The following is a 71,700-nucleotide window of genomic DNA, read 5'->3' as shown; positions in this document are numbered from 1 at the left end:
TCAGGCAGCATCTCAGGAGAGAAGGAATGGGTGACGTTCTGGGTCGAGACCCTTCTTCAGACTCATCAAACGTTTCCAGAGGTGCTGCCTGACCCGCTGAGTTACTCCAGCATTTTGTGGTACCTTCGATTTGTACCAGCACCTGCAGTTACTTTCCTGCACAACTCCCTGGTTAACCCGTCCCTTCCCACCAAAACCACCCCCTCCCCAGCCACTTCACCCCTTGCAACCGCAGGAGATGCAACACCTGTCCCTTTACCTCCTCCATCGACTCTGTCCAGGAACCCTGACAGTCCTTTCAGGTGAGGCAGAGGTTCACCTGCACCTCCTCCAACCTCATCTCCTGCATCCGCTGTTCCATGTGTCAACTCCTGTACATCGGCGAGACCAAGCGCAGGCTCGGCGATTGTTTCGCTCAACACCTCCGCTCAGTCCGCCTTAATCTACCTGATCTCCCGGTGGCTCAGCACTTCAACTCCTCCTCCCACTCCCACACTGACCTTTCTGCCCTGGGCCTCCTCCATTGTCAGAGTGAGGCCCAGCGCAAATTGGAGGAACAGCACCTCATATTTCGCTTGGGCAGTTTACACCCCAGCGGTATGAACATTGACTTCTCTAACTTCTTGTAAAAATGTATAAATTATAAAAGGACTGGATAAGCTAAATTTAGGAAAAATGTTCCCAATGTTGGGGGAGTCCAGAACCAGGGGCCACACAGTCTAAGAATAAAGGGGAGTCCATTTAAAACTGAGATGAGAAAAAATGTTTTCACCCTGAGTTGTGAATTTATGGAATTCTCTGCCACAGAGGGCAGTGGAGGCCGATTCACTGAATGAATTTAAATGAGAGTTAGATAGAGCTCTAGGGGCTAGTGGAATCAAGGGATATGGGGAGAAGGCAGGCACGGGTTACTGATTGTAGATGATCAGCCATGATCACAATGAATGGCTCGAAGGGCCAAATGGCCTCCTCCTGCACCTATTTTCTGTGTTTAACTTCAAATAGCCCTTGCTTTCTCTCTCTCCATCCCTCCCACACCCTAGTTCTCCGAACAGTCTGACTTCCTGATTAAATTTTATCTTTGTTTGCCTCATTGTCACCTTCCCCTAGCTAACAATGATCTATTTTACATTCATCCCCTTTGATCGGCCATTTTCACACCTTGCCCTTCCATATCTGTGTCTCCCTCTCCTGACACTCAGTCTGAAGAAGGGTCTCGACCTGAAACGTCACCCATTCCTTCACTCCAGATGCTGCCTGACCCGCTGAGTTACTCCAGCACTCTGTGAAACGTCAACTATCCATGTTCTCCACAGATGCTGCCTGACCCGCTGAGTTACTCCGGCATATCTTGAGTTGGACTTGATTTTATCTCAGTGCTTCCCCCTGCTGGTGTAAATATATATCTCAATCTTCCACTTGTGGACAAGTTTGAGAAGCAAAATGCACAGCACAGTGCAAGCTAACCAGTCATTTGCAAAAGCAATCACAAGTTTAGGGAGTAGAATTTGGCCATTCGGCCCGTCGAGCCTACTACACCATTCAATCGTGGCTGATCTATCTCTCCCTCCTAACCCCATTCTCCTGCCTTCTCCCCATAACCCCTGACACCCGCACAAATCAAGAATCTATCTATCTCTGCCTTAAAAATACCCACTGACTTGTGGCCTCCACAGCCGTCTGTGGCAAAGAATCCCAGATTCACCACCCTCTGACTAAAGAAATTCCTCCTCATCTCCTTCCTAAAGGAAAGTCCTTTAATTCTGAGGCTGTGCCCTCTGGTCCTAGACTCTCCCACTAGTGGAAACATCCTCTCCACATCCACTCTATCCAGGCCGCTCACTATTCAGAAGAAGGGTCTCGACCCGAAACGTCACCCATTCCTTCTCTCCCGAGATGCTGCCTGACCTGCTGAGTTACTCCAGCATTTTGTGAATAAATACCTTCGATTTGTACCAGCATCTGCAGTTATTTTCTTATATTAAAACTCTTGTTTGTGTGTTTGTTTGTTTGTTTGTTTGTTCCTGAACTACAGCTAAAACGGTACACTATAGCGCGACAATTTTAGGCCCACCTTACTCACCGTCGTCCCTTTGAGAATAAGGGGGGTTGAGGGGGATGGAGTGGCGGGGGTGGGGGGGGGCGGAGGGGGGAGTGGAAGAGAGGGGAGGGGGGGAGAAGAGGGTGCTGCACCAATGCAGGAGAGGTTTGCACTTGGTCTAGTTGTCAATAAACCTGAGAAAAACGTAAGTTATTTTTTTGCTTAAACCTAGTTTTCAGAAAAATATATTATATTTGCCTTATGAACTTTAAGTTTATGAGAGAGAAAGAAAGAGATTAATAAAGATATGTAATAATTTTTATGTAGGGACTCCCTGAGACATGAAAGTTATTTCCAGGGTTCCGCAAGGTTAAGATGGCTGAGAAACACTGCTCTAAAACCTTCCTGTGCATAAACCTGTCGAATGTTTTGTATATGTGGTAGAGAGTAAATGGCTTGATTGTAATCGTGATGGAATCATAGAGTGATACAGTGTGGAAACAGGCCCTTCCGCCCAACTTGCCCACACCAACCAACATGTCATATATGGTATCGTATATAGTATTTCCGCTGACTGGTTCATTCCACTGGATGCAAGGCCGATTTCCGTGCTGTATCTCTCTTTAGTTTAGTTTATTGTCACCAGGTTAATCCCCGGGATGGCGGGACTGTCATATGAGGAAAGATTGGGCTTGTATTCACTGCACTTTAGAAGGATGAGAGGGGGTCTTATAGAGACGTATAAAATTATGAAAGGACTGGACAAGCTAGATGCAGGAAAAATGTTCCCAATGTTGGGCGAGTCCAGAACCAGGGGCCACACAGTCTAAGAATAAAGGGGAGGCCATTTAAAACTGAGGTGAGAATGAACTTTTTCACCCAGAGAGTTGTGAATTTGTGGGATTCTCTGCCACAGAGGGCAGTGGAGGCCGATTCACTGGATGGGTTTAAAAGAGAGTTAGATAGAGCTCTAGGGGGTAGTGGAATCAAGGGATATGGGGAGAAGGCAGGCACGGGTTACTGATTGTGGTTGATCAGCCATGATCACGATGAATGGTGGTGCTGGCTCGAAGGGCCGAATGGCCTCCACCTGCACCTATTTTCTATGTTTCTATACATACAAGGAATTTGTATGTATACATAATTGGCTAATAAAATTCATATTTTATATAAAATCTACATATGTAATATAGTGTATTATATTACTAAAGTGTATTATTACAAAAGTATATTATTACTAACGTGTATTATTACTAAAGTATATTATATTACTATAGTGTAACTATATTACTAAATGTAAATGGAGAATAGGTATTACCTGTTAATATAGATAATCTTACTAATAGGTACTTATTTATTCACAAAATGCTGAAGTAACTCAGCAGGTACTAGTACTATTAGGTACAATCATATTAAGTACAAGAGTGCAGGAAAGTAGACCATACCGAGTTAGTACACAAGAGTCATGTAGTCATAAGTGATAGGAGTAGTATTAGGCCATTCGGCCCATCAAGTCTATTCCGCCATTCAATCACGGCTGATCTATCTCTCCCTCCTAACCCCATTCTCCTGCCTTCTCCCCATAACCCCTGACACCCGCTCTGATCAAGAATCTATCTAACTCTGCCATAAAAATACCCACTGACTTGTGGCCTCCAAAGAATCCCACAGATTCACCGCCCTCTGACTAAAGAAATTCCTCCTCATCTCCTTCCTAAAGGAACGTCCTTTAATTCTGAGGCTGTGCCCTCTGGTCCTAGACTCTCCCACTAGTGGAAACATCCTCTCCACATCCACTCTATCCAGGCCGCTCACTATTCTGTACGTTTCAATCAGGTTCCCCCTCATCCTTCTAAACTCCAGCGAGTACAGGCCCAGTGCCCACAAACGCTCATCATGTGTTAACCCACTCATTCCTGGGATCGTTCTTGTAAACCTCCTCTGGACCCTCTCCAGAGCCGGCACATCCTTGGTCACCACGTTTTAGGTGCCATCTTGTACTCTTCAGTGTTCAAAGTGTTGAGAAAATGTAGAGTGGTAACTTGGCCTAAAGGCCAGTTGTCCTGGTGACGGCACTGGGTTGGTCTGGCCAGGCGATGTTGTCGATGACCTCCACCGCCGCACAGTGTCGCTGTAGGCCACGTCCGATCTGCACGCTCGGCCATTTGGAGCAACGTCTGATCTAACCTGCCCCCAGAAATATACAGAGTGCTGGAGTAACTCAGCGGGTCAGGCAGCATCTGTGGAGAACATGGATAGGTGACGTTTCACAGAGTGCTGGAGTAACTCAGCGGGTCAGGCAGCATCTGTGGAGAGAAGGAATGGTTGACTTTCTGGGTCGAAACGTTACCCATTCGTTCTCCCCGGAGATGCTGCCTGTCCCACTGAGTTACTCCAGCACTTTGTGCCTGTCTTTGGTGTAAACCTGCATCTGCAGTTCCTACACCTGTACACTGTGGCTGTGGACGGCTCGCTTGTAATCATGTATTGTCTTTCCGTTGTCTGGATAGTACAGAGTACAGAACTTTATTGTCATTCGGTACCGAGGTACCGAACAAAATTACATTTCCAGCAGTCACAGAACACAACAAAAAGTATACAGAACACACGACCCCAACACAAACATCCATCACAGTGACTCCAAACACCCCCTCACTGTGATGGAGGGCAACAAAACTTCCACTCTCTTCCCCCCGCGCCCACGGACAGACAGCTCAACCACTACTGAGGCAACCGACACGCACAGCCCCCGCAAGGGGATGGAAGGCCCCGCGGCCGAGCCGCACCGGGCACTGAAACGTCCCGCGGCCGAGCCGCGCCGGCGATGTTAAGTCCAGCGGCCGAGCCGCGCCAGGCGATGGAAGGCCCCGCGGGCGATGGAAGGCCCTGCGGGCGATGGAAGGCCCCACGGCCAAGCCGCGCCCCGGGGAAGAGACCTTAAAAAAAAAGAAAGGTTTCCCCCACCCCACCCCACCCCCCCACATATACACAGCCAAAAACAAAAACAAAAACCATCTCAACACCGACGCACAAACAGAAAAAAAGGAAAAAAGACAAACAGACTGCCAGCGAGCCGCAGCCATTAGGCACAGCCACACGTGAGCATGTAACTGTAACTCGGTACACGTGACAATAAACTAAACTGAAGGGCCTGTTTCTGTGCTGTAAGACTATGAGGAAGACCACAGGGATATCTAGAATTAAAGAGGGTGGGGTGAGTTTGACTTTATTTTAGCTCAGTGCTCCCCTCTGCTGGTGTAAACAGATCACAACTCCCTGGTTTCAGAGTGCTGGAGTAACTCAGCGGGTCAGGCAGCATCTCAGGAGAGAAGGAATGGGTGACGTTCTGGGTCGAGACCCTTCTTCAGACTCATCAAACGTTTCCAGAGGTGCTGCCTGACCCGCTGAGTTACTCCAGCATTTTGTGGTACCTTCGATTTGTACCAGCACCTGCAGTTACTTTCCTGCACAACTCCCTGGTTAACCCGTCCCTTCCCACCAAAACCACCCCCTCCCCAGCCACTTCACCCCTTGCAACCGCAGGAGATGCAACACCTGTCCCTTTACCTCCTCCATCGACTCTGTCCAGGAACCCTGACAGTCCTTTCAGGTGAGGCAGAGGTTCACCTGCACCTCCTCCAACCTCATCTCCTGCATCCGCTGTTCCATGTGTCAACTCCTGTACATCGGCGAGACCAAGCGCAGGCTCGGCGATTGTTTCGCTCAACACCTCCGCTCAGTCCGCCTTAATCTACCTGATCTCCCGGTGGCTCAGCACTTCAACTCCTCCTCCCACTCCCACACTGACCTTTCTGCCCTGGGCCTCCTCCATTGTCAGAGTGAGGCCCAGCGCAAATTGGAGGAACAGCACCTCATATTTCGCTTGGGCAGTTTACACCCCAGCGGTATGAACATTGACTTCTCTAACTTCTTGTAAAAATGTATAAATTATAAAAGGACTGGATAAGCTAAATTTAGGAAAAATGTTCCCAATGTTGGGGGAGTCCAGAACCAGGGGCCACACAGTCTAAGAATAAAGGGGAGTCCATTTAAAACTGAGATGAGAAAAAATGTTTTCACCCTGAGTTGTGAATTTATGGAATTCTCTGCCACAGAGGGCAGTGGAGGCCGATTCACTGAATGAATTTAAATGAGAGTTAGATAGAGCTCTAGGGGCTAGTGGAATCAAGGGATATGGGGAGAAGGCAGGCACGGGTTACTGATTGTAGATGATCAGCCATGATCACAATGAATGGCTCGAAGGGCCAAATGGCCTCCTCCTGCACCTATTTTCTGTGTTTAACTTCAAATAGCCCTTGCTTTCTCTCTCTCCATCCCTCCCACACCCTAGTTCTCCGAACAGTCTGACTTCCTGATTAAATTTTATCTTTGTTTGCCTCATTGTCACCTTCCCCTAGCTAACAATGATCTATTTTACATTCATCCCCTTTGATCGGCCATTTTCACACCTTGCCCTTCCATATCTGTGTCTCCCTCTCCTGACACTCAGTCTGAAGAAGGGTCTCGACCTGAAACGTCACCCATTCCTTCACTCCAGATGCTGCCTGACCCGCTGAGTTACTCCAGCACTCTGTGAAACGTCAACTATCCATGTTCTCCACAGATGCTGCCTGACCCGCTGAGTTACTCCGGCATATCTTGAGTTGGACTTGATTTTATCTCAGTGCTTCCCCCTGCTGGTGTAAATATATATCTCAATCTTCCACTTGTGGACAAGTTTGAGAAGCAAAATGCACAGCACAGTGCAAGCTAACCAGTCATTTGCAAAAGCAATCACAAGTTTAGGGAGTAGAATTTGGCCATTCGGCCCGTCGAGCCTACTACACCATTCAATCGTGGCTGATCTATCTCTCCCTCCTAACCCCATTCTCCTGCCTTCTCCCCATAACCCCTGACACCCGCACAAATCAAGAATCTATCTATCTCTGCCTTAAAAATACCCACTGACTTGTGGCCTCCACAGCCGTCTGTGGCAAAGAATCCCAGATTCACCACCCTCTGACTAAAGAAATTCCTCCTCATCTCCTTCCTAAAGGAAAGTCCTTTAATTCTGAGGCTGTGCCCTCTGGTCCTAGACTCTCCCACTAGTGGAAACATCCTCTCCACATCCACTCTATCCAGGCCGCTCACTATTCAGAAGAAGGGTCTCGACCCGAAACGTCACCCATTCCTTCTCTCCCGAGATGCTGCCTGACCTGCTGAGTTACTCCAGCATTTTGTGAATAAATACCTTCGATTTGTACCAGCATCTGCAGTTATTTTCTTATATTAAAACTCTTGTTTGTGTGTTTGTTTGTTTGTTTGTTTGTTCCTGAACTACAGCTAAAACGGTACACTATAGCGCGACAATTTTAGGCCCACCTTACTCACCGTCGTCCCTTTGAGAATAAGGGGGGTTGAGGGGGATGGAGTGGCGGGGGTGGGGGGGGGCGGAGGGGGGAGTGGAAGAGAGGGGAGGGGGGGAGAAGAGGGTGCTGCACCAATGCAGGAGAGGTTTGCACTTGGTCTAGTTGTCAATAAACCTGAGAAAAACGTAAGTTATTTTTTTGCTTAAACCTAGTTTTCAGAAAAATATATTATATTTGCCTTATGAACTTTAAGTTTATGAGAGAGAAAGAAAGAGATTAATAAAGATATGTAATAATTTTTATGTAGGGACTCCCTGAGACATGAAAGTTATTTCCAGGGTTCCGCAAGGTTAAGATGGCTGAGAAACACTGCTCTAAAACCTTCCTGTGCATAAACCTGTCGAATGTTTTGTATATGTGGTAGAGAGTAAATGGCTTGATTGTAATCGTGATGGAATCATAGAGTGATACAGTGTGGAAACAGGCCCTTCCGCCCAACTTGCCCACACCAACCAACATGTCATATATGGTATCGTAAATAGTATTTCCGCTGACTGGTTCATTCCACTGGATGCAAGGCCGATTTCCGTGCTGTATCTCTCTTTAGTTTAGTTTATTGTCACCAGGTTAATCCCCGGGATGGCGGGACTGTCATATGAGGAAAGATTGGGCTTGTATTCACTGCACTTTAGAAGGATGAGAGGGGGTCTTATAGAGACGTATAAAATTATGAAAGGACTGGACAAGCTAGATGCAGGAAAAATGTTCCCAATGTTGGGCGAGTCCAGAACCAGGGGCCACACAGTCTAAGAATAAAGGGGAGGCCATTTAAAACTGAGGTGAGAATGAACTTTTTCACCCAGAGAGTTGTGAATTTGTGGGATTCTCTGCCACAGAGGGCAGTGGAGGCCGATTCACTGGATGGGTTTAAAAGAGAGTTAGATAGAGCTCTAGGGGGTAGTGGAATCAAGGGATATGGGGAGAAGGCAGGCACGGGTTACTGATTGTGGTTGATCAGCCATGATCACGATGAATGGTGGTGCTGGCTCGAAGGGCCGAATGGCCTCCACCTGCACCTATTTTCTATGTTTCTATACATACAAGGAATTTGTATGTATACATAATTGGCTAATAAAATTCATATTTTATATAAAATCTACATATGTAATATAGTGTATTATATTACTAAAGTGTATTATTACAAAAGTATATTATTACTAACGTGTATTATTACTAAAGTATATTATATTACTATAGTGTAACTATATTACTAAATGTAAATGGAGAATAGGTATTACCTGTTAATATAGATAATCTTACTAATAGGTACTTATTTATTCACAAAATGCTGGAGTAACTCAGCAGGTACTAGTACTATTAGGTACAATCATATTAAGTACAAGAGTGCAGGAAAGTAGACCATACCGAGTTAGTACACAAGAGTCATGTAGTCATAAGTGATAGGAGTAGTATTAGGCCATTCGGCCCATCAAGTCTATTCCGCCATTCAATCACGGCTGATCTATCTCTCCCTCCTAACCCCATTCTCCTGCCTTCTCCCCATAACCCCTGACACCCGCTCTGATCAAGAATCTATCTAACTCTGCCATAAAAATACCCACTGACTTGTGGCCTCCAAAGAATCCCACAGATTCACCACCCTCTGACTAAAGAAATTCCTCCTCATCTCCTTCCTAAAGGAACGTCCTTTAATTCTGAGGCTGTGCCCTCTGGTCCTAGACTCTCCCACTAGTGGAAACATCCTCTCCACATCCACTCTATCCAGGCCGCTCACTATTCTGTACGTTTCAATCAGGTTCCCCCTCATCCTTCTAAACTCCAGCGAGTACAGGCCCAGTGCCCACAAACGCTCATCATGTGTTAACCCACTCATTCCTGGGATCGTTCTTGTAAACCTCCTCTGGACCCTCTCCAGAGCCGGCACATCCTTGGTCACCACGTTTTAGGTGCCATCTTGTACTCTTCAGTGTTCAAAGTGTTGAGAAAATGTAGAGTGGTAACTTGGCCTAAAGGCCAGTTGTCCTGGTGACGGCACTGGGTTGGTCTGGCCAGGCGATGTTGTCGATGACCTCCACCGCCGCACAGTGTCGCTGTAGGCCACGTCCGATCTGCACGCTCGGCCATTTGGAACAACGTCTGATCTAACCTGCCCCCAGAAATATAGAGTGCTGGAGTAACTCAGCGGGTCAGGCAGCATCTGTGGAGAACATGGATAGGTGACGTTTCACAGAGTGCTGGAGTAACTCAGCGGGTCAGGCAGCATCTGTGGAGAGAAGGAATGGTTGACTTTTTGGGTCGAAACGTTACCCATTCGTTCTCCCCGGAGATGCTGCCTGTCCCACTGAGTTACTCCAGCACTTTGTGCCTGTCTTTGGTGTAAACCTGCATCTGCAGTTCCTACACCTGTACACTGTGGCTGTGGACGGCTCGCTTGTAATCATGTATTGTCTTTCCGTTGTCTGGATAGTACAGAGTACAGAACTTTATTGTCATTCGGTACCGAGGTACCGAACAAAATTACATTTCCAGCAGTCACAGAACACAACAAAAAGTATACAGAACACACGACCCCAACACAAACATCCATCACAGTGACTCCAAACACCCCCTCACTGTGATGGAGGCAACAAAACTTCCACTCTCTTCCCCCCCGCGCCCACGGACAGACAGCTCGACCTCTACCGAGGCGACCGACACGCACAGCCCCCGCAAGGGGATGGAAGGCCCCGCGGCCGAGCCGCACCGGGCACTGAAACGTCCCGCGGCCGAGCCGCGCCGGCGATGTTAAGTCCAGCGGCCGAGCCGCGCCAGGCGATGGAAGGCCCCGCGGCCGAGCCGCACCGGGCACTGTTAGGTCCCGCGGCTGAGCTGCGCCGGCGATGTTAAGTCCAGCGGCCGAGCCGCGCCGGGCGATGGAAGGCCCCGCGGCCGAGCCGCGCCGGCGATGTTAAGTCCAGCGGCCGAGCCGCGCCAGGCGATGGAAGGCCCCGCGGCCGAGCCGCGCCGGCGATGTTAAGTCCAGCGGCCGAGCCACGCCAGGCGATGGAAGGCCCCGCGGGCGATGGAAGGCCCTGCGGGCGATGGAAGGCCCCACGGCCAAGCCGCGCCCCGGGGAAGAGACCTTAAAAAAAAAGAAAGGTTTCCCCCACCCCACCCCACCCCCCCACATATACACAGCCAAAAACAAAAACAAAAACCATCTCAACACCGACGCACAAACAGAATAAAGGAAAAAAGACAAACAGACTGCCAGCGAGCCGCAGCCATTAGGCACAGCCACACGTGAGCATGTAACTGTAACTCGGTACACGTGACAATAAACTAAACTGAAGGGCCTGTTTCTGTGCTGTAAGACTATGAGGAAGACCACAGGGATATCTAGAATTAAAGAGGGTGGGGTGAGTTTGACTTTATTTTAGCTCAGTGCTCCCCTCTGCTGGTGTAAACAGATCACAACTCCCTGGTTTCAGAGTGCTGGAGTAACTCAGCGGGTCAGGCAGCATCTCAGGAGAGAAGGAATGGGTGACGTTCTGGGTCGAGACCCTTCTTCAGACTCATCAAACGTTTCCAGAGGTGCTGCCTGACCCGCTGAGTTACTCCAGCATTTTGTCGTACCTTCGATTTGTACCAGCACCTGCAGTTACTTTCCTGCACAACTCCCTGGTTAACCCGTCCCCACCCAAACCACCCCCTCCCCAGCCACTTCACCCCTGCAACCGCAGGAGATGCAACACCTGTCCCTTTACCTCCTCCATCGACTCTGTCCAGGAACCCCGACAGTCCTTTCAGGTGAGGCAGAGGTTCACCTGCACCTCCTCCAACCTCATCTCCTGCATCCGCTGTTCCATGTGTCAACTCCTGTACATCGGCGAGACCAAGCGCAGGCTCGGCGATTGTTTCGCTCAACACCTCCGCTCAGTCCGCCTTAATCTACCTGATCTCCCGGTGGCTCAGCACTTCAACTCCTCCTCCCACTCCCACACTGACCTTTCTGCCCTGGGCCTCCTCCATTGTCAGAGTGAGGCCCAGCGCAAATTGGAGGAACAGCACCTCATATTTCGCTTGGGCAGTTTACACCCCAGCGGTATGAACATTGACTTCTCTAACTTCTTGTAAAAATGTATAAATTATAAAAGGACTGGATAAGCTAAATTTAGGAAAAATGTTCCCAATGTTGGGGGAGTCCAGAACCAGGGGCCACACAGTCTAAGAATAAAGGGGAGGCCATTTAAAACTGAGATGAGAAAAAATGTTTTCACCCTGAGTTGTGAATTTATGGAATTCTCTGCCACAGAGGGCAGTGGAGGCCGATTCACTGAATGAATTTAAATGAGAGTTAGATAGAGCTCTAGGGGCTAGTGGAAACAAGGGATATGGGGAGAAGGCAGGCACGGGTTACTGATTGTAGATGATCAGCCATGATCACAATGAATGGCTCGAAGGGCCAAATGGCCTCCTCCTGCACCTATTTTCTGTGTTTAACTTCAAATAGCCCTTGCTTTCTCTCTCTCCATCCCTCCCACACCCTAGTTCTCCGACCAGTCTGACTTCCTGATTAAATTTTATCTTTGTTTGCCTCATTGTCACCTTCCCCTAGCTAACAATGATCTATTTTACATTCATCCCCTTTGATCGGCCATTTTCACACCTTGCCCTTCCATATCTGTGTCTCCCTCTCCTGACACTCAGTCTGAAGAAGGGTCTCGACCTGAAACGTCACCCATTCCTTCACTCCAGATGCTGCCTGACCCGCTGAGTTACTCCAGCACTCTGTGAAACGTCACCTATCCATGTTCTCCACAGATGCTGCCTGACCTGCTGAGTTACTCCAGCACTCTGTGAAACGTCAACTATCCATGTTCTCCACAGATGCTGCCTGACCCGCTGAGTTACTCCGGCATATCTTGAGTTGGACTTGATTTTATCTCAGTGCTTCCCCCTGCTGGTGTAAATATATATCTCAATCTTCCACTTGTGGACAAGTTTGAGAAGCAAAATGCACAGCACAGTGCAAGCTAACCAGTCATTTGCAAAAGCAATCACAAGTTTAGGGAGTAGAATTTGGCCATTCGGCCCGTCGAGCCTACTACACCATTCAATCGTGGCTGATCTATCTCTCCCTCCTAACCCCATTCTCCTGCCTTCTCCCCATAACCCCTGACACCCGCACAAATCAAGAATCTATCTATCTCTGCCTTAAAAATACCCACTGACTTGTGGCCTCCACAGCCGTCTGTGGCAAAGAATCCCACAGATTCACCACCCTCTGACTAAAGAAATTCCTCCTCATCTCCTTCCTAAAGGAAAGTCCTTTAATTCTGAGGCTGTGCCCTCTGGTCCTAGACTCTCCCACTAGTGGAAACATCCTCCCCACATCCACTCTATCCAGGCCGCTCACTATTCAGAAGAAGGGTCTCGACCCGAAACGTCACCCATTCCTTCTCTCCCGAGATGCTGCCTGACCTGCTGAGTTACTCCAGCATTTTGTGAATAAATACCTTCGATTTGTACCAGCATCTGCAGTTATTTTCTTATATTAAAACTCTTGTTTGTGTGTTTGTTTGTTTGTTTGTTTGTTTGTTTGTTCCTGAACTACAGCTAAAACGGTACACTATAGCGCGACAATTTTAGGCCCACCTTACTCACCGTCGTCCCTTTGAGAATAAGGGGGGTTGAGGGGGATGGAGTGGCGGGGGTGGGGGGGGCGGAGGGGGGAGTGGAAGAGAGGGGAGGGGGGGAGAAGAGGGTGCTGCACCAATGCAGGAGAGGTTTGCACTTGGTCTAGTTGTCAATAAACCTGAGAAAAACGTAAGTTATTTTTTTGCTTAAACCTAGTTTTCAGAAAAATATATTATATTTGCCTTATGAACTTTAAGTTTATGAGAGAGAAAGAAAGAGATTAATAAAGATATGTAATAATTTTTATGTAGGGACTCCCTGAGACATGAAAGTTATTTCCAGGGTTCCGCAAGGTTAAGATGGCTGAGAAACACTGCTCTAAAACCTTCCTGTGCATAAACCTGTCGAATGTTTTGTATATGTGGTAGAGAGTAAATGGCTTGATTGTAATCGTGATGGAATCATAGAGTGATACAGTGTGGAAACAGGCCCTTCCGCCCAACTTGCCCACACCAACCAACATGTCATATATGGTATCGTATATAGTATTTCCGCTGACTGGTTCATTCCACTGGATGCAAGGCCGATTTCCGTGCTGTATCTCTCTTTAGTTTAGTTTATTGTCACCAGGTTAATCCCCGGGATGGCGGGACTGTCATATGAGGAAAGATTGGGCTTGTATTCACTGCACTTTAGAAGGATGAGAGGGGGTCTTATAGAGACGTATAAAATTATGAAAGGACTGGACAAGCTAGATGCAGGAAAAATGTTCCCAATGTTGGGCGAGTCCAGAACCAGGGGCCACACAGTCTAAGAATAAAGGGGAGGCCATTTAAAACTGAGGTGAGAATGAACTTTTTCACCCAGAGAGTTGTGAATTTGTGGGATTCTCTGCCACAGAGGGCAGTGGAGGCTGATTCACTGGATGGGTTTAAAATAGAGTTAGATAGAGCTCTAGGGGGTAGTGGAATCAAGGGATATGGGGAGAAGGCAGGCACGGGTTACTGATTGTGGTTGATCAGCCATGATCACGATGAATGGTGGTGCTGGCTCGAAGGGCCGAATGGCCTCCACCTGCACCTATTTTCTATGTTTCTATACATACAAGGAATTTGTATGTATACATAATTGGCTAATAAAATTCATATTTTATATAAAATCTACATATGTAATATAGTGTATTATATTACTAAAGTGTATTATTACAAAAGTATATTATTACTAACGTGTATTATTACTAAAGTATATTATATTACTATAGTGTAACTATATTACTAAATGTAAATGGAGAATAGGTATTACCTGTTAATATAGATAATCTTACTAATAGGTACTTATTTATTCACAAAATGCTGGAGTAACTCAGCAGGTACTAGTACTATTAGGTACAATCATATTAAGTACAAGAGTGCAGGAAAGTAGACCATACCGAGGTAGTACACAAGAGTCATGTAGTCATAAGTGATAGGAGTAGTATTAGGCCATTCGGCCCATCAAGTCTATTCCGCCATTCAATCACGGCTGATCTATCTCTCCCTCCTAACCCCATTCTCCTGCCTTCTCCCCATAACCCCTGACACCCGCTCTGATCAAGAATCTATCTAACTCTGCCATAAAAATACCCACTGACTTGTGGCCTCCAAAGAATCCCACAGATTCACCGCCCTCTGACTAAAGAAATTCCTCCTCATCTCCTTCCTAAAGGAACGTCCTTTAATTCTGAGGCTGTGCCCTCTGGTCCTAGACTCTCCCACTAGTGGAAACATCCTCTCCACGTCCACTCTATCCAGGCCGCTCACTATTCTGTACGTTTCAATCAGGTTCCCCCTCATCCTTCTAAACTCCAGCGAGTACAGGCCCAGTGCCCACAAACGCTCATCATGTGTTAACCCACTCATTCCTGGGATCGTTCTTGTAAACCTCCTCTGGACCCTCTCCAGAGCCGGCACATCCTTGGTCACCACGTTTTAGGTGCCATCTTGTACTCTTCAGTGTTCAAAGTGTTGAGAAAATGTAGAGTGGTAACTTGGCCTAAAGGCCAGTTGTCCTGGTGACGGCACTGGGTTGGTCTGGCCAGGCGATGTTGTCGATGACCTCCACCGCCGCACAGTGTCGCTGTAGGCCACGTCCGATCTGCACGCTCGGCCATTTGGAGCAACGTCTGATCTAACCTGCCCCCAGAAATATACAGAGTGCTGGAGTAACTCAGCGGGTCAGGCAGCATCTGTGGAGAACATGGATAGGTGACGTTTCACAGAGTGCTGGAGTAACTCAGCGGGTCAGGCAGCATCTGTGGAGAGAAGGAATGGTTGACTTTCTGGGTCGAAACGTTACCCATTCGTTCTCCCCGGAGATGCTGCCTGTCCCACTGAGTTACTCCAGCACTTTGTGCCTGTCTTTGGTGTAAACCTGCATCTGCAGTTCCTACACCTGTACACTGTGGCTGCGGACGGCTCGCTTGTAATCATGTATTGTCTTTCCGTTGACTGGATAGTACAGAGTACAGAACTTTATTGTCATTCGGTACCGAGGTACCGAACAAAATTACATTTCCAGCAGTCACAGAACACAACAAAAAGTATACAGGACACACGACCCCAACACAAACATCCATCACAGTGACTCCAAACACCCCCTCACTGTGATGGAGGCAACAAAACTTCCACTCTCTTCCCCCCACGCCCACGGACAGGCAGCTCGACCCCTACCGAGGCGACCGACACGCACAGCCCCCGCAAGGGGATGGAAGGCCCCGCGGCCGAGCCGCACCGGGCACTGAAACGTCCCGCGGCCGAGCCGCGCCGGCGATGTTAAGTCCAGCGGCCGAGCCGCGCCGGGCGATGGAAGGCCCCGCGGCCGAGCCGCGCCGGCGATGTTAAGTCCAGCGGCCGAGCCGCGCCAGGCGATGGAAGGCCCCGCGGCCGAGCCGCGCCGGCGATGTTAAGTCCAGCGGCCGAGCCGCGCCAGGCGATGGAAGGCCCCGCGGGCGATGGAAGGCCCTGCGGGCGATGGAAGGCCCCACGGCCAAGCCGCGCCCCGGGGAAGAGACCTTAAAAAAAAAGAAAGGTTTCCCCCACCCCACCCCACCCCCCCATATATACACAGCCAAAAACAAAAACAAAAACCATCTCAACACCAACGCACAAACAGAATAAAGGAAAAAAGACAAACAGACTGCCAGCGAGCCGCAGCCATTAGGCACAGCCACACGTGAGCATGTAACTGTAACTCGGTACACGTGACAATAAACTAAACTGAAGGGCCTGTTTCTGTGCTGTAAGACTATGAGGAAGACCACAGGGATATCTAGAATTAAAGAGGGTGGGGTGAGTTTGACTTTATTTTAGCTCAGTGCTCCCCTCTGCTGGTGTAAACAGATCACAACTCCCTGGTTTCAGAGTGCTGGAGTAACTCAGCGGGTCAGGCAGCATCTCAGGAGAGAAGGAATGGGTGACGTTCTGGGTCGAGACCCTTCTTCAGACTCATCAAACGTTTCCAGAGGTGCTGCCTGACCCGCTGAGTTACTCCAGCATTTTGTGGTACCTTCGATTTGTACCAGCACCTGCAGTTACTTTCCTGCACAATTCCCTGGTTAACCCGTCCCCACCCAAACCACCCCCTCCCCAGCCACTTCACCCCTGCAACCGCAGGAGATGCAACACCTGTCCCTTTACCTCCTCCATCGACTCTGTCCAGGAACCCCGACAGTCCTTTCAGGTGAGGCAGAGGTTCACCTGCACCTCCTCCAACCTCATCTACTGTATCCGCTGTTCCATGTGTCAACTCCTGTACATCGGTGAGACCAAGCGCAGGCTCGGCGATTGTTTCGCTCAACACCTCCGCTCAGTCCGCCTTAACCTACCTGATCTCCCGGTGGCTCAGCACTTCAACTACTCCTCCCACTCCCACACTGACCTAAGGATAGCGGAGTGAGGGGGTATGGGGAGAAGGCAGGAACGGGGTACTGATTGAGAGTGATCAGCCATGATCGCATTGAATGGCGGTGCTGGCTCGAAGGGCTGAATGGCCTACTCCTGCACCTATTGTCCTGGGCCTCCTCCATTGTCAGAGTGAGGCCCAGCGCAAATTGGAGGAACAGCACAACATATTTCGCTTGGGCAGTTTACACCCCAGCGGTATGAACATTGACTTCTCTAACTTCTTGTAGAAATGTATAAATTATGAAAGGACTGGATAAGCTAAATTTAGGAAAAATGTTCCCAATGTTGGGGGAGTCCAGAACCAGGGGCCACAGTCGAAGAATAAAGGGGAGGCCATTTAAAACTGAGATGAGAAAAAATGTTTTCACCCAATTATGAATTTATGGAATTCTCTGCCACAGAGGGCAGTGGAGGCCGATTCACTGAGAGTTAGATAGAGCTCTAGGGGCTAGTGGAATCAAGGGATATGGGGAGAAGGTAGGCACGGGTTACTGATTGTGGATGATCAGCCATGATCACAATGAATGGCGGTGCTGGCTCGAAGGGCCAAATGGCCTCCTCCTGCACCTATTTTCTGTGTTTAACTTCAAATAGCCCTTGCTTTCTCTCTCCATCCCTACCACACCCTAGTTCTCCGACCCGTCTGACTTCCTGATTAAATTCTATCTTTGTATGCCTCATTGTCATACTGCTGTGCCGCCGTGTGGCTGCGGCTCGCTGGCAGTCTGTTTGTCCTTTTTGTCTATGTGTTAGTATTAGATGTGTGTAGTAGTTTATTTTTAGCAGTGTATATGTGGGGGAGGGTGGTGGTGGGGGAAACCTTTCTTTAAAAAAAAAATCTTTTCCTCGAGGCATGGCTCGGCCGCGGGACTTTCCATCGCCCGGCGCGGCTCGGCCGCGGGACTTTCCATCGCCCGGCGCGGCTCGGCCGCGGGACTTTCCATCGCCCGGCGCGGCTCGGCCGCGGGACTTTCCATCGCCCGGCGCGGCTCGGCCGCGGGACCTTCCGTCTCCTTGCGGGGGCTGCGTGAGTCGGTCGCCTCGGCAGAAGTCGAACTATCTGTCCGTGGGAGAAGCATGGGGGAGGAGAGAAGAATTTTTTTTGCCTTCCATCACAGTGAAGGGATGTTTGGAGGAGTTACTGTGATGGATGTTTGTGTTAAAATTGTGTGTCTTGTGTCTTTTACTCTGTACTGGTGTGGCTGCGTGGCAAAGGTTTTTCGTTCAATTAATTTTGAATGACAATAAAGGTAATTCAGATTCAATTCAAATGTCACCTTCTCCTAGCTAACAATGATCTATTTTACATGCATCCCCTTTGATCGGTCATTTTCACACCTTGCCCTTCCATATCTGTGTCTCTCTCTCCTAACACTCAGTCTAAAGAAGGGTCTCGACCTGAAACATCACCCATTCCTTCAGTCCAGTTACTCCAGCACTCTGTGAAACGTCACCTATCCATGTTCTCCACAGATGCTGCCTGACCCGCTGAGTTACTCCAGCACTCTGTGAAACGTCACCTATCCATGTTCTCCACAGATGCTGCCTGACCCGCTGAGTTACTCCAGCATATCTTGAGTTGGCCTTGATCTTAGCTCAGTGCTCCCCCCTGCTGGTGTAAATATATATCTCAATCTTCAACATGTGGCCAAGTTTGTGATGCAAAATGTACAGTGCAAGCTGACCAGTCATTGGCAAAAGCAATCACATGTTCACAAGTTATGGGAGTAGAATTTGGCTATACGACCCGCCGAGTCTACTCCGCCATTCAATCATGGCTGATCTATCTCTCCCTCCTAACCCCATTTTCCTGCCTTCTCCCCATAAACCCTGACACCCGCACTGATCAAGAATTTGTCTATCTCTGCCTTAAAAATATCCACTGACTTGTGGCCTCCACAGCCATCTGTGGCAATGAGTTCCACAGAATAACTACCCTCTGACTAAAGAAATTTCCCCTCGTCTCCTTTCTAAGAAAGCACCCTTTAATTCTGAGGCTGTGCCCTCTGGTCCTAGACTCTCCCACTAGTGGAAACATCCTCTCCACATCCACTCTATCCAGGCCGCTCACTATTCTGTACGTTTCAATGAGGTCCCCCCTCATCCTTCTAAACTCCAGCGAGTACAGGCCCAGTGCCCACAAACGCTCATCATACGTTAACCCACTCATTCCTGGGATCGTTCTTGTAAACCTCCTCTGGACCCTCTCCAGAACCAGCACATCCTTCCTCGGATACGGGGCCCAAAACTGCTCAGTTACTCCACATGTGGCCTGACCAGATACAGCCTCAGCAATCCTTTAATCCTGTACCAATTCAAAACAAATCTCATTGCCAGACTCTCTCCATTCTCTTAAAGAATATTTGGATAATCTGGTTGAAAGATCGCTGGAATCATAGAGCTGTACAGCCCAGAAACACGGTGGCGCAACGGGTAGAGCTGCTGCCTCACAGCGCCAGAGACCCGGGTTCCATCCTGACCACGGGTGCTGTCAGTGTGGTTTGTATCACGTGGGTTTTCGCGGGGGTGCTCTGGTTAGTGATACAGCGTGGAAACAGGCCTTTCGGCCCAACTTGCCCACACCGGCCAACGTGCCCCATCTACACTGGTCCCAACTGCCCACACCGACCAACGTGCCCCATCTACACTGGTCCCAACTGCCCACACCGGCCAACATGCCCCATCTACACTAGTCCCACCTGCCCACACCGACCAACATGCCCCATCTACACTAGTCCCACCTGCCCACACAGACCAACATGCCCCATCTACACTAGTCCCACCTGCCCACACCGACCAACATGCCCCATCTACACTAGTCCCACCTGCCCACACCGACCAACATGCCCCATCTACACTAGTCCCACCTGCCCACACCGACCAACATGCCCCATCTACACTAATCCCACCTGCCCACACCGACCAACATGCCCCATCTACACTAGTCCCACCTGCCCACACCGACCAACATGCCCCATCTACACTAGTCCCACCTGCCCACACCGACCAACATGCCCCATCTACACTAGTCCCACCTGCCCACACCGACCAACATGCCCCATCTACACTAGTCCCACCTGCCCACACCGACCAACATTCCCCATCTACACTAATCCCACCTGCCCACACCGACCAACATGCCCCATCTACACTAGTCCCACCTGCCCACACCGACCAACATGCCCCATCTACACTAGTCCCACCTACCCACACCGACCAACATGCCCCATCTACACTAATCCCACCTGCCCGCTTTTGGTCCATATCCCTCCAAACCTATCTAGTTTAGTTTAAAGTTTAGAGATACAGCGCGGAAACAGGCCCTTCGGCCCACCGGGTCAATAGTCAATAGTGGTTTATTTGTTACATACACATAAATGTGTAGTAAAATGAAACATTACCCGCAGTTGAACAATAAGACCAATAAGATTAATCAATAAAAATGCAATAACACATACAATCACAACTAACACCAAACAAAAAGAAACATCCATCACAGTGAGTCTCCTCCAGTCCCTCCTCACTGTGATGGAAGGCCAGAATGTCTTTTTCTCTTCCCTGCCGTCTTGTCCCGCGGTCAGGCTGTTGGAGTTGCCACGTCGGGGCGGTCGGGGCTCCCGATATTGAAGCCCCCGCTGGGCGGTGAAAAAAAATCCCGCGGCCTATTTCAGGCCGCGCCGGATGGTGAAAGGTCCGTGGTGGGCCGACCCAAGCCCCGCGATTCGGGGCGGGCGGACACGTTGCCTCTGCCGCTGCCGGAGCTCCCGATGTCGGCCCCCATCCAGGGGCCTGCGGGCTTCCGACGTCCACGCGGCCCGCGCCGGATCCTCCGGAGACGAGTCGCAGCCGTTCCCGCAGCATTCGCAGGCAGCCAGCGCCGCAGGTGGTGAGTCCGGACCGCGGGCTCTGCGAACCAGAGACCCAGGTGGTCCCAGGTGCATGGCCGGTGGTAGGCCGCAACGGGAACGGAGACACGATACAGAACAAAGGTCGCGTCTCCGTTCTGGAGAGAGAATGTTACAGTTACAGTTCCCGTTCCCTCCCACCCCCCCCACAAAACATAACATACAACACTACATCATATTAACACTACAATTGAGACAAAAACAACAAAAAACACAAAAGACAGACGTGCCGACCAGCGATCCCCGCACACTAACACTATCCTACGCATACTAGGGGCAATTTTAACATTTACCAAGCCAATTAACCTACAAACCAGCACGTCTTTGGAGTGTGGGAGGAAACCGGAGCACCCGGAGAAAACCCACGCCGGTCAAGGGGAGAACGTACAAAGTCCGTACAGACAGTCCCCGTAGTCGGGATGGAACCCGGGTCTCCGGCGCTGCATTCGCTGTAAGGCAGCAACTCTACCGCTGCGCCACTGTGACTTATCCGTGTAAGACCATTAATTGTGGGAGTGGGATAGTAATTGTGATGATCTCTGAGGGTGACTGTCATTTAATAGACAGGCTTTGGTGCGGACTGGGTGTGAAAGGGTTACTCACAGCAGAGCGGGCCGTCTGGCTTACGCCAGCCAGCAAGGTAAACATTAGGATCGTGACCCCTGGTTAGTGTTTTTTTTTTTTTTCTTTAATATTTTTTATTTTTGAAAAGCATATGTACAAATAGAAATAAAAAAAACACATTTGTTACAAAGTTCTTACATAGCTTCAATTTTTAAATTTTTGAAGAGAGAAAGTAAAAAAAAACAAAAAACGATAAACTTGGGGAGAGAGAATAAGAGGGTTAAAAAAAAGGATCTAACAATAAAAATTAAAGGGAGTAGATCCGGGAGACAATAACCACAGTTGTACATCCAACCCTGGTTAGTGTTTGAAACATGTGCAGGAAGGAACTGCAGATGCTGGTTTTAAACCGTACGCACAAAATGCTGGAGTAACTCAGCGGGTCAGGCAGCATCTCTGGAGAACATGGATAGGTGACGTTTCACAGAGTGCTGGAGTAACTCAGCGGGTCAGGCAGCATCTCTGGAGAACATCGATAGGTGACGTTTCGGGTCGAGAACCTTCTTCAGACAGAGTCCGGGGAAAGGGAAACGAGAGATATAGACGGTGACGTAGCGAGATATAGTTTAGTTTAGTTTATAGATACAGTACAGAAACAGGCCCTTCAGCCCACCGAGTCCGCACCGACCAGCAACTAACACTATCCTGCACACACCAGGAACAATTTACATTTACGCCAATCCAATTAACCTACAAACCTGCACGTCTTTGGAGTGTGGGAGGAAACCGGAGCACCCGGAGAAAACCCACGCAGGTCACGGGGAGAACGTGCAAACTCCGTACAGACAGTACCCGTAGTCAGGATGGAACCCGAGTCTCTGGTGCCGTGAGGCAGCAGTTCTACCCGCTGTCCCACAGTTCTTTCCAACACATCTTATATATATATATAATACGGAGCATTGAAATTCTTACTTATTTAGCACAATAGACAGCACAATAGATATGTAAACTTAGTACTCTGTAAAACCCACAATAAACAAAAGAAAGTTCAGTATATAGATACACACTATATATGTATATTGTGCTAAATAAGTAAGAATTTCAATGCTCCGTTTCAAGAAATATGACAATGAAACACTCTTGACTCGTGACTTGATTCTACTGTGGACTCACTTCCAGCCATCACAATTAAATTCCCTCAGTTCCCTAGCAACCGTGTCCTTCTCCAGGGTAAACACAGATGATCAGTGCCTCCATGTTGTTTCATCCTAGTTGTTGCTCTCAGTGGCATCTAGATAATCCCCAGTCAGAGACCTGATTCAACACTGGATAGTTGACAACCCTCTGCACGACCCGGTTTTTAGTTTAGTTTAGGAAGGAACTGCAGATGCTGGTTTAAACCGAAGATAGACACAAAATGCTGGAGTAACTCAGCGGGACAGGCAGCATCTCTGGAGGGAGGTCGAGTCGAGACCCTTCTTCCTTCTCTCCAGAGATGCTGCCTGTCCCGCTGAGTTACTCCAGCTTAGTTTAGTTTGGTTTGGTTCAGAGATACAGCGCACAACAGGCCCTTCGGCCCACCGAGTCCGTGCCGACCAGCAATCCTTGCACACTAACACTATCCTACACACTAGTGACAATTTACAATTATACCAAAGCCAATTAGTCCACAAACCTGTCCGTCAGTGGAGTGTGGGAGGAAACCGGAGCTGCCGGAGAAAACCCACGCAGGTCACGGGGAGAACGTGCAAACTCCGTACAGACAGCGCCCGTAGTCAGGATGGAACCCGGGTCTCTGGCGCCGTGAGGCAGCAGCTCTACCCGCTGTGCCACCGTGACGCCCCGAACATAGAACAAATGAATGATTTAGCTGAATGAATGAATCAGCCAATCTTGGGCATCTTCAGTGGAGTTGCAATGTAAACACTTACAAACACTGACTCAAAACTGACACAGGCAAACACATTTAAGAGTCACTTTAAACTTTAATTATAATCATACTTTTGTAAATAATTACATCTGAGAAGCAGTATTGGCTGTAGTTACACTGCAAGCACAGCAGAAGTGGCAGCTCAGTGCTCTCTGGGGCTGTGTGGTTGAACAGGTAGAAAGAAGTACAAGGAGCTGGAATCATGAGCAAAGCACAAGCTGCTGGAGGAACTCAGTGGGTCAGGCAGCACCTGTGAAGGGGAACAGGCAGGCCAGGTTTTGGGTAGGGACCCTACTTCAGACTGACGTTGTCAAGCCGAAAGATCGCCTGTCCATTTCCCTCCACAGACGCTGTCTGACCCGCTGAGTTCCTCTAGTACTTTGTGTTTTGCTCTTACACCAATCAGCCAAAACATTATGACCACTGACAGGCGAAGTGAATAACATTGATGATCTTGTTACAATGGCACCTGTCAAGGGGTGGGATATATTAGGCAGCAAGTGAACAGTCAGTTCTTGAAGTTGATGTGTTGGATGCAGGAGAAATGAGCAGGAGTAAAGACCTGAGCGACTTTGACAAGGGCCAAATTGTTATGGCCAGACGACTGGGTCAGAGCATCTCTGAAATGGCAAGGCTTGTGGGGTGCTCCCGGTCAGCAGTGGTGAGTACCGACCGACAGTGGTCCGAGGAGGGACAAACCACAAACCGGCGACAGGCAGGGTGTTGGGCGCCCAAGGCTCATCGATGCGCGAGGGCAACGAAGGCTATCCCGTCTGGTCCGAACCGACAGAAGGTCGACTGTGGCACAAGTCACAGACAATGTGAATGGTGATCAAGGGAGGAATGTGTCACAATACACAGTGCATCGCACCCTGCTGCGTATGGGGCTGCACACGGAGGACCAACAGCATATTGGGCAGGTGGGCATAATGTTTTGGCTGGTCGGTGTATTCCTACAGCCATGCTGACTGCCAGTGATTACAACTGTGCTGGGAGGCAGTGCATCCGTCTCTCCCACCCCGACACAGACTCAACATGTGGATCAGGTGCCGGGGGAGGGCAGCTTACAACCGAACGGTGTGAACATCCAGCTCTACAATTTTAAGTAACAAGCCCACCCCCCATCCCCACCCAAATGTGCCCCATCTTTTGGCACGATCACCCGGATGGAACCCAGGTCTCCGGCGCTGCGTTCACTGTCAGGCAGCAACTCTACCGCTGCGCCACCGGGCCGCCCTTGCCACCACGTGAGGTGTTGGATCCTGAATGGTTTTGGTGAAGCAGAGGTCCAGGGGGCTGATTGTACAGGGGATTTGACGGGGGGTGGGGGCCTGATTGCGCAGGGGGTTTGAGGAGGGGGCCTGATTGTACAGGGGGTTTGGGGGGCGGGGGGCTGATTGTAGAGGGGATTGGGGGGGAGCTGATTGTACAGGGGGTTTGAGGGGGGAGGCTGATTGTTCTTAAGGATAGCGGAGTCAGGGGTTATGGGGAGAAGGCAGGAACGGGGTACTGATTGAGAATGATCAGCCATGATCACATTGAATGGCGGTGCTGGCTCGAAGGGCCGAATGGCCTCCTCCTGCACCTATTGTCTACTGTTCAGTGGGTTTGAGGGGGTGGTCTGGAGCTGCCCCTCAGGCCGGCCTGTTGGTGGCGTTGTGCTGATCCACATGCAGACGGTACCTCTCGCTCTGGTAATCGCCCTCATTGGCGATCTTCATCCTCTGCCGCGCCTGCATCTGCTTCAGACGGTTCTTGTCCACCTCTCGCTTGACCAGCAGGAAGCTGATGACGCCCGCCGGGAGGCCAAACAACCTGCAGCGGGGCGGGGTGGGCAGGGTGGGGTAGGGCAGGGCGGGGTGTGGTGGGGTAGGGCAGGGCAGGGTGGGAAGGGCAGGGTGGGAAGGGCAGGGTGGGGTGGGGTGGGGGCAGGGTGGGGTGGGGGCAGGGTGGGCAGGGCAGGGTGATATGGGGCAGGATGGGGAGGGTGGGGCAGGGCAGGGTGGGAAGGGCAGGGTGATATGGGGCAGGGCGGGGCGGGTCACAGACAGGGGATGATGGTCAACCAGTGCTTTTGTTAAACCAAAAATAAATTTAATATTAGAAACATAGAAAATAGGTGCAGGAGGAGGCCATTTGGCCCTTTGAGCCAGCACCGCCATTCATTGTGATCGTGGCCGATCATCCACAATCAGTAACCCGTGCCTGCCTTCTCCCCATATCCCTTGTTTCCACTAGCTCCTAGAGCTCTATCTAACTCTCTCTTAAATCCATCCAGTGATTTGGCTTCCACTGCCCTCTGTGGCAGAGAATTCCACAAATTCACAACTCTCTGGGTGTAAAAGTTTTTCCTCACCTCAGTTTTAAATGGCCTCCCCTTTATTCTTAGACTGTGTGGCCCCTGGTTCTGGACTCCCCCAACATTGGGAAATGTTTTTCTGCATCTAGCTTGTCCAGTCCTTTTATAAGTTCATCTTAATTATGTAATGCCGAGGCTGTATAAGGCGCTGGTCAGGCCGCATTTGGAGTATTGTGAGCAAATGTGCGGCTCAGGAGAGGGTCCAGAAGAGGTTTACAGAATGATTCCAGGAATGAGTGGGTTAACATATGATGAGCGTTTGTGGGCACTGGGCCTGTACTCGCTGGAGTTTAGAAGGATGAGGGGGGACCTCATTGAAACGTACAGAATAGTGAGCGGCCTGGATAGAGTGGATGTGGAGAGGATGTTTCCACTAGTGGGAGAGTCTAGGACCAGAGGGCACAGCCTCAGAATTAAAGGACGTTCCTTTAGGAAGGAGATGAGGAGGAATTTCTTTAGTCAGAGGGTGGTGAATCTGTGGCTGCAACCTCACACACTCCATGTACACGTGGAACACAGACTCACACACCATGTACACGTGGAACACAGACTCACACACTCCATGTACACGTGGAACACAGACTCACACTCCATGTACACGTGAAACAGTCTCACACACTCCATGTACACGTGGTACACAGACTCACACACTCCATGTACACGTGAAACACAGTCTCACACACTCCATGTACATGTGGAACACACTCACGCACTCCATGTACACGTGAAACAGACTCACACACTCCATGTACACGTGGAACACAGACACACACTCCATGTACACGTGGTAGACTCACACACTCCATGTACACGTGGAACACAGACTCACACACTCCGTGTACACGTGGAACACACATTCTTCCAGCCCGCTAACGTGGCAGGTGTGACGGTGCGGTGTGTGCAGGGGTCAGTCATACCGTGCACTAGTGTGCGGGGTCAATCACACCGTGACAGGCTGTGTGTCACACCCTGACTGACTGTGCCATCGAGAGGTCAGTCAGTCTGCCGCTGCTCCCATTACTCGTCCCTTCAGTCCTCCAGCATCGTCCGTGCCCATCTCCCCACCCCACCCGCCCCCCCCCACACCACTCACTGACAGACGTTGCAGCCCCTGTTCCAGTATCTAAAGGGGCTGCTCCTTGCCTTCTGGCTGCACTTCACACCCACCACTCTCATCTTTGGACCCCCTGTGCATGGGGGAGAGGGTGGGGTGGTGGGGCTGAAGATGTCCTGGTTGGGTTGGGTTGCTCCTGGGCCTGGCCAAGCTGGCCATCCGCGAGTCACGGCGCCAGGTGGGAGAGGGCTCTGCCCGAGCCGGCCGCCTGCCCTTTTTCCGGGGTTACGTCCGCGCCCGGGTGGCACTGATGGGGGACTACGCGCTGTCCACGGACACCCTGGGGGGTTTCTGGGACCGCTGGGCACTGCGAGGGGGGGGGGGGGTTGAATGCATCCTGGACAAGGATTTTAAGATAGTTATACAATATTCATTATATTTGGTATTTAAGATTATCTGCATTACTTTGCATAATGGTGGTGGGTTTGTTGGTATTGTTTTGTACTGTACATCTTATTAGAAATAATTGATTACGTTTATTATTGGTTAAAACAAATACAGCGTCGCGGTGTCGTTTCTCCGGGCACTCCGGTTTCCCCCACATCCCAATGATGTGCAGGTTTGTAGGCTAATCGGCTTGGTGTGAATGTAAATTGTCCCTAGTGTGTGTAGGATAGTGTTAGTGTGCGGGGATCGCTGGTCGGTGCGGACACAGTGGGCTGAAGGGCCTGTTTCCGCGCTGTATCTCTGAACTAAACTATCCTCCAGCAAGCAGCGACGCTCCCTCCTCCCCCCGGCCCACGCCGTTGCCAGGCTCACCAGGCCAGCCCGACCTTGCCCATCGGGTTCTTGGCTCTGCGCTGCGGGATGTACTCTGGGAGCCGTGGCTCCGTACCGCCAGGGGGCTCCTGTGCCCGCGGTGCCCGTCTGTTACCGCAGTTACAGTGGATGCATCTGTCACCGAGTGCCGGCATGCTTGTTGCCGGGCGACCACGGCCGGGCGGGACGTGGCAGCAGGCGGTGACAATGGTGCGGCTGAACCGGGAACCTGTGGGGGAAGCAGATCACAGAGCGTTACCCATGTGCTCCCACAACTACCCGCTGCGCCACTGTGCCGTTACCCACCCATGCCCACCAACATATCCCATCTAAGCTCCGTGTGGTAGGGAAGGAACTGCAGATGCTGGTTTACACCGAAGACACAAGATGCTGTAACTAGTGGACTTGTGCTATAACTAGTACACTAGCGCTGTAGCTAGTACACTAGTGCTGTAGATAGTACACTAGTGCTGTAACTAGTACAGTAGTGTTGTCAAGTCAAGTCAAGTCAATTTTATTTGTATAGCACAGTTAAAAACAACCCACGTTGACCAAAGTGCTGTACATCTGATTAGGTACTAAGGGAAAAAAATGAAACATACAGTAGCACGCAAACAGTTCACAGCGCCTCCTCAATGAGTCTCAAACGCTAGGGAGTAGAAATAGGGAGTTGTAACTAGGGAGTTGTAACTAGTACACTAGCACTGTAACTAGTACACTAGTGTTGTAACTAGTACACTAGTGCTGTAACTAGTACACTAGTGCTGTAACTAGTACACTAGCGCTGTAACTAGTACACTAGCACTGTAACTAATACACTTGTGCTGTAACTAGTACACTAGCGCTGTAACTAGTACATTAGCGCTGTAACTAGTACACTAGTGCTGTAACTAGTACACTAGCACTGTAACTAGTACACTAGCACTGTAACTAGTACATTAGCACTGTAACTAGTACACTAGTGCTGTAACTAGTACACTAGCACTGTAACTAGTTCATATTAAATCTAGTTCATATTAAATCTTTCCCTTCTCACCTCAAACCCATCCCTCTGGCTCGTGATTCCCCTGTTCTGGGTAAAAGACCCCATTCACCCAATCTATTCCAGATCTTGAAAGGAGGCTGAGGGGTTGTCATCATCGGCGGTCACTGGAAGCGAGTGTGACGGCTCTCTTGTAAGGACGCCTGTGGGTGACTGTGTTTAACGTGGGGAGACTGGTGCACAGACAGTCACCACACGGTCCTTGACAAATCTGGGTCAGGATCCAGTGGCGTGGAGTCCAAGACGACCGGGGACCCTTTTCTGCTGCAGCCTTCATCCATCCAACTTCCCAGCCGTTGTGATGCTCCACTAAAGTCAGCCATCATCCTCCGCCTGTTCATTCACAAAATGCTGGAGTAACTCAACAGGTCAGGCAGCATCTCAGGAGAGAAGGAATGGGTGACGTTTCGGGTCGAGACCCTTCTTCAGAGGTCAGAAGGATCTCGACCCGAAGCGTCACCCATTCCTTCTCTCCTGCGATGCTGCCTGACCTGTTGAGTTACTCCAGCATTTTGTGAATAAACACCTTCGATTTGTACCAGCATCTGCAGTTATTTTCTTATCCTCCGCCTGTTCCACCGTTGAGGTCTTGGTTGGATCGCTCTTTGTCAGGGACCTTCCCCCTCGACCTCACCGCCATGGGTGACCCCACCAGGAGCGTAGCTCCAGACGACATCGCTCTCAGGGTCTCAGGACCACAAGAGCTTCTCCACCACCACAAGGTGACAATCCAAGGAGAAGATGGCTGAGGGTTGATCCTATTGAGGTGCACAAGATCATGAGGAACCTGGATAAAGTCAACACCCACAGTCTTTTTCCCAGGGTTTAGGGTCCCAGGGCTCGAAGGGCCGAATGGCCTACTCCTGCACCTATTTTCTATGTTTCTATGTCTATGTTTCTAAAACTAGAGGGGAGAGGCTTAAGGTGAGAGGGAAGAGAGTTAAGAGTGACCTCAGGGGGAGCTCTGTTTCTCTCTAAATGGCAGAGGAAGCTGGAGATGGATTATGTGCAGATAGATAACAGATGGTCTTGGCCTCCTAGTAGATGTGGAACAGGACATTTACCTCGCATCAGCAGCAACCACCACCCGGTCCTCCGAGCCGCCGCCATCGCGGTCCTCCTGTATCCCGGCATGCCCCGCTCGCACGGCACGGCGCAGCCTACCGTCGCCGCCGCCGCCGCAAGGGCTCGCGGGAGTTGTAGTCCTCCGCGGATAGACAGCAGCTGAGACCGGGCTCCGGGTGTCGTTTCTTCGACCAGGTTTTTCTCTCCGTGATCGGCGGGGTGACTGGCGGCGCTGGGGCGAGCCGGAGCTCAGGTGATCCGGTTCCATTCCAAGCACGACGGACTACATCCCCAAGCGGGCCTTGCGCGGGGCCCGCCTCCCCATGACGGCCATTGGTTAACATGTGTGACGACAGCGGCCGCTCACGGCTCCCATTGGTCACCCGGGGGGAGGGGCGGCCTGGCGGGCGGCGCATGCGTGAGGCGCTGTCTCCGGCGACGGCGGCGTCGGTCAGGCCGGCGGGCGGAGTGCTAGTTACAGCACTAGTTATAGCGCTAGTGCACTAATTATAGTGCTAGTGTACTAGTTATAGCACTAGATACAGCGCTAGTGTACTAGTTACAGCGCTAGTGTACTCGTTACATCGCTAGTGTACTCGTTACAGCGCTAGTGTACTAGTTACATCGCTAGTGCACTGGTTACATCGCTGGTGTACTGGTTACAGCACTAGTGCACTAGTTATAGCGCTAGTGTACTAGTTACAGCGCTAGTGTACCGGTTATAGTGTTAGTACAATAGTTACAGCGCTAGTGTACTGGTTGCAGCACTAGTGCACTAGTTATAGCGCTAGTGATCGAGTTATAGCGCTAGTGTACTAGTTATAGTGCTAGTGCACTAGTCATAGCGCTAGTGTACTAGTTATAGTGCTAGTGTACTAGTTATAGTGCTAGTGTACTAGTTACAGCACTAGTGTACTAAATACGGCGCTAGTGTACTAGTTACAGGACTAGTGTACTAGATACGGCGCTAGTGTACTAGTTATAGCGCTAGTTGCAGTGCTAGAGTACTAGTCACAGCGCCTGTCAGTGCAGGTGGAGATGACGGAACCAGAGCTGAGCTCCCAGCTGGAGCTGCACGAAGGCGAGGAGATCGTGGAGGTGATCGAGCTGAGCGAGAACGAGGAGGAGGCGGGTGAGGGTGAGGAGTGGTGGGGATGGGGGATAAGGAGGGTGGGAGGGGGTAAGGAGGGAGGGAGATACAGGGGGAGGGAGGGAGATACAGGGGGAGGGAGGAGTACGGAGATGAGGGATATGGGGAGGGAGGGACGGAAGGGGATAAGGAGGGAGGGAGAGGGGATAGGAGAGATGGGGATAGAGATGGCAGGGGGATAGGGGGGGAGGAGGATGGATGGATGGATAGGGAGATGAGGGAGGGGGGAGTGGGATAGAGAGGGAGGGAGGGGGTTGAGGAGAGTGGATAGGGGAGGTAGGGATGGGGAGGGAGGGGGATAGGGATCTGGGGAGGGGATAGGGGGAGGGTGGGAGGGGGAGGATGAAGGGAGTATAGGGTAGGAGGAGTCTAGGGAGGGAGGGAATGGGGAGGGTTATAGGGAACTGAGAGGAATAGGATGCATGGGACTGGGGAGAGAATGGGGGATGAGGAGGGGAGGGGAGGGAATGATGGGGGTGGGGGAAGGTGGGGAGGAGAACGTAGGGAGGGAGGAAGGGGTGCATGAGGGGTATGTAGGGGGAAATGAGGTGGTCGGGAAGGAGATGGGGGGTGAGGATCGATGGGGTGTAGTTGGGGGCTTGGACCGGGGTCCGATGGCTTCTTAACTAGATCTTCATTCCCTGTGAAAAAGTACCGTAGAAAGCACACTGTCGAGTTGTTTCACCGTTTGGTTCGGGAACAGCTCTATCCAAGAGCGCAGGAAATTGCAGAGTTGTAGATGTACCCCAGTCCATCGCAAAGACCTGACTCCCCACCATCGACTCCATCTGCACTTTACGTTACCTCGGGACAGACATGTCCCACCCTGCAAATTCCATCGCCTTCCTGCTCCTGTCAAATTAAACACATCATCAGATGAAAGCGCGCACCACCAGACTCAGGAACAGCTTCTTCCCCTCTCTGATCAGGCTTCTGAACAGCCCTTCCATAAGCTAGGGTGCTGTCCGATTCACATCTACCCATTGACTTTGTCCATGGAACTGATAGGCTGCTCTGCTGAGCATTATATTCTGTATTCTGTATTTTCCCCTTTGGTTTAGTTTAGTTCAGAGATGCAGCTTGGAAACAGGCCCTTCGGCCCACCTAGTTCACGCCGACCAGCGGTCTCCATAGACTAGCACTATCCTAAACACTAGGGACAATGCCAATTCATCAAAGCCAATTAACCTACAAATCTGTATGTCTTTGGAGTGTGGAAGGAAACGAGCAAACCCACGTGGTCACAAGGAGAACATACAAACTCCGTACAGACAGGATCGAACCCGAGTCTCTAGCGCTGTGAGGCAGCAACTCTACCGCTGCGCCACTGTGCCGCCCTATCTATTGCTCTACTTATTGTACCTATATTTGTGTATGGTAGAGACAAAATGCTGGAGTAACTCAGCGGGTCAGGCAGCATCTCGGGAGAGAAGGAATGGGTGACGTTTCACAGAGTGCTGGAGTAACTCAGCGGGACAGGCAGCATCTCGGGAGAGAAGGAATGGGTGACGTTTTGGGTCGAGCCCCTTCTTCAGAATGGTATTATCTGGTCTGTGTGATTAGCATGCAAAACCAAGGCTTTTCACTGAACCTTGGAACATGTTCAGAAGTTCTAGGAGTAGAATTAGGCCATTCCATCCATCAAGTTTACTCCGCCATTCAATCACGGCTGATCTATCTCTCCCTCCTAGCCCCATTCCCCTGCCTTCTCCCTGTAACCCCTGACCCCGGCACTAATCAAGAATCTGTCCATCTCCATTTTATAATAATAACATTAAATCTTCCTTTCAATCTCGTCCTCTCCTGCAGATGAGCTGGCGGGCGAGGTGGAGGAGGCGGTGGATGAGGGGGCTTGGGAGACGGAGGATGAGGAATGTATGGAGGTGGTTCAGGATGACAGCGATCTCACTTTCACCAGACACACAAGTAAGTGAAACGTTTATATGGTTTGCTCAATCTGCCCCATTGCAGGGGAGATAACGCAGCGGGTCAGGCAATTGATTTGAATACATTTTATTAGCCAAGTATGTACACATACAAGGAATTTGCCCTGGTGCTTTGCTCGCAAGTAACAACATGACATACAGTAAACAATTGAGAATAAAACATGATAATTTACACATGAGAAGAATGAAATAAAATACCAGAGCAAAATCCAAAATCCAAAAATCCAAAATAGCTTTATTTGTCATTCGTTCAGAACGAGATTACAGGAATACAGAGGTTTATTTGTACTTAGCCAGCAGTACAAAAAACACAAGACACAACCCCAACACAAACATCCATCACAGTGACTCCAAACACCCCCTCACTGTGATGGAGGCCAAAAACGTCCCCTCTCTCTTCCCCCATGCCCCTCCCACGTACAGACAACTCGACCCCTACCGAGGCGACCGACCCGCACAGCCCCCGCTGTCGTGTAGAGCTACTGCTCGTGAAAAAAAGCTGTTTTTATGTCTGGCTGTGGCTGCTTTGACAGTCTGGAGTCGCCTTCCAGAGGGAAGTGCTTCAAAGAGCTTGTGGCCAGGGTGAGAGGGGTCAGAGATGATCTTGCCCGCTCGCTTCCTGGCCCTTGCAGTGTACAGTTCATCAATGGGGGGCAGGTTGCAGCCAACAACCTTCTCAGCTGTGCGAACGATCCGTTGCAGCCTCCAGATGTTGTGCTTGGTTGCTGAGCCAAACCAGACCACGATGGAGAAGGTGAGGACAGACTACGATGGCAGTATAAAACTGGACCATCATTGCCTGTGGCAGATTGTGTTTTCTCAGCTGCCGCAGGAAGTACATCCTCTGTTGGGCCTTTTTGACTATGGAGTCGATGGTGGTTCCAAGGAACTTAAATGTTTCCACAGATGTGACTGGGGGAGGGGAGAGGGAGCTCTTCGAAAGTCTACAATTAGTTCCACAGTCTTGAGAGCATTGAGCTCCAGGTTGTTGCGATGGCACCAGGACGCCAGCTGTGTCACTTCCCATCTGTAGGCAGATTCCTCCCCATCCTGGATCAGTCCAATCAGGTTTGTGTCATCCGCAAACTTGAGGAGCTTGACAGAGGAGTCTGTGGAGGTGCAGTCGTTGGTGTAGAGAGAGTAAAGGAGAGGGGAGAGTACGCAGCCTTGCGGTGCTCCTATGCTGAGGGTCTGCGGGTCCGAGATGTGCTTTCCCAGCCTCACATGCTGCCTCCTGCCTGTCAGAAAGTTGATGATCCACTGACAGAGGGGTTCAGGCACAGTCAGCTGGGAGAGTTTGGAGTGTAGTAGCTCTGGCACAATGGTGTTAAATGCAGAACTAAAATCCACAAACAAAATTCTTGCACAGGTCCCCTTGCGGTCTAGGTGCTGGAGGATGAGGTGCAGGCCTAGGCTCACTGCGTCGTCCACCGATCTATTGGCCCTGTATGCAAACTGCAGAGGGTCCAGCAGGGGGTTTGTGATGTTTTTCAGCTGGGCCAGCACAAGTCTTTCAAGGGTCTTCATGATCACAGAGGTCAGTGTGCAAGATAGATTTTTTTTTTAGATTTAGAGATACAGCGCCGAAACAGGCCCTTCGGCCCACCGAGTCCGCGCCGCCCAGCGATCCCCGCACACTAACACTATCCTACACACACTAGGGACAATTTTTACATTTACCCAGTTAATTAACCTACATACCTGCACGTCTTTGGAGTGTGGGAGGAAACCGAAGATCTCGGACAAAACCCACGCAGGTCACTGGGAGAACATACAAACTCCGTACAGACGGCGCCCGTAGTCAGGATCGAACCTGAGTCTCCGGCGCTGCATTTGCTGTAAGGCAGCAACTCTACCGCTGCGCTACCGTGCCGTGTAGTGTTAGTGTGTGGGGTGATCACAGGTCGGCATGGACTCGGTGGGCCGAATGGTCTGTATCTCTACAGTCTAATCGAGTGCAGGTCTCTGGCGCTGTAAGGCAGCGGCTCTACCAGCAGTGCAATTGTGCCGCCCCCTATAGGCGGGAGGGGTATCTGTGGTTGTGACTCAGTGTGACTTGTTCTTTCCAGAGGCTGTGTTCTGCTTGAGTTTGGACCCCAAGACCAACAGTCTGGCCGTGTCCGGGGGTGAGGATGACGTGGCGTATGTGTGGAGGCTGACTGACGGGGCAGTGTTGCTGGAGTGTACAGGTAATGGTTCACAGTCATAGAAACTTAGAAACATTGAAAATAGGTGCAGGAGTAGGCCATTCGGCCCTTCGAGCCTGCCCCGCCATTCAATATGATCATGGCTGATCATCCAACTCAGTATCCCGTACCTGCCTTCTCTCCATACCCCCTGATCCTTTTAGCCACAAGGGCCACATCTAACTCCCTCTTAAATATCGCCAATGAACTGGCCTCAACTACCTTCTGTGGCAGAGAATTCCACAGATTCACCACTCTGTGTGAAAAAAAACTTTCTCATCTCGGTCCTAAAAGACTTCCCCCTTATCCTTAAACTGTGACCCCCTTGTTCTGGACTTCTCCATCATCGGGAACAATCTTCCTGTATCTAGCCTGTAGTTGGATAATCGCAATCTCTTCCCCAGGGTGGAGTTGTCATATACTAGAGGGCGTACGTTCAAGTGAGAGAGGAAAAGCTTAAAGGTGATTTTAGAGGCCAATTTTATTTTGTACAGACTGGTAACATGTTCCCAATGTTGGGGGAGTCCAGAAGCAGGGGCCACAGTTTAGGAATAAGGGGGAGGCCATTTAGAACGGAGAGGAGGAAAAACTGTTTCACCCTGAGAGTTATGAATCTGTGGAATTCTCTGCCTCAGCAGGCAGCGGAGGCCAATTCACTGGATGCTTTCAAGAGAGAGTTAGATAGAGCTCTTAAAGATAGCGCAGTCAAGGGATATGGGGAGAAGGCAGGAACGGGGTACTGATTGTGGATGATCAGCCATGATTACATTGAATGACGGTGCTGGCCCGAAGGGTCGAATTGCCTACTGCTGCACCTATTGTCTATTGTAAGTGCCAGAAATGCACTGTAAAAAGTCAAGTGTTTTATTGTAATATGTCCAAAACAGAAGAATGAAATTTCAAGTTCACAAGTTATAGGAGTAGAATTTGGCCATTCGGCCCATCGAGTCTACTCCGCAATTCAATCATGGCTGATCTCTGCCTCCTAATCCCATTTTCTTGCCTTCACCCCATAACCCTTGACACCTGTTCTAAACAAGAATTTGTCTATCTCTGCCTTAAAAATATCCATTGAATTTGCAACTACTTGCAGCAGCACAACAGTTATGTGGACATATCTCTGTAAATCCCACAATAAACACCAAAAAGAGGTTCAGTATTTATTAAACAAAATAGACAAATAAATAGATAGATACATTTAGGTGGTAGACCCAAAATGCTGGAGGGTCAGGCAGCATCTTGGGAGAGAAGGAATGGGTGACGTTTCGGGTCGAGACCCTTCTTCAGACTGAAACAATCCAAGTTGTTCAACCATTCCTTATGGATAACACTCCATAATCCAGGCATAATTCTGGTAAACGTCCTCAGCACCATTTCCAAAGCCTCCACATCCTTTAATAGGATGGGCAGAACTGCATGCAATAGACCAAATATGGCCAAATAACCAGAGTCTTATCAAGCTGCATTATGACTTCCTGACTCTCACACTCATCGTGGACTGATGTGTGCTGTACTGTTATAGGACCTATCTCACTCTCAGTAACTTCCTGCACTGAGTAGATTAACAAAAAGCTTAGGTTTAAAGTCATGAGTTGTCCCTGTGCTGAACATATATCATATATATACAGCGCGGAAACAGGCCTTTTCGGCCCACCAAGTCCGCGCCGCCCAGCGATCCCCGTACATTAACACTATCCTACACCCACTAGGGCCAATTTTTACATTTACCCAGCCAATTAACCTACAAACCTGTACGTCTTTGGAGTGTGGGAGGAAACCGAAGATCTCGGAGAAAACCCACGCAGGTCACGGGGAGAACGTACAAACTCCTTACAGTGCAGCACCCGTAGTCAGGATCGAACCTGAGTCTCCGGCGCTGCATTCGCTGTAAAGCAGCAACTCTACCGCTGCGCTACCGTGCCGCCCCAAGATACCAAGAACGACTCTCCTCGGCCTGCGCGTATCCTTTCATTCCCTGCTTAAAGAAGGCAAACGTAAAAGAGGCGGACAAAAGAAGAGATTCAATGACGCCTTAAAAGCCAGCGTGAAGAAATGTGAAATGGACATCGACAACTGGGAAACCAATGTCTAGGACAGGAAACTGGCCAACCATCATCCAAAAAGCCAACAGGCGCGCAGAATTAGAAGAAAGGAGAAGTAAACGGAAAGAGAGGCAGCAACAACCAAAACCCGATCTGACATCTGGAATTCCCTGCCCTGAATGCCAAAGAACTTTCAAAGCCAGGATTGGACTCGTAAACCACTTGAGAGTTCATAACGTAGACCATCATCCTCGACCTCGAGGGATCGCCACCACGATCCACGATGACTAAACAAGACCAAGATATAGGAACGAAAAACTTCAGATGATGGTTTATACCAAAGGTAAACACAAAGTGCTGGAGTATCTCAGCATGTCAGACAGCATCTCTGGAGAAGACAGATAGATGACATTTCGGGTCGGGAGCCGCCTTCAGACGAAGAATAAAGGGTTCTGACCCAAACCGTCACCCATCCTTTTTCTCCACAGATGCTGTCTGACCCGCTGAGTTACTCCAGCACTCTGTGAAACGTCACCTATCCATGTTCTCCACAGATGCTGCCTGACCCGCTGAGTTACTCCAGCATATCTTGAGTTGGCCTTGATCTTAACTCAGTGCTCCCCCCTGCTGGTGTAAATATATATCTCAATCTTCAACATGTGGCCAAGTTTGTGATGCAAAATGCACAGTGCAAGCTGACCAGTCATTTGCAAAAGCAATCACAAGTTCACAAGTTATGGGAGTAGAATTTGGCTATACGACCCACCGAGTCTACTCCGCCATTCAATCATGGCTGATCTATCTCTCCCTCCTAACCCCATTTTCCTGCCTTCTCCCCATAAACCCTGACACCCGCACTGATCAAGAATTTGTCTGTCTCTGCCTTAAAAATATCCACTGACTTGTGGCCTCCACAGCCGTCTGTGGCAATGAGTTCCACAGAATAACTACCCTCTGACTAAAGAAATTTCCCCTCTTCTCCTTTCTAAGAAAGCACCCTTTAATTCTGAGGCTGTGCCCTCTGGTCCAGGCTCAAAACCTATTTCTACTCCCTAGCGTTTGAGGCCCTCAGAGGGGGCGCTGTGAACTGTTTATGTATTGTGCTGTTATGTTTATGTGCCATTTAGTTGTTCGTTTATTAGTACCTGAACTGATGTACAGCACTTTGGTCAAGGTGGGTTGTGTTTAAATGTGCTATACAAATAAAATTGACTTGACTTGATTTGACTAGAGTCATGCATAAGATTGTCGAGGGGAGGGGCAGCAGCAAGGCTGCCGTCTGTGTGACGTTCCATCAGCAATTGGGCGGTCACGGTGGCACAGCAGTAGAGTTGCCGCCTTACAGCGAATGCAGCGCCGGAGACCCGGGTTCCATCCCGACTACGGGTGCTGTCTGTACGGAATTTGTACGTTCTCCCCGTGACCTGCGTGGGTTTTCTCCGAGATCTTCGGTTTCCTCCCACGCTTCAAAGACGTGCAGGTTTGTAGGTTAATTGGCTTGGTAAATGTAAAAATTGTCCCTAGTGGGTGTAGTGTGCGGGGATCGCTGGTCGGCGCGGACCCGGTGGGCCGAAGGGCCTGTTTCCGCGCTGTATCTCTAAACTAAACGAAACTAAATTCATGTGTCCTTCAGGCCACAACGATTCGGTCATCTCCACTTCCTTCAGCCATGACTCAACGTTGGTTGTCACAGGAGACATGAGCGGCTTAATCAAAGTCTGGGATGTTGAAAGCAAGAGGCAAACCTGGTCCTTCGAAGTGGGCGACATGCAGGTAATGAATGTCAAAGGACAGCAGTCATAAGCAAAGACACTAGAGGAACAAGATAGACCACTCGACCCTAAAAACCATAGTATGTCACGGCGCCATTTTAGTCGGCAGCAACTTGCAGTAACATTTAAAAAGAAACATAACAAAAATCTGTGAATTGATAGATGAGATATATTCTGCATTTTAATGGTATCATCACACATACTGTTACCCCAAAACACTGATTACACTGCGAGAGGCAGAGCAAACGGTGGGTTTTGCCTACCAAAATGGCTCCTTTACGTACTACACTTCAGTATCGGCGATTTCAAAGGAGTTGTCCATCTTGTTCCTCTAGTATCTTGGGTAATAAGTGATAAGTGCAGAATTAGGCCATTCGGCCCATCGAGTCTACTCCGCCATTCAATCATGGCTGATCTATCTCTCCCTCCTAACCCCATTCTCCTGCCTTCTCCCCATAACCCCTGACACCCGCACTGATCAAGAATCTATCTATCTCTGCCTTAAAAATATCCACTGACTTGTGGCCTCCACAGCCGTCTGTGGCAAAGAATTCCACATATTCACCATCCTCTAACTAAAGAAATTACTCCTCATCTCCTTCCAAAAAGAACGTCCTTTAATTCTGAGGCTGTGCCCTCTGGTCCTAGACTCTCCCACTAGTGGAAACATCCTCTCCACATCCACTCTATCCAGGCCCCTCACTATTCCATATGTTTCAATGAGGTCCCCCCCTCACTTTTCCAAGCTCCAGCAAGTACAGGTAAATTCTTACTTGCAGCTGTATCTGAACGTATGCTATCCCTGAGCAGAAACTGTTGATAGACAGTGCAGTGGATACAGCTCGTCACTGTACAGGTGCTCCCCGCCTTACGATGCTTCGGCTTGCGATAGTTGGACTTTGCGATGGTGCAAACGGCAGCGGCCGTTAGCGAGCCGTTAGCGAGCCGCATCTCGCTTCTGGCCACGTGATCGCGTGTATTCAATGCATTTCCACGTATGATATTTTTGGTTTCCCATGGGTTTCTCGGAACGGAACCCCATCGTAAGCTGAGGAGCACCTGTACACTTTGGGGAATGTATGCATTATATACAATGTGTGCTTTAGTATTAGTGGGGATGGGTCTGTGTGTATAACACTGGGGTACAGTACCGGTGGGGACGGGTGTGTGTGTATAACACTGGGGTACAGTACCGGTGGGGACAGGTATGTGTGTGTATAACACTGGGGTACAGTACCGGTGGGGACGGGTGTGTGTGTGTATAACACTGGGGTACAGTACCGGTGGGGACGGGTCTGTGTGTATAACACTGGGGTACAGTACCTGTGGGGACGGGTCTGTGTGTATAACACTGGGGTACAGTACCGGTGGGGACAGGTATGTGTGTGTATAACACTGGGGTACAGTACCTGTGGGGACGAGTCAGTCGCTGTACAACACTGGGGTACAGTACCTGTGGGGACAGTTTTATTGCTGCTGGTGGGAAATGTTTGAGGAGTTGGCACAGCCACTTTCTTCGGTGGGTTTCTGCTTTGCTCAATTTGAGATTATATATAAATAATGTCGGAAGGATTCTATAGTCTGACGAAACTCTCTGCTCTTGCTTTCCTTTTCCCAGTGGGTTGAGTGGCATCCCTGTGCCCATGTGCTGCTGGCGGGCACGGACGAGGGCAGCTGCTGGATGTGGAAAGTTCCCAGCGGAGAATGCAAAACGTTGCCAGGCACCGGGTGCCAAGCGACCTGTGGCAAGTTCCTGGCTGATGGTGAGTGCTGGGTGCTAGAGGTGTTGTAGTCGGTGGCCTATGAGAAGAAACAGGCAGACAACCGAATTCGTTTAACCTCTTTATTCTACTCACCCAGGTGGGAGAGAGCCTAGATACCGGAGTGTTCAAAAACACTCAGGCAGCTAGTGTAGTCTCTCTCTCCGAAAGCTTACATTTACACACCTTTTATACCCTAAATACATGTGCCAGTATTTTTCCATCACTGCCTTATATGGCAAGTTTACAATGCCCTCTTTATGTGTCTTTCGGGACCTCCGTGTCCGTCGTGTCCATCGTGACCTCTTCTTTCTTGGGAACAAAGGGCAGTCCATATGGCAAGATGTTCTTCTTAACACTTCAAAGCTTTGAGGCCAGTTGCTGATATCAGAGGATACGATCAGCCATAAACCGCACTTCCATGCTGACAACAGGGTGCCCCAGGAATAATCCGAGCTGGAGCTTTTACACTCCTGCAATAAAACCCACATTGCTGCATTCGTAATGTTAGCCCTTACAGAGGGGGCCTCTGGCTCCAGGGTTGTTGTCAGATGAGGGCAGCACCGTTGCTGAGGCACCAGGAATGTCGTCAAAGTAAAGGAGCTACGCAGTGAGGTGAAGCACAGAGCAGAGCATGGAGGGAGACATTTGGGGCGGCGCGGTGGCACAGCGGTAGAGTTGCTGCCTTCCAGCGAATGCAGCGCCGGACACCCGGGTTTGACCCCGACTACGGGCGCTGTCTGTACGGAGTTTGTACGTTCTCCCCGTGACCTGCGTGTCCTCCCACACTCCAACGACGTACAGGTCTGTAGGTTAATCGGCTTGGAAAATGTAAAAAAATGGTCCCTAGTGTGTGGAATAATGTTAATGTGCGGGGAATCACGGGGCGGCGCGGACCCGGTGGAACAAAAGGGCCTGATTCCGCGCTGTATCTCTAAACTAAACTAAACTAAATCAGTTGAGGCAAAGGTTCACTTGCACCTCCTCCAACCTCATCTACTGTACGCGCTGTTTCTGATAATAGACAATAGACAATAGATGCAGGAGGAGGCCATTCGGCCCTTTGAGCCAGCACCGCCATTCAATGTGATCATGGCTGGTCATTCTCAATCAGTACCCCGTTCCTGCTTCTCCCCATACCCCCTGACTCCGCTATCTTTAAGAGCTCTATCCAGCTCTCTCTTGAATGCATTCAGAGAATTGGCCTCCACTGCCTTCTGAGGCAGAGAATTCCACAGATTCACAACTCTCTGACTGAAAACGTTTTTCCTCATCTCAGTTCTAAATGGCCTACCCCTTATTCTTAAACTGTGGCCCCTGGTTCTGGACTCCCCCAACATTGGGAACATGTTTCCTGCCTCTAACGTGTCCAACCCTTTAATAATCTTATACGTTTCGATAAGATCTCCTCCCATCCTTCTAAATTCCATGATGTGGACTCTAATACATCGGCGAGACCAAGTTCAGGCTTGACGGTCGTTTCGGTGAACAAGTCCGCTCAATCTGCCTGGACCTACCTGATCTCCCAGCTGCCAAACACTTCAACTCCCCCTCCCATTCCCACACTGACCTTCCTCTCCTGGGCCTCCCTCCACTGTCAGAGTGAGGCCCAGAGCAAAGTGGAGGAACAGCACCTCGTATTTCCCTGCGGGAATTTACATCCCAGCGGTATGAATGTTGATTTCTCTAACTTGAAGAAACCCTTGCATCCCCTCTCTCTCTGTCCCTCCCCCACCCTAGTTGTCCTACTAGTTTCACTGTCGTCCTGTTCAATTTTGCTGTATAACTCGTTATCACCCGGCCCACAGCCATTGAGCTCCACGTTTCCTATATCATTGTTACTTTTTGCATATCTTTCATTTGTTCTCTATCTCTCTCTATCTCTTGCTTATCTTTCCCCAGACTCTCAGTCTGAAGAAGGGTCTTTACCCACAACATCACCCATTCCTTCTTTCCAGAGATGCTGCCTGACCCGCTGAGTTAATCCAGCACTCTGTGAAACGTCACCTATCCATGTTCTCCACAGATGCTGCCTGACCTGCTGAGTTACTGCAGCACTCTGTGAAACGTCACCTATCCATGTTCTCCACAGATGCTGCCTGACCCGCTGAGTTACTCCAGCACTCTGAAACGTCACCTATCCATGTTCTCCACAGATGCTGCCTGACCCGCTGAGTTACTCCAGCCATCTGTGAAACGTCACCTGTCCATGTTCTCCCGAGATGCTGCCTGACCCGCTGAGTTACTCCAGCATTTTGTGTCTAACTTCAGTGTAAATCAGCATCTGCAGATGTTTGAAATCCTCCAAGACACAGCATGACACGGTGGCGCAACGGTAGAGTTGCCGGAGACCCGGGTTCCATCCTGACCACGGGTGCTGTCTGTACGGAGTTTGTACATTCTCTCTATGACCGCTTGGGTTTTCTCCGGGAGCTCCCACATAAGGTCATAAGTGATAGGAGTAGAATTAGGCCATTCGGCCCATTCAATCATGGCTGATCTATCTCTCCCTTCTAGCCCCATTCTCCTGTTTCTCCCCATAACCTCTGACATCTATACTATTCAAGAATCTATCCCTGCCGTAAAAATATCCACTTACTTGGCCTCCACAGCCTTCTGTGGCAAAGAATTCCACAGTTCCACAGGCGGCACAGTGGCGCAGCGGTAGAGTTGCTGCCTTACAGCGAATGCGTCTGTACGGAGTTTGTACGTTCTCCCCGTGACTTGCGTGGGTTTTCTCCGAAATCTTCGGTTTCCTCCCACACTCCAAAGACGTACAGGTTTGTAGGTTAATTGACTGGGTAAATGTAAAAATTGTCCCTAGTGTGTGTAGGGGATCGCTGGGCGGCGCGGACTCGGTGGGCCGAAGGGCCTGTTTCCGCGCTGTATCTCTAAATCTAAAAAAATCTAAAATCTAAATCCAGATCCGCACTCCAAAGACATGTGTGTTTGAGGGTTAATTGTCCTCTGTAAATTGCCCCCTTGTATGTATAAGATGTTGGTGAGACCGCATTTAGAATATTGTGTTCAGTTCTGGGCATCATGTTAAAGGAAAGATATTGTCAAGCTTGAAAGGGTTCAGAAAAGATTTACGAGGATGTTGCCAGGACTAGAGGGTGTGAGCTACAGGGAGAGGTTGAGCAGGCTGGGTCTCTATTCCATGGAGCGCAGGAGGATGAGGGGAGATCTTATAGAGGTGTACAAAATCATGAGAGGAATAGATCGGGTAGATGCACAGAGTCTCTTACCCAGAGTAGGGGAATCGAGGACCAGAGGACATAGGTTCAAGGTGAAGGGGAAAAGATTTAATGGGAATCCGAGGGGTAACTTTTTCACACAGAGGGTGGTGGGTGTATGGAATGAGCTGCCAGAGGAGGTAGTTGAGGCTGGGACTATCCCATCGTTTAAGAAACAGTTGGACAGGTACATGGACAGGACAGGTTTGGAGGGATATGGGCCAAGCGCGAGCAGGTGGGACTAGCTGGGACATTGTTGGCCGGTGTGGATGAGTTGGGCCGAAGGGCCTGTTTCCACACTGTATCACTCTATGACTCCATGACTGGCCTCCACATTCTGCCATTGCAAGCTGCTGTTGGGGAAGGAGTATTGAATGCTGGTTGGGATTTCTGCCGGTGATGGTGGATTATAAACAATAGATATATGAACAATAGACAATAGTTGCAGGAGTAGGCCATTCGGCCCTTCGAGCCAGCACCACCATTCACTGTGATCATGGCTGAATCAGTACCCCGTTCCTGCCTTCTCCCCATACCCCCTGACTCCGCTATCCTTAAGAGCTCTATCTAGCTCTCTCTTGAAAGCATCCAGAGAATTGGCCTCCACTGCCTTCTGAGGCAGAGAATTCCACTGATTTACAACTCTCTGACTGAAAATGTTTTTCCTCATCCTGTTCTAAATGGCCTACCCCTTATTCTTAAACTGTGGCCCCTGGTTCTGGACACCCCCAACATTGGGAACATGTTTCCTGCCTCTAACGTGTCCAATCCCTTAATAATCTTAAATGTTTCAATAAGATCCCCTCTCATCCTTCGAAATTCCAGTGTATACAAGCCCAGTCGCTCCATTCTTTCAACATATGACAGTCCCGCCATTCCGGGAATTAACCTGGTGAACCTACGCTGCACGCCCTCAATAGCAATAAACACTGGCAAATGCCAATACGTATAGACAAGGCTGCCTTACCTACATACCTGTAGATTCACACACAAGGATAATTGCACAACAACTGACAAATATGTTCTTCTGCGTAAGCTTCTTGCTCTGTCTCCAGGGAAGCGTGCGGTTGTCGGCTACGAGGATGGAACCGTGAGGGTGTGGGACCTGAAGCAAGGATCGCCACTTCACGTTGTCAAAGGTAATGCAACAGGATGGGTCTCGACGAGTAGGTCAGCTCGGCGTGTAATCCTTCCCTCATAGACCTGGATTGAAGAGGCTGTCTCTGGAGACAAGGCCCGGCAGTAACCACCCCATGGAAGCGGCACAATGGTAGAGTTGATGCCTTACAGCGAATGCAGCGCCGGAGACCCGCGTTCCATCCCGACTACGGTGCTGTCTGTGCGGAGTTTTTACGTTCTCCCCGTGACCTGCGTTGGTTTTCTCCGAGATCTTCAGACAGCACATGTAGTCATTATCATGGACAGTACAGGTCAGGAGGGATGTGAATCAAATGCCGGCAGGTGGGACTAGTGTAGCTGGGACATGTTGGCCTGTGTGGGCAAGTTGGGCCGAAGGGCCTGTTTCCACACCGTATCATTCTATGAGTCCAGGATGGAACCTGGGTCTTTTAGTTTAGAGATACAGCGCAGAAACAGGCCCTTTCGGCCCACCGGGTCCGCACCGACCTGCGATCCCCGCATATTAACACTATCCCACACACACTAGGGACAATTTTTACATTTACCAAGCCAATTAACCTACAAACTTGCATGTCTGGAGTGTGGGAGGAAACCGAAGATCTCGGAGAAAACTCACGCAGGTCACGGGGAGAACGTACAAACTCCGTACAGACGGCGCCCGTAGTCAGGATTGAATCCAGGTCTCCGGCGCTGCATTTGCTGTAAGGCGGCAACTCTACCGCCGCGCCACCGTGCCCCGAGGTTGATGGTTGTCCGTGTAAAGCGCGTCTCTTGTACTCTTCCTCTTCCCTAGGTCAGGATAGTCACCAGGGACCTCTGACCTGCATCACTGCCAACGCCAACGGGAGCCTGGTGCTGACGGGATCTGTTGACTGCACGGCCAAGCTCCTCAACCCACTCACAGGCAAGGTAATCCCGCTCAACTGTGCTCTTCCCACTGCTACATCCCGCTCAACCACGCTGTTCCCACCGCTAAATCCCACTTAACCGTGCTCTTCCCACTGCTACATCCCGCAGCTTTTCAGAAAAGCTGCTGAGCGCTGATCGTTCTTCTGTTGTAGTAAACATGGACACAGAGTGCTGGAGTAACTCAGCGGGTCAGGCAGCATCTGTGGAGAACATGGATAGGTGACGTTTCACAGAGTGCTGGAGTAACTCAGCGGGTCAGGCAGCATCTGTGGAGAACATGGATAGGTGACGTTTCACAGAGTGCTGGAGTTACTCAGCGGGTCAGGCAGCATCTCTGGAGAGAAGGAGTGGGTGACGTTGTGGGCAGAGACCCCTTCTTCAGACTAAGAGTCTGGGGAAGGAGAAGCAAGAGATAGAGAGAGAGATTGAGCACAAATGAAGGAGGACATGGATAGGTGACGTTCGTATCAGAACCCTTCTTCAGACTCAACATTTTCATAAATTCATTTGATAGGAGCAGAATTAGGCCATTCGGCCCATCAATTCTACTCTGCCATTCAATCATGGTTGATCTATCTCCCTCCTGACCCCAGTCTCCTGCCTTCTCCCCATAACCTCTGACACCCGTACTAATCAAGAGTCAATCTCTGCCTTTAAAATATCAATTAACGGCCTCCAGAGCCTTCTGTTGCAATGAATTCCACAGATTCACCACCCTCTGACTAAAGAAGTTCCTCCTCATCTCTTTCCTAAAGGAACGCCCTTTAATTCTGAGGCTGTGCCCTCTGATCCTAGACTCTCCCCCTAGTTGAAACATCCTCTCCACATCCAATTTATCCATAAGTTTCAATGAGGTCCCCCCTCATCCTTCTAAACTCCAGCGAGTACAGGCCCAGTACTGTCAAACGCTCATGATATGTTAACCCACTCATTCCTGGGATCATTCTCGTACACCTCTTCTGGACCCTCTCCAGAGCCAGCACTGCAACAGATTTAACTGCATCTGTTGTAACAGGCAGTTGATTTTATACTTGCACAGGGTGAAGGCAAGCGGCACGGTGGCACGGCGGTAGAGTTGCTGCCTTACAGCGAATGCAACGCCGGAGACCCGGGTTCCATCCTGACCACGGGCGCTGTCTGTACGGAGTTTGTACGTTCTCCCCGTGACCCGCGTGGGTTTCCTCCGAGATCTTCGGCTTCCTCCCACACTCCAAATACGTGCAGATTTGTAGGTTAATTGGCTTGGTAAATGTAAAAATTGTCCCTGGTGGGTGTAGGATAGTGTTAGTGTGCGGGGATCGCTGGTCGGCGCGGACCCGGTGGGCCGAAAGGGCTTGTTTCCGCGCTGTATCTCTAAATCTAAAAAAAAATCTAAATCTAAAATGAAAGAGTGCAGCGTAGGTTCACCAGGTTAATTCCCAGGATGGCAGGACTGACATATGATGAAAGAATGGGTCGACTGGGCTTATATTCACTGGAATTTAGAAGGAGGAGAGGGGATCATATAGAAAGATATTAAATTCTTAGGGAAATGGACCGGCTAGATGAAGGGAAAATGTTCCCGATGTTGGGGGAGTCCAACTAAACAAGATGGATGTCCTTAAAAGTGGACAGGTACATGGATAGGACAGGTTTAGTGGGATATGGACTAAATGTCGGCAGGTGGGACTAATGCAGATGGGGCATGGGTTGGCCGGTGAGGGCAAGTTGGGCCAAAGGGCCTGTTTCCATGCTGTATGACCAAGTTAGAAACGGGTTTGATAGGATAGATGTATTTACGATATTTCTGCCAATGTTCCTTAGGTATGTCGAACAATCCCTGTTCCAGGTGTACACTCACCCTATCCCCGAACTCTACCCCTGCTACCGGCCGGTTGCTAAACACTTTAGCTCCCCCTGCCACCCCCACACTGACCTTTCTGTCCTGGCCTCTTCCATTGTCAGAGTGAGGCCTAGTGCAAATTGGAGGAACAGCACCTGATATTTTGCTTGGGCAGCTTACACCCCAGCAAAGGTAGACACAAAATGCGGGTCAGCGGGTCAGGCAGCATCTCCGTAGAGAAGGAATGGGTGACGTTTCGGGTCGAGACACTTCTTCAGCATTTTGAATCTACCTTCGATTTAAACCAGCATCTGCAGTTTTAGACAATAGTCAATAGGTGCAGGAGTAGGCCATTTGGCCCTTCGAGCCAGCACCACCATTCAATGTGATCATGGCTGATCATTCTCAATCAGTACCCCGTTCCTGCCTTCTCCCCATACCCCCTGACTCCACTATCCTTAAGAGCTCTATCTAGCTCTCTCTTGAATGCATTCAGAGAATTGGCCTCCACTGCCTTCTGAGGCAGAGAATTCCACAGATTTACAACTCTCTGACTGTTTTCTTTCTTACACCCCAGCGATATGAATGTAGACTTCTCTAACTTCAAGTAACCTTTGCCTTCCATCCCTTCCCAGTTCTCCGACCAGTATGACTGTCCTCATTTACATTTTATCTCTGTTTGTTTTGTTGTTCCTAACTAACAATGATCTATTCTCCATTTTCCTTGGATCTCCACCCCCTTCGAGTTTCACTGGTACACCGAACAATAGACAGACCTTTGAAACCTTTGAACCTTTGTCTCGTTTTCACACCGTACTTTTCCCTATCTCTGTACCCCCCTCTCCCCTGACTCAGTTTGAAGAAGGGTCTCGACCCGAAACGTCACCCATTCCTTCTCTGCCTGTCCCGCTGAGTTACTCCAGCATTTTGTGTCTATAATTCGGTTTAAACCAGTGTCTGCAGTTTCTTCCTGCAACATTTCCTCAGGTACAAAATTGAATGAAAATGGGTGAAACTTAATTTTTCCGTGGGAATGTGGGCCTTGCTCGCACAGAAGTTGTTGAGGAGATTAGTGAAGTGATTTAAGGGGAAGTTGGATAAATGTAAGAGAGAACTGAATAGAAGAATATAGAAAAGATAGACACAAAAATGCTGGAGTAACACAACGGGTTTTAACAACTGGAGTGTGGATTGTCACCTTGTCGTGATGGAGAAGCCCGTGTGGTCCTGAGAGCGATGCCGTCTGGAGCTACGCTCCTGGTAGGGTCATCCATGGTGGTAAGGTCGAGGGGGAGGTCCCTGACAAAGAGCGATCCAACCAAGACCTCAACGGTGGAACAGGCGGAGGGAGGATGATGGCTGACTTTAGTGGAGCGTCACAATGGCTGGAAAGGCGGATGAAGGCTGCAGCAGAAAAGGGTCCCCGGTTGTCTTGGATCCTGGACATGGATAGGACAGGTTTGGAGGGGTATGGATCAAGTGGGACTTGTTGGCTGGTGTGGGCGAGTTGGGCCGAAGGGCCTGTTTCCACGCTGCATCAATCTATGACTCTATGACCGCTGGTCGATGCTGACTCGGTGGCCGAGGGGCCAGTTTTCATGCTGTATCTCTAGACTAAACATAGAAAATAGGTGCAGGAGTAGGCCATTCGGCCCTTCGAGCCTGCACCGCCATTCAATATGATCATGGCTGATCATCCAACTCAGTATCCCGTACCTGCCTTCTCTCCATACCCCCTGATCCCTTTAGCCACAAGGGCCACATTTAACTCCCTCTTAAATATAGCCAATGAACTGGCCTCAACTACCTTCTGTGGCAGAGAATTCCACAGATTCACCACTCTGTGCGAAAAAAAACTTTTTCATCTCGGTCCTAAAAGACTTCCCCCTTATCCTTAAACTGTGACCCCCTTGTTCTGGACTTCCCCAACATCGGGAACAATCTTCCCGCATCTAGCCTCTCCAACCCCTTAAGAATTTTGTAAGTTTCTATAAGATCCCCCCTCAATCTTCTAAATTCCAGCGAGTACAAGCCGAGTCTATCCAGTCTATATCTTGTTATTCTGGTCAAGGATGGATATTTGTCAAGAATTTTGTCTTAATTCTTTAAACATTAGCCATTGCCAACCATAATTAACTCATAACTTCATAGTTGTCTTTGTTTTAATCTAAGACCTTGGTTTTGGATTGTACTAAACAGCTTTAAATATTTATATACATTTCTGCCATGGACACTCTTCTCTAAAGGCCTGCTAACCACCAGGTTTTTAGTTGACTGCTTCCCATTGCGCAGTTTTCTGTTGTCTCATTAGTTCTTCAACATATTGATCTTGGAAGCAGAGACACTACAGATACTGTAACCTTGAGCAAACAAACTGGCGGAGGGAGGAACTCAGCGGGCCAGGAGGGAAATGGACGGACATTGTTTGGGATGGGACCCTTTTAGTTTTAGTTTAGTTTAAGAGATACAGCGCAGAAACAGGCCCTATGGCCCACCGAGTCCGCGCCGACCAGCGATCCCTGCACACTAACACTATCCTACACACGAGGGGCGATTTACAATTTTACTAAAGCCAATTAACCTAAAAACCTGCACGTCTTTGGAATGTGAGAGGAAACCGGAGTATAGGAGCAAAGAGGTCCTTCTGCAGTTGTACAGGGCCCTAGTGAGAACGCACCTGGAGTACTGTGTGCAGTTTTGGTCTCCAAATTTGAGGAAGGATATTCTTGCTATTGAGGGCGTGCAGCGTAGGTTTACTAGGTTAATTCCCGGAATGGCGGGACTGTCATATGTAGAAAGACTGGAGCGACTAGGCTTGTATACACTGGAATTTAGAAGGATGAGAGGAGATCTTATCGAAACGTATAAGATTATTAAGGGGTTGGACACGTTAGAGGCGGGAAACATGTTCCCAATGTTGGGGGAGTCCAGAACCAGGGGTCACAGTTTAAGAATAAGGGGTAGGTCATTTAGAACTGAGATGAGGAAAAAGGTTTTTAGTCAGAGAGTTGTGAATCTGTGGAATTCTCTGCCTCAGAAGGCAGTGGAGGCCAATTCTCTGAATGCATTCAGGAGAGAGCTAGATAGAGCTCTTAAGGATAGCGGAGTCAGGGGGTATGGGGAGAAGGCAGGAACAGGGTACTGATTGAGAATGATCAGCCATGATCACATTGAATGGCGGTGCTGGCTCGAAGGGCCGAATGGCCTCCTCCTGCACCTATTGTCTATTGTCTGTTTTTTGCTCAAAATAGATTAACTGATTAGTTTCACAATGGCCTATGGTCATTGTCCAGTACTTTTCCTGCATTATGTTGAATAGTGACCACTCTTGAAAGCTATTTCATTTTCTGTTACACGATTTGGAATATCCCAGGGACATAGAAAACTACCGGAGAAAAGTAGATGAAGACAAATTGTGGTTGACCTATTTATCTCCCTTCGAGTAACAGACATACAGCATGGAAACAGGCCCTTCAGCCCAGCTTGCCCACGCTGACTAACGTGCCCCGTCTACACTTGTCCCACCTGCCCATGTTTGGCCGAGATCCTCTAAAATGGATGTAATGCTGAGGCTATATAAGACGCTGGTCAGGCCGCATTTGGAATATTGTGAGCAATTTTGGGCCCCATATCTGAGGAAGGTTGTGCTGGCTCTGGAGAGGGTCCAGAGGAGGTTTACAAGAATGATGGTAGACACAAAATGCTGGAGTAACTCAGCGGGTCAGGCAGCATCTCGGGAGAGAAGGAATGGGTTTCTTTCTTTCCATCTCTCACGAGATGCTGCCTGACCTGCTGAGTTACTCCAGCATTTTGTGTCTACCTTCGATTTAAACCAGCATCTGCAGTTATTTTCCTACACGTACAAGAATGATCCCAGGAATGAGTGGGTTAACATATGATAAGCGTTTGTCGGCACTGGGCCTGTACTCGCTGAAGTTTAGAAGAATGAGGGGGGACCTCATTGAAACGTACAGAATATTGAAAGGCCTGGATAGAGTGGATGTGGAGAGGATGTTTCCACTAATGGAAGAGTCTAGGACCAGAGGGCACAGCCTCAGAATTAAAGGACGTTCTTTTAGGAAGCAGATGAGAAGGGTTGTGAATCTGTGGGATTCTTTGCCACAGACGGCTGTGGAGGCCACAAGTCAGTGGATATTTTTACGGCAGATATAGATAGATTCTTGATTTGTACGGGTGTCGGGGGTTATGGGGAGAAGGCAGGAGAATGGGGTTAGGAGGGAGAGTTAGATCAGCCGTGATTGAATGGCGGAGTAGACTTGATGGACCGAATGTCCTAATTCTACTCTTATTCACCCAGAGAGTTGTGAATTTGTGGAATTCTCTGCCACAGAGGGCAGTGGAAGCCAAATCACTGGATGGGTTTAAGAGAGCTCTAGAGGCTAGTGGAATCAAGGGATATGGGGAGAAGGCAGGCACAGGTTACTGATTGTGGACGATCAGCCATGATCACAATGAATGGCGGTGCTGGCTGGAAGGGCCGAATGGTCTCCTCCTGCACCTATTGTCTATGTTTCTGTTTCTATTCCTTATGAGGTTATTCCCGGCGCGTGTCTTCTCTTCTCTTTCTCTCCTTGCTGCATTTCTAGTGTGCTGACTGTTCATTGTGTCCACAGGTGGTCGGTGTCCTTTCAGTTCCCAAGAGCATCAACGATCAGGTGGAGAAAGAACAAATGGATGAAGCAGATGCCAACTCCAACTCCGTGGAGTCTGTGGGATTCTGTAACGCGTAAGCCAAATCTTCCTTCGTATTTGCTCAATCCTCACCTTAAACCTGTAGGAAAATAAACTGCGGATGCTGGTTGAAATCGAAGGTAGACACAAAATGCTGGAGTAACTCAGCGGGTCAGGCAGCATCTGCGGAGAACATGGATAGGTGACGTTTCACAGAGTGCTGGAGTAACTCAGCGGGTCAGGCAGCATCTGTGGAGAACATGGATAGGTGACGTTTCACAGAGTGCTGGAGTAACTCAGCAGGTCAGGCAGCATCTGTGGAGAACATGGATAGGTGACGTTTCACAGAGTGCTGGAGTAACTCAGCGGGTCAGGCAACGTTTCGGAAGAGAAGGAATGGGCGATGTTTCGGGTCAAGACCCTTCTTCAGCCCACTCAGTAAAACATACAAGAGGCGACATTGTTACGCCATTTTACGGTCCCAGCTGCAGTTGATCACAAAGGCCCCCTGCAGCCTGGGGTACTGTGTGCAGATTTGATCTCCAAATTTGAGGAAGAACATCCTTGTTATTGAGGGAGTACAGCGTAGGTTCACTAGGTTAATTCCCAGGATGGCGGGCTGTCGTATGTTGAAAGACTGGAGCGACTGGGCTTTTTAAAAGGACGAGAGGGGATCTTATTGAAACATATAAGATTATTAAGGGATTGGACACTCTAGAGGCAGGAAACATGTTCGCAATGTTGGGGGAGTCCAGAACCAGCACTTCGAGCCAGCACCACCATCCACTGTGATCATGGCTGATCATCCATAATCAGTATCCTGTTCCTGCCTTCTCCCCATATCCCTTGATTCCGCTATCTTTAAGAGCTCTATCTAACTCTCTCTTGAAAGCATCCAGAGAATTGGCCTCCACTGCCTTCTGAGGCAGAGAATTCCACAGATTCACAACTCTCTGAATGAAAAAGTTTTTCCTCATCTTCATTCTAAATGGCCGACCCCTTATTCTTAAACTGTGGCCCCTGGTTCTGGACTCCCCCAACATTGGGAACATGTTTCTTGCCTCTAGCTTAATAATCTTATATGTTTCAATAAGATCCCCTCTCATCCTTCAAAATTCCAGTGTATACAAGCCCAGTCGCTCCAGTCTTTCAACATACGACAATCCCGCCATCCCGGGAATTAACCCGGTGAACCTACGCTGCACGCCCTCAATAGCAAATGTTAAGACTATTCCCAAATATTGAGCGCTGGTTTGTCGGAGAAAGAGTTAATGGTACTACCCTGGTCTTTCTCAATGTTCCTTGGTAGATGGCAGGGTGAGTAATGAACTGTCGTGCTTACACAGTGGTTGGCTTGGTTCCCTGGCTCTGTGTATTGTCAAACAACCGCGGGATGTGGAGGCTGGGGTCGGATGTTCTTGGGGAGGTCACGGAGTCATACACAGAGCGCACAGTCATAGAATCATAGACCCGTACGGTATGGAAACAGGCACCAGTGCTGTCCGATTCACCTCTACCCCATTGCGGACATTGGTCTGTGTCTCTGGAACTGGTGCGCGACAATGCTGAGAACTATATTCTGCACTTTGTATCTTCCCCTTTGCACTCACAGAGAGTGGTGAGTCTGTGGAATTCTCTGCCACAAAAGGTAGTTGAGGCCAGTTCATTGGCTATATTTAAGAGGGAGTTAGATGTGGCCCTTGTGGCTAAAGGGATCAGGGGGTATGGAGAGAAGGCAGATGCAGGTTACTGAGCTGGATGATCAGCCATGATCATATTGAATGGCAGTGCAGGCTCGAAGGGCCAAATGGCCTACTCCTGCACCTATTTTCTATGTTTCTACCTGTTGGACTTGAGTTTGACTTGATAGTATTTATGTATAGTATTATCTAATTAAAGGTAGACACTCAATGCTGGAGTAACTCAGCGGGACAGGCAGCATCTCGGGTGAGAAGGAATGGGTGACGTTTCGGGTCGAGACCCTCCTTCAGAAGGGTCTCGACCCGTAACGTCACCCATTCCTTCTCTCCAGAGATGCTGCATGACCCGCTGAGTTACTCCAGCATTTTGTGTCTACCTTCGATTTTAACCAGCACCTGCAGTTTTTTTCCTACACATATTATCTAATTAGTTTAGTTTAGAGATACAGCACGGAAACAGGCCCTTTGGGGCCACTGAGTCGGCACCGACCAGTGATCCCCGCACATTAACACTGTCCTATACCCACCAGGGACAATTGTACATTGATACCAAGCCAATGAACCTACAAACTTGCATGTCTTTGGAGTGTGGGAGGTTAACCAAAGATCTCGGGAAAAACCCACGCAGGTCACGGGGAGAACGTACAAACTCCATACAGACAGCGCCCGTAATTGGGATGGAACCCGGGTCTCTGGCGCTGTGAGGCAGCAGCTCTACCCGCTGCGTCATCGTGCCTGCCGCCCTAAATCTGATCAGATTGTATAGCATGTAAAAACTGAACTCTTCACCGTAACTTGGTACATGTGACATTTATTTATAGTCTTGATCCAGGTGTCAACTTCTTCACATCGGCGAGACCAAGCGCAGGCTCGGCGATCGTTTTGCTCAACACCTCCGCTCAGTCCGTCTTAACCAACCTGATTTCCCGGTGGCTCAGCACTTCAACTCCCCCTCCCATTCCCAATCTGACCTTTCTTTCCTGGGCCTCCTTCATTGTCAGAGTGAGGCCCAGCGCAAATTGGAGGAACAGCACCTCATATTTCGCTTGGGTAGTTTACATCCCAACGGTATGAACATTGACTTCTCTAACTTCAGATAGTCCCTACTTTCTCTCTCTATCCCCTCCCCCTTCCCAGTTCTCCCACTAGTCTTCCTGTCTCCGACTACATTCTATCTTTGTCCCGCCCCCTCCCCTGACATCAGTCTGAAGAAGGGTCTCGACCCGAAACGTCATCCATTCCTTCTCTTCCGAGAAGCTGCCTGACCCGCTGAGTTACTCCAGCACTCTGTGTCTGCTGTTCCTTGTATTTACAAGAGTATTATCTGATCGAAACGGATGGCACACATAACAAAACTTATGACAATAATAAACCTAAGCCTAAATCTGACCAAGTTGGCATACTGGGCTAGTCCCCAATCACCTGCATTTGGGCCCTGTCCCACTAAACCCTTCCTGATCACATATCTGTCCAAATGTCTTTTGAATTGACAGATTCAATAATAATAATATATTCCTTTATTCGTCCCACACCGGGGAAATTTACAAGGACATTCACCACCATCTCCAAGGCGATTGGGCGTGAATGATCATGGCATCCTTAGGAGAGACCCTTGGACCATCTTTAATCGGACTTTACTGGACTTTATCTTGCACTAAATGTTATTCCCTTTATACTGCAACTGCACACTGCGGACGGCTCGATTGTAATCATGTAAAATCTGACCTTTCTGGCTGGACAGCACGCAACTGGAGTTTAGAAGGATGAGAAGGGATCTTACAGAGACGTATAAAATGATAAAAGGACTGGACAAGCTAGATGCAGGAAAAATGTTCCCAATGTTGGGGGAGTCCAGAACCAGGGGCTAAGAATAAAGGGGAGGCCATTTAAAACTGAGGTGAGAAGAAACCTTTTCACCCAGAGAGTTGTGAATTTGTGGAATTCTCTGCCACAGAGGGCAGTGGAGGCCGATTCACTGGATGGATTTAAAAGAGAGTTAGATAGTGCTCGAGGGGCTAGTGGAATCAAGGGGTTTGGGGAGAAGGCAGGCACAAGGTACTGATTGTGGATGATCAGCCATGATCATGTTGAATGGCGGTGCTGGCTCAAAGGGCAAAATGGCCTCCACCTGCACCTATTTTCTATGTTTTACCAAAAAGCTTCTCTCTGTACCTCGATTAACATGACAACAGATTAAACATCCAAATTATATTTTAAGTTAGCACTGCAATCATTCTTGGTTTTAGTGCTGTGGTGGCGCAAGGGGCAGCCCAGTGGCATAGACAATAGACAATAGGTGCAGGAGGAGGCCATTCGGCCCTTTGAGCCAGCACCGCTATTCAATGTGATCATGGCTGATCATTTTCAATCAGTACCCCGTTCCTGCCTTCTCCCCATACCCCCTGACTCCGCTATCCTTAAGAGCTCCATCTAGCTCTCTCTTGAAAGCATCCAGAGAATTGGCCTCCACTGCCTTCTGAGGCAGAGAATTCCACATGGAATCACGGTAGAGCTGCCGCCTTACAACACCATGGATCCCGGTTCCATCCTGACTACGGGTGCTGTCTGTACGGAGTTTGTACATTCTCCCCGTGACCACATGGGTTTCCTCCGGGTGCTCCGGTTTCTTCCCACACTCCAAAGACGTGCAGTTTGTAGGTTAATTGGTTTCTGTACATTGTAAATTGTCTCTAGTGTGTGTAGGATAGTGTTAGTGTAATGGGATGGTCGTAGGTCGGCGCGGACTCGGTGGGCCGAAGGGCCTGTTTCCGTGCTGTATCTCTAAAATGTAACTTAGTAAAGTCTGAAGTCTCTGTTGCTGATCTTTTGTTTGGTTCCCGCAGGCTTCCACTCGTTGCCGTCGGTTACTTAGACGGTACCATCGGGATCTGGGACGTCCCGTCACAGACACTTCGACACAAGTGGCAGCTTCAGGTAAGCCTCAGGTCCCGGGGGGATGGGGGGGGGGCTGCATCTCCACCTCCCTCCCATGTCCGCGTGTGACTCGCACGCCCTGTCCTGCAGCTCTCCATCTCTGGGCCTGGGTGGCCAGCGGGTGACAGGAGAGGTCACCCTGTTAGAGGCAAGATGTTGCAGAGTCATCGAGACCAACAATGTGGAGACGGGTAATTGGCTAGGTAAATGTAAAAATTGTCCCTAGTGTGTGTAGGATAGTGTTAGTGTGCGGGGATCGCTGGTCGCCGTGGACACGGTGGGCCGAAGGGCCTGTTTCCACGTTGTATCTCACAACTAAATCCCTCCAAACCTGTCCTATCCAAGTACCTGTCTAATTGTATCTTAATCGTTGCGATAGTCCTTGCCTTAACTACCTCCTCTGGCAGCACTCCCACCATCCTTATGTAAACAAATTATCACTTGCATTCATATTAAATCTGTCCCCCTTCACCTTAAACCCATGTCCTCTTGTTCTCGTGTTGTTAAGCTGGAAAGGGTGCAAAGAAGATTTACAAGGATGTTGCCAGGACTCGAGGGCCTGAGCTATATATAGGGAGAGATTGGGCAGGTTGGGACTTGATGAGAACACCCCTCATCCTCCTGTGCTCCAAAGAATAAAGGTGGGGAAAAAATCATGTGGGGAATAGATTGCACATTCAATGAAGAGGCTGCAGGTGTGTGTTGGGAAAGATCTGGGAGAGTCGGGCCTTTCGCCCAGAGTCGTCATCGGCGGTCACTGGAAGCGGGTATGACTGTCCTCACCATAGGGTCGGGTCGCCTGTGCGTGGCTTTGTTTAACGTGGGGAGACTGGTGCACAGACAGCCACCACATGGTCCTTGACAGATCTGGGTCAGGATCCAGTGGCGTGGAGTCCAAGACGACCGGGGACCCTTTTCTGTTGCAGCCTTCATCCATCCGCCTTCCCAGCCGTTGTGACGCTCCACTGAAGTCAGCCATCATCCTCCCTCCGCCTGTTCCACCGTTGAGGTCTTGGTTGGATTGCTCTTTGTCAGGGACCCTCCCCCCTTCCCAAATTTGAGGAAGGATATTCTTGCTATTGAGGGCGTGCAGCGTAGGTTTACTAGGTTAATTCCCGGAATGGCAGGACTGTCATATGTTGAAAGACTGGAGCGACTAGGCTTGTATACACTGGAATTTAGAAGGATGAGAGGAGATTTTATCCAAACGTATAAGATTATTAAGGGGTTGGACACGTTAGAGGCAGGAAACATGTTCCCAATGTTGGGGGAGTCCAGAACCAGGGGCCACAGTTTAAGAATAAGGGGTAGGCCATTTAGAACTGAGATGAGGAAAAACTTTTTCAGTCAGATAGTTGTGAATCTGTGGAATTCTCTGCCTCAGAAGGCAGTGGAGGCCAATTCTCTGGATGCATTCAAGAGAGAGCTAGATAGAGCTCTTAAGGATAGCGGAGTCAGGGGGTATGGGGAGAAGGCAGGAACGGGGTACTGATTGAGAATGTTCAGCCATGATAACATTGAATGGTGGTGCTGGCTCGAAGGGCCGAATGGCCTCCTCCTACACCTATTTTCTATTGACCTTACCGCCATGGGTGACCCTACCAGGAGCGTAGCTCCAGACGGCATCGCTCTCAGGATCTCAGGACCACACAAGCTTCTCCACCACCACAAGGTGACAGTCCACGGAGAGGAGTAGTAGATGACACTGTGGCAGCACACAGGTTCCCGGCGCTATCTTGTACCCTTCAAGTTTCAAAGTCCTTAAAAAGGGGGGGGGTGTTAACTTGGCCACCAAAGCTGGTTGTGCTGGCGGCAGCACTGGGTTGGTGTTGCAGGGATGCATGATCAGCCATGATCACCGTGAATGGCAGTGCTGGCTCGATGGACCGCATGGCCTCCTCCTGCACCTATTGTCTATTGGATCGGCATGGCCCGGTGATGTGTCAATGTCCTTCGCTTGTCCATCTTCCCTGGTGCCTCCAGTGGCGTCCAATGCACATGGACTCCGACTGCTGCAGGGTACATGGGTAGGACAGGGTTAGAGAGATATGAGCCAAACGCAGGCAGGTGGGACTGGTGTAGCTGGGGCATGTTGGTTGGCGCGGACAAATTGGGCCGAAGGGTCTCTTTCCACTCTGTATCTACACTACGACTCTTTCTGTGCGATGTGAGTCTACAACTCTGAGCCAGGTAGACCATAGAAAATAGGTGCAGGAGGAGGTCATTCTGCCCTTCGAGCTAGCACCGCCATTCGCTGTGATCATGGCTGATCATCCACAATCAGTACTCCGTTCCTGCCTTCTCCCCATATCCCCTGACTCCGCTATCTTTAAGAGCTCTATCTAGCTCTCTCTTGAAAGCATCCAGAGAAATGGCCTCCACTGCCTTCTGAGGCAGAGAATTCCACAGATTCACAACACTCTGGGTGAAAAGGTTCTTCCTCACTTCAGTTCTAAACGGCCTACCCCTTATTCTTAAACTGTGGCCCCTGGTTCTGGACTCCCCCAACATCGGGAACATGTTTCCTGCCTCTAACGTGTCCAACTCCTTAATAATCTTATGTTTCAATAAGATCCCCTCTCATTCTTCTAAATTCCAGTGTATACAAGCCTAGTCGCTCCAGTCTTTCAACGTACGACAGTCCCGCCACCCCGGGGATTAACCTGGTGAACCTACACTGCAGGCCCTCAATAGCAAGAATGGCCTTCCAAAACTGCACACAGTAGTCCAGGTGCGGTCTCACTAGGGCCCTGTACAACTGCACGCAGTACTCCAGGAGCGGTCTCAGTAGGGCCCTGTACAACTGCACGCAGTATTCCAGGTGCGGTCTCACTAGGGCCCTGTACAACTGCATGCAGTACTCCAGGTGCGGTCTCACTAGGGCCCTGTACACACAGTACTCCAGGTGCAGTCTCACTAGGGCCCTGTACACACAGTACTCCAGGTGCAGTCTCACTAGGGCCCTGTACACACAGTACTCCAGGTGCGGTCTCACTAGGGCCCTGTACACACAGTACTCCAGGTGCGGTCTCACTAGGGCCCTGTACACACAGTACTCCAGGTGCGGTCTCACTAGGGCCCTGTACACACAGTACTCCAGGTGTGGTCTCACTAGGGCCCTGTACAACTGCACACAGTACTCCAGGTGCGGTCTCACTAGGGTCCTGTACAACTGCACACAGTACTCCAGGTGCGGTCTCACTAGGGCCCTGTACACACAGTATTCCAGGTGCGGTCTCACTAGGGCCCTGTACACACAGTACTCCAGGTGCGGTCTCACTAGGGCCCTGTACACACAGTATTCCAGGTGCGGTCTCACTAGGGCCCTGTACACACAGTACTCCAGGTGCGGGGGGACGGGAGCACTGACTGTTTCTTGCACCTTCCAGGCCGGCATTGTGCAGTTGCTGTGGGAGGAACACTCAGCGACCATCTACACCGGGAGCCTGGACGGCGTGGTGCGGGTTTGGGATGCCAGGACGGCAAGGATGGAAAGCGAGTGTTGTGGGCACACGGCCGAAATCCTGGACTTTGCGGTGAATAAGTGAGTGTCTCTGTCTCTGCTCCACCCTTACATCAACAAACCTGAGGTGCCCATGACTGGGTGGCAGAGTGGGTAGAGTTGCTGCCCTACGGCACCAGGGACCCGGGTTCCATCCCGACTATGGGCGCTGTCTGTACGGAGTTTGTAAGTTCTCCCCGTGACCTGCGTGGGTTTTCTCCGAGATCTTCGGTTTCATCCCACACTCCAAAGACGTACATGTTTGTAGGTAAATTGGCTTGCTATCAAGGGAAATCGTCCCCAGGGTGTGTAGGTTAGTGTTAGTGTGCGGGGATCGCTGGTCGGTGCGGACTAGGTGGGCCAAAGGGCCTGGTTCCACGCTGTATCTCTAAACTAAACTAAACTGGGACTGATCCAGTTAGAGCATCATACATCACAGAAATGGACCCAACACATCCCTGCCCGCCAGTTCACTGATCCCAGAATTAATGGTGGCCCATCTCACACTGTGGTGACACACACACACAGCTGTGGAGGCCAAGTCAATGGACAATTATTAAGGTGGAGATTAATTGATTCATTATTTGTCAGAGGTTATGGGGAGAAGGTAGACACACAATGCTGGAGTAACTCAGCGGGTCAGTCAGCATCTGTGGAGAACATGGATAGGTGACGTTTCACAGAGTGCTGGAGTAACTCAGCGGGTCAGGCAGCATCTGTGGAGAACATGGATAGGTGATGTTTCACAGAGTGCTGGAGTAACTCAGCGGGTCAGGCAGCATCTGTGGAGAACATGGATAGGTGACGTTTCACAGAGTGCTGGAGTAACTCAGCGGGTCAGGCAGCATCTGGAGAACACGGATAGGTGATGTTTCACAGAGTGCTGGAGTAACTTAGCGGGTCAGGCAGCATCTGTGGAGAGAAGGGATGTGTGATGTTTTGGGTCGTGACCCTTCTTCAGACTACCCCGCTGAGTTACTCCAGCATTGTGTGTCTACCTTCGATTTTAACCAGCATCTGCAGTTTTTTCCCTACACGGTTATGGGGAGAAGGCAGGAGAATGGGGTTAGGAGGGAGAGATAGATCAGCCATGATTGAATGGCGGAGTAGACTTGATGGACCGAATGGCCCAATTCTGCTCCAATCACTGATGAACTTTATGACTCTCAGAATATCTTTCAGTGAAATGTTCGTTGGTTCTTTATTATCACATGTACCATGGTGCAATGACTTTGCGTGCAGAATAGTAAGGTTATTGCTATAGAGAAGTACAATCCTGGGTCGGACAGAGTGAGTTCACTGAGTCTATAAGGTTGGCTGTAGGAGCATCGGCAGGTGTTTGACGGCATTTCACAGTCCGAGCTGCAGCTGCCCATAAAGGCCTGTTGCCACAGTCCCATGAAATGCTGTCCCTCTCATTAGACAATAGACAACAGGTGCAGGAGGAGGCCATTCAGCCCTTCTAGCCAGCACCGCCATTCATTGTGATCACGGCTGATCATCCACAATCAGTACCCCGTGCCTGCCCTCCACCCATAACCCCCTGACTCCGCTATCCTTAAGAGCTCTATCTAGCTCTCTCTTGAATGCATTCAGAGAATTGGCCTCCACTGCCTTCTGAGGCAGAGAATTCCACAGATTCACAACTCTCTGACTGAAAAAGTTTTTCCTCATCTCGGTTCTAAATGGCCTACCCCTTATTCTTAAACTGTGGCCCCTTGTTCTGGACTCCCCCAACATTGGGAACATGTTTCCTGCCTCTAACGTGTCCAACCCCTTAATAACCTTATATGTATCAATAAGATCCCCTCTCATCCTTCTAAATTCCAGTGTATACAAGCCTAGTCGCTCCATTCTTTCAACATATTGTGGTGCGTCGAAAAGCCCGAAATAAAGGTGAGGAGCCAGGTATTTCAGGAGGGATTTAATTGTGGTGTTCTCTAGACCAGTCGAGTCTGCCAGAGAGAGATCGCGCCTAAAATCCCGAACGAAAATCGGCCTACAGAGGGGCCGGCGGAGGGACAGGTGGAGGGAGCCGCGAAGGGGGGCGGCCCTTAGCTACGGGGATAAAGGACGGGATTTTAGGCGCATTCTGATTGAGAATGATCAGCCATGATCACATTGAATGGTGGTGCTGGCTCGAAGGGCCAAGTGGCCTACTCCTGCACCTATTGTCTATTGTCTATCTCTCACTGGCAGACTCTACTGGTCTAGAGAACACCACGATTAAATCCCTTCCGAAATACCTGGCTCCTCGCCTTTATTTCGGGCTTTTCGACGCGCCACATTGGTGACCCCGACAGTCCCGCCATCCCGTGCCCTCTCCTTGCCCTCTCCCTCATCCTTTGTGCCCTGGGGCTGCCTCCCACAGCCGACATTAAGGGCGTGGAAGGTGAGATCCCTGGCCCTTTCTTCAGTGTCTGCCGCCACCGCCGACTCCATGCACCCTCCTCTCCAGGTCCCGCTCCTCCAGCCCGGTCCCTGCACACCCTCGAAGTGTGTGAGAGCTGGACTTCTATGTCAGTACTCGTGACAAGCAAGGAGGTAGATCGGTGTAGGAAAAAAACTGCAGATGCTGGTTTAAATCGAAGGTAGACACACAGTGCTGGAGTAACTCAGAGGGTCAGGCAGCATCTCAGGAGAGAAGGAATGGGTGACGTTTCGGGTCGAGACCCTTCTTCAGACTGATGTCAGGGGAGGGGGCTGGACAAAGATAGAATGTAGTCGGAGACAGGAAGACTGGTGGGAGAACTGGGAAGGGGGAGGGGATAGAGAAGGAAGGCAGGGACTATCTGAAGTTAGAGAAGTCAATGTTCATACCGCTGGGGTGTAAACGACCCAAGCGCAATATGAGGTGCTGTTCCTCCAATCCCTGGTTTCCCCCTCTACCTTCCGGTTTGCAGCTTAATTGGCTTCGGTAAAATTGTAAATGGTCCCGAGTGTGTAGGATAGTGCGAGTGTACACGGTGATCTCTGATCGGCGCCGACTCGATGGGCCAAAGAGCCTGTTTCTGCGCTGTATGGAAAAGTCTAAAGGCTGTTAGTCAGCATGATTCATGGAAGTGCAGAGTTATTAGTCAGCATGTTTGCGTGTGGCTTTCACTGGGAAACGTTGCATTGACCAGCTCCCACTGTGTGCTGTTGCCCAATAATAACGCTCAAACCATTTCCTGAGGTCAGGGTCTATTTCCTCTGATTATTACGCTGAAAGCAAATGATGACGTCTGGACTTGTCATTCATAGAAACATCGAAACATAGACCTATAGGTGCAGGAGGAGGCCATTCGGCCCTTCGAGCCAGCACCACCATTCATTGTGATCATGGCTGATCATCCACAATCAGTAACCCGTGCCTGCCTTCTCCCCATATCCCTTGATTCCACTAGCCCCTAGAGCTCTATCTAACTCTCTTTTAAATTCATCCAGTGAATTGGCCTCCACTGCCCTCTGTGGCAGAGAATTCCACAAATTCACAACTCTCTGGGTGAAAAAGTTTTTTCTCACCTCAGTTTTAAATGGCCTCCCCTTTATTCTTAGACTGTGTGGCCCCTGGTTCTGGACTCGCCCAACATTGGGAACACTTTTCCTGCATCTAGCTTGTCCAGCCAGTCCTTTTATAATTTTATACGTCTCTATAAGATCCCCTCTCATCCTTCTAAACTCCAGTGAATGGAATTCACAGCACTCCGCTGAAAGACTGCAGATGCTGAAATTCAAACAGAATAGTGGGAGTAACTCGGCAATTTCATTAGGTCATTCGTGATAGGGGCAGAATTAGGCCATTCGGCCCATCAAGTCTACTCCGCCATTCAATCATGGCTGATCTATCTCTTCCTCCTAACCCCATTCTCCTGCCTTCTCCCCATAACCCCTGACACCCGCACTGATCAAGAATCTATCTATCTCTGCCTTAAAAATATCCACTGACTTGGCCTCCAAGTTTCTGTGGCAAAGAATCCCACAGGGAGCAAACTCAAAGCCAGCATTTATTTTGAGAGGCTTGTATACAAAAACAGAGATGTAATGCTGAGGCTGTACAAGGCGCTGGTCAGGCTGCATTTGGAGTAACTGTGAGCAGTTTTGGGCCCCATACCTGAGGAAGGATGTGCTGGCTCTGGAGAGGGTCCAGAGGAGGTTTACAAGAATGATCCCAGGAATGAGTGGGTTAACATATGATGAGCGTTTGTGGGCACTGGGCCTGTACTCGCTGGAGTTTAGAAGGATGAGGGGGGACCTCATTGAAACGTACAGAATAGTGAGCGGCCTGGATAGAGTGGATGTGGAGAGGATGTTTCCACTAGTGGGAGAGTCTAGGACCAGAGGGCACAGCCTCAGAATTAAAGGACGTTCCTTTAGGAAGGAGATGAGGAGGAATTTCTTTAGTCAGAGGGTGGTGAATCTGTGGGATTCTTTGCCACAGACGGCTGTGGAGGCCGAGTTAGTGGATATTTTTAAGGCAGAGATAGATTCTTGATCAGTGCGGGTGTCAGGGGTTGTGGGGGGAAGGCAGGAGAATGGGGTTAGGAGGGAGAGATAGATCGGCCATGATTGAATGGCGTAGACGATGGGCCGAATAACCTAATGCTACTATCACTTATGACCTTATGATTCCATCTTCTGCCTAAAAAATTCCTCCTCATCTCCTTCCTAAAGGAACGTCCTTTAATTCTGAGGCTGTGCCCTCTGGTCTTAGACTCTCCCACTAATGGAAACATCCTCTCCACATCCACTCTATCCAACATCTCTGGAGAACATGGATGGGTGACACTCGGGGTGGGGACCCCCTCCTCCACCTTTCTCTCCACACCCCCACAATCAGTCTGAAGAAGGCTTCCCACCCTAAACGTCACCTGGTGAAAGAGTCTAGGTCATAGCCTCAGAATTAAAGGAAGTTCCGGGCGGCACGGTGGCGCAGCGTAGAGTTGCTGCCTCACAGAGGAGACCTGGGTTCGATCCTGACTAAGGGGGCTGTCTGTACGGAGTTTGCACGATCATCCTGTGACTGCCTGCGTTTTCCCCAGGTGCTCTGGTTACTTAAAAGAAAGTGCAAGTTTGTAGATTAATTTGGCTTCTGTAAATTGTAAATTGTCCCCTAGTATGTAGGATAGCATTAGTGTACGGGGATCGCTGGTCGGCGTGGACCTGGTAGGCTGAAGGGCCTGTTTCCGCGTTGTATCTCTAAACGAAACTGAATACCAACAAAAGGTTCAGTGTGTATGTGTGTGTGCATATGTATATGTGTGTGTATTACACACACGCACGCACGCACGCACACACACACACACACACACACACACACAGACACTTACACACACACACACACACACACACACACACAGACAGACACTTACACACACACACACACACACACACACGCACGCACACACACACACACACACACACAGACACTTACACACACACACACACACACACACAGACACAGACAGACACTTACACACACACACACACACACGCACGCACGCACACACACACACACACACACACACACAGACACTTACACACACACACACACACACACACACACACACACACAGCAAATAAACAGACAACAGTAGACACAAAATGCTGGAGTAACTCAGCGGGTCAGGCAGCATCTTGGGAGAGAAGGAATGGGTGATGTTTTGGGTCGAGACCCTTCTTCAGACCTGACCCAAAACATCACCCATTCCTTCTCTCCTGAGATGCTGTCTGACCCGCTGAGTTACTCCAACATTTTGTGTCTACCGTCGATTTTAACCAGCATCTGCAGTTTTTTTTCCTAAACAAACAATAGTACAAAGTCAAGCCTATAAATCACTCTCAGTCCGATGAAGGGTCTCGATAGGTGCAGGAGGAGGCCATTCGGCCCCTCGAACAAGCACCACCATTCAATGTGATCATGGCTGATCATTCTCAATCAGTACCCCGTGAAGTGCGCGGTAATGTGCGCGTGCGCAGGATTCCTAGGCGGCGAGGCCTGTGGAATCAGTGATAATTTCCAGGCGTTTCGAAGAGATGTATTAATGAAATGAGTTACTTAAAGCTTAAATAAAGTTTAAGTAAATCGGAATTCTCGTTTATCTCACGACAATTTAAGTAACTCATTTCATTAGTTTTCCTACTGATGAAGGTGCCCTTGCTGCAGCATATACTTATCCAAAAAGGAAGTGTTACTTTTGCGGGGGTAATATCCATAATAGAGAGAGATGTTCTGCTCGAGAGGCAACTTGTAATAGTTGTGGCAAGAAGGGACATTATTCTAGAGTATGCAAGTCCAAAGCAACTCCTAAAAGTGTGACGGCTGCCATGTTTGTGCCTTCTTTATATGCAATTACAGCTGCATTTCCTCAGGGCTTGTCTCATGCAGTTACAATGGTATCTATCAATGGCCATACACTTAATGTACTACTTGATTCTGGCAGTTCAGAAAGTTTTAAAAGTGAACAAGTTGTGTCTCGACTAAATCTAACTATTATACCTTCAAATAGAGAAATCTCGATGGCTCTGACATCTCTCAATACTCAAATTATTGGATCTTGTATTGTTGACTTTATTCTGAACAAAGCTAGTTATAAATCTGTGTGTCTTGGTATTTTGGAAAATTTGTGTAGCGATATAATTCTAGGTCAGGATTTTCAGAAACAGCACAGATCACTTCAAATAATGTATGAAGGAACTATGCCTGATCTTGTATTGTCAAAGCCACCAGTATTGTGTGTTTTTTCTGCCGCATCTGTTGAATGTCCATCATTATTCGCTAATTTATTCTCTAAGTGCAAGCCAATTGCTACAAAATCAAGACACTTTAGTAAGGATGACAAAAACTTCATCAACACAGAGGTAACTAATCTTTTACGAGAAGGTATCATAGAGCCCAGCTCTTCCCCTTGGAGGGCACAAGTTGTCGTGGTTAAGGATCCCTTGGAGAGACATAGAAAGAGACTCTGCATTGATTACTCTCAAACTATAAACCAGTTCATGGAGCTTGATGCATACCCATTACCTCGTATAGATGATATTATCAATACATTAGCTAAGTATAAGGTATTCTCTACTTTTGACCTAAAAAGTGCTTACTACCAAATCCCTTTGAAAAAATCAGACAAGAAATACACTGCGTTTGAAGCAAATGGAAAATTATATCACTACTGCAGAGTTCCTTTTGGTGTAACTAATGGTGTGGCAGTTTTTCAGAGAGAGATGGACAAACTTGTTGAACTGGAAAACCTTAGAGATACTTTCCCTTATCTTGACAATATAACTATTGCAGGACAAGACCAAGCTGAACATGACAAAAATGTGCAACGGTTTTTAGAAGTTGTACATTCTAAAAATCTAACATTAAATGAGGCTAAGTCAATAATGTCAGTGCCATCAATTAATATTCTTGGTTATTGGGTTGGAAATGATACGATCAAGCCTGATCCAGAGAGACTCCGCCCACTCCAAGAGATACCTGTTCCAGCTACATTAAACTCTTTACGAAGGGTTCTTGGCATGTTTGCATATTACGCAAAATGGATACCGAATTTCTCTGACAAAATTCAACCTTTGATTAGAGCAAAATCTTTCCCCCTTGACTCTACAGCAATTGGTGCCTTTACTTCTTTAAAGAAACAATTAGAATCTGCGACATTACACGCCATCGATGAGGATCTCCCCTTTGTTGTTGAATGTGATGCCTCTGATTTAGCAGTATCAGCAACATTAAATCAAGGAGGACGACCAGTGGCTTTCATGTCTCGTACTCTCCAAGGTAGTGAATTGCATTACCCACCTGTTGAAAAGGAAGCTACTGCAATTATTGAAGCAGTGAGGAAATGGAGTCATTTCCTTGCTCGCCAGCACTTCACTTTGATAACAGATCAGCGTTCAGTAGCTTTTATGCTAGATAATCGGAAGCGAACGAAGATTAAAAACAGTAAAATTCATGGATGGAGGATTGAATTATCTGCTTATAGTTATTCAATTGAGTACCGCCCTGGTAAGGATAATGTTGCTCCGGATACCTTAACTCGAGCATTTTGTGCCTCTGTTCATTCTTCTGCACTCACTGATCTTCACAATGGGCTGTGTCATCCTGGAGTCACTCGTATGTTACACTATGTTCGTTCCAAAAACTTACCTTTCTCTACAGAAGATGTGAAGATGACGTGTGCTTCGTGTAGAATCTGTGCTGAATTAAAACCAAGGTTCTTCCGTCCTCAAGAAGGAAGATTGATCAAAGCTACTCAACCTATGGAATGTTTGAGTATTGACTTCAAAGGGCCTTTACCATCCTCCTCTCAAAATGTTTATATACTTACCATAATTGATGAATATTCGAGGTTTCCATTTGCTTTTCCTTGTCGAAATATGTCAGCTGCTACGGTTATCAAATGTTTAGATCAACTGTTTTCATTCTGTGGATTTCCAAGTTACATACATTCTGATAGGGGCGCCTCATTCATGTCGAAAGATTTAAAGGACCACCTTTCTAATAGAGGAATTGCAACAAGTAAAACAACACCATATCATCCTATTGGAAATGGTCAGGTTGAGAGGTATAACGGAATCATTTGGAAAGCAGTGAAACTGGCTTTAAAGTCAAATGACATACCAGATCGGCAGTGGGAATGTGTTCTACCAGATGCATTACACTCCATCAGATCTCTACTGTCAACCGCTACCAATACTACTCCACATGAGCGGTTCTTTAACTTCAAACGGCGTTCTTCTAGTGGTACTTCTCTGCCATCCTGGTTGACTATCCCTGGGACTGTGCTGCTTCGTCGGTATGTCCGATCAAATAAGAATGAGCCCCTTGTTGATGAAGTTGAACTGACTGATGTCAACCCTTCTTATGCAACTATCAAGTATCAGGATGGACGTCAGTCAACTGTCTCACTTCGTCACCTTGCACCATGTCCATCTTCTCCATCAGCTCCATCACTCCTTGATAATCGAGAACTTCTTTCAACACTCCCATCATCTCCTATGAAAACTTCTACAAGTAATTCTAAAATTGAAAATGTAAATAACAATATGAGTGAAGTTGATGACCAAGCAACATATGTACCACCAGCTATGGAAACACCATTATCTCCTGATGCTCCTGTGCTGCGACGGTCATCAAGACCTACTAAACCTCCTGACCGTCTCACTTATAAATAGGAGGGGAGAATGAAGTGTGCGGTAATGTGCGCGTGCGCGGGAATGTGCGCGTGTGCGGTAATGTGCGCATGCGCAGGATTCCTAGGCGGCGAGGCCTGTGGAATCAGTGATAATTTCCAGGCGTTTCGAAGAGATGTATTAATGAAATGAGTTACTTAAAGCTTAAATAAAGTTTAAGTAAATCGGAATTCTCGTTTATCTCACGACACCCCGTTCCTGCCTTCTCCCCATACCCCCTGACTCCGCTATCCTTAAGAGCTCTATCCAGCTCTCTCTTGAATGCATTCAGAGAATTGGCCTCCACTGCCTTCTGAGGCAGAGAATTCCACAGATTCACAACTCTCTGACTGAAAAAGTTTTTCCTCATCTCCGTTCTAAATGGCCGACCCCTTATTCTTAAACTGTGGCCCCTGGTTCTGGACTCCCCCAACATTGGGAACATGTTTCCTGCCTCTAATGTGTCCAACCCCTTAATAATCTTATATGTCTCGATAAGATCCCCTCTCATCCTTCTAAATTCCAGTGTATACAAGCCTAGTCGCTCCAGTCTTTCAACATATGACAGTCCCGCCATTCCGGGAATTAACCTAGTAAACCTACGCTGCACGCCCTCAATAGCAAGAATATCCTTCCTCAAACTTGGAGACCAAAACTGTACACAGTACTCCAGGTGCGGTCTCACTAGGGCCCTGTACAACTGCACACAGTACTCCAGGTGCGGTCTCACTGGGGCCCTGTACAACTGCACACAGTACTCCAGGTGCGGTCTCACTAGGGCCCTGTACAACTGCACACAGTACTCCAGGTGCGGTCTCACTAGGGCCCTGTACAACTGCACACAGTACTCCAGGTGCGGTCTCACTGGGGCCCTGTACAAATGTAGACTAATATTCCTATGACTAACTGTTGTGAACTCCACAAAAATACCTGTGAGTAACAGTTTGTTTTAAACTCCTCGCAGGGAGGCGTCTGTGATCGTCAGCGCTTCAGGGGACCGGACGGCCAAGGTGTTTTGCCTCCAGCGACCAGATCGGTAGGCAGTGTGACTCCCCTTCACACCCCACCCACAGACTGCTGCTGCCCGGGGGTGGGGGGGCAGTTGAACACAGCCGGGACAAAGGCACTGTCCTTCCACACTGACTTTATCAAAGAAAAATAAAATGCTTCATTTTTTTTTAATGCTTTTAATTTCAAAAAGGAACCTGATGCACCTTTGACCGGATTTCCAAGACATCTTGACGATGTGAGGTTTAATCTGAGCTTACATATTGTCTCGTGTGCGGAGATACAGTGAGAATCTTGTTCTGCGTACTGTCCTGTCAAGGCATACCGTACATGAATGAGTACAGTAGGTCTTCCTTTAGTTTAGTCTGAAGAAGGGTCTCGACCTGAAACGCCAACCATTCCTTCTCTCCAGAGATGCTGCCTGGCCCGCTGAGTTACTCCAGTATTTCTCCAGCATTTTTTATCTACCTCCTTTAGTGTAGTTTAGAGATACAGTGCGGAAACAGGCCCTTCGGCCCACTGGGTCCGCGCCGCCCAGCGATCCCCGCACATTAACACTATCCCGCACCCACTAGGGACAATTTTTTTTTACATTCACCAAGCCAATTAACCTACAAACCTGTACGTCTTCAGTGTGTGGAGATCTCGTGGAGAAAATTCACGCAGGTCACGGGGCGAACGTGCAAACTCCGTACAGGCAGCGCCCGTAGTCGGGATGGAACCCGGGTCTCCAGCGCTGCGTTTGCTGTAAGGCAGCAACTCTACTGCTGCGCCACCGTGACCGCCCTCTGGAACACAACACAGAAAGTCACCACGTTCTCACGCCATCTTGCATCTTCCGAGTCTCTGCAAAGTCCCATCTTGGCCCAAGGAGGTGTGTGGTTTACTATTTCTTCACGTTAAGGCCGGGTGCGGTGGTGGCACTGGATGGGTGGAGTATTGTCACGTGTACCGAGGTACAGTGAAAAGCTTTTTGTTGCATGCTGACCAGTCAGCGTAGAGACAATACATGATTACAATCG

At 49.3% G+C, this 71,700-nt stretch overlaps 2 protein-coding genes across 2 annotated transcripts; one reads left to right on the top strand and one right to left on the bottom strand.

Annotated features, from left to right (window-relative positions):
- Positions 1-22,969: 22,969 nt before the first annotated feature.
- Positions 22,970-29,925, bottom strand: LOC144596163 (uncharacterized). Its single transcript, XM_078404340.1, has 3 exons — positions 29,729-29,925; positions 27,623-27,851; positions 22,970-25,205 (listed from the first exon to the last, which is right to left on the bottom strand). Exons 1-3 carry the CDS (start codon positions 29,796-29,798, stop codon positions 25,025-25,027), a joined length of 480 nt encoding a protein of 159 aa, XP_078260466.1. The 5' UTR covers positions 29,799-29,925; the 3' UTR covers positions 22,970-25,024.
- A 233-nt stretch (positions 29,926-30,158) lies between these two features.
- aamp (angio-associated, migratory cell protein) lies at positions 30,159-70,846 on the top strand. Its single transcript, XM_078404339.1, has 11 exons — positions 30,159-30,867; positions 32,689-32,805; positions 34,895-35,014; positions 38,687-38,826; positions 40,444-40,588; positions 44,877-44,960; positions 45,755-45,870; positions 52,327-52,439; positions 56,928-57,018; positions 60,408-60,562; positions 70,635-70,846. The coding sequence occupies exons 1-11, from the start codon at positions 30,768-30,770 to the stop codon at positions 70,708-70,710; spliced, it is 1,257 nt and encodes a 418-aa protein (XP_078260465.1). The 5' UTR covers positions 30,159-30,767; the 3' UTR covers positions 70,711-70,846.
- The last annotated feature ends 854 nt before the right edge of the window (positions 70,847-71,700 follow it).

The sequence above is a fragment of the Rhinoraja longicauda genome, chromosome 8, assembly GCF_053455715.1.
Source record: "Rhinoraja longicauda isolate Sanriku21f chromosome 8, sRhiLon1.1, whole genome shotgun sequence".
Lineage (NCBI taxonomy): Eukaryota > Metazoa > Chordata > Chondrichthyes > Rajiformes > Arhynchobatidae > Rhinoraja > Rhinoraja longicauda.
Note: the sequence above shows the minus strand (reverse complement) of the source record. Positions and strands in the feature narration are given on the sequence as shown.

What these genes read in the sequence shown, in the direction of transcription:
- LOC144596163 (XM_078404340.1), bottom strand. Translation starts at nt 29,798, where the DNA reads ATGCCGGGATACAGGAGGACCGCGATGGCGGCGGCTCGGAGGACCGGG. An exon ending in GTGGTTGCTGCTGATGCGAG is followed by an intron (nt 27,852 to 29,728) that starts GTAAATGTCCTG and finishes CTTCCCCCACAG; the next exon opens with GTTCCCGGTTCAGCCGCACC. An exon ending in GGCAAGGTCGGGCTGGCCTG is followed by an intron (nt 25,206 to 27,622) that starts GTGAGCCTGGCA and finishes GCCCCGCTGCAG; the next exon opens with GTTGTTTGGCCTCCCGGCGG.
- aamp (XM_078404339.1), top strand. Translation starts at nt 30,768, where the DNA reads ATGACGGAACCAGAGCTGAGCTCCCAGCTGGAGCTGCACGAAGGCGAG. An exon ending in AGTGTTGCTGGAGTGTACAG is followed by an intron (nt 35,015 to 38,686) that starts GTAATGGTTCAC and finishes TGTGTCCTTCAG; the next exon opens with GCCACAACGATTCGGTCATC. An exon ending in TCTGTGGGATTCTGTAACGC is followed by an intron (nt 52,440 to 56,927) that starts GTAAGCCAAATC and finishes TGGTTCCCGCAG; the next exon opens with GCTTCCACTCGTTGCCGTCG.